The 71,743-nt window shown below is 43.8% G+C and overlaps 2 protein-coding genes and 3 pseudogenes across 3 annotated transcripts; 2 read left to right on the top strand and 3 right to left on the bottom strand.

The window, feature by feature from the left end:
- Gm12760 (predicted gene 12760) lies at positions 16,052-17,104 on the top strand (annotated as a pseudogene).
- Positions 30,642-32,042, bottom strand: Scgb1b27 (secretoglobin, family 1B, member 27). The gene is made up of 3 exons (NM_009596.2): positions 31,895-32,042; positions 31,586-31,773; positions 30,642-30,800 (listed from the first exon to the last, which is right to left on the bottom strand). The coding sequence occupies exons 1-3, from the start codon at positions 31,953-31,955 to the stop codon at positions 30,771-30,773; spliced, it is 279 nt and encodes a 92-aa protein (NP_033726.1). The 5' UTR covers positions 31,956-32,042; the 3' UTR covers positions 30,642-30,770.
- A 7,538-nt stretch (positions 32,043-39,580) lies between these two features.
- Scgb2b27 (secretoglobin, family 2B, member 27) lies at positions 39,581-41,604 on the top strand. 2 transcript variants are annotated; one of them, NM_001100464.2, is made up of 3 exons: positions 39,581-39,717; positions 40,169-40,350; positions 41,344-41,604. In NM_001100464.2, exons 1-3 carry the CDS (start codon positions 39,657-39,659, stop codon positions 41,437-41,439), a joined length of 339 nt encoding a protein of 112 aa, NP_001093934.1. In that variant the 5' UTR covers positions 39,581-39,656; the 3' UTR covers positions 41,440-41,604. The 2 variants fall into 2 exon arrangements, with proteins under 2 accessions (NP_001093934.1, NP_001263404.1); NM_001276475.1 differs by having other exon boundaries at positions 41,096-41,604.
- On the bottom strand, positions 46,462-55,620 carry Gm12755 (predicted gene 12755; annotated as a pseudogene).
- On the bottom strand, positions 55,932-56,452 carry Gm12773 (predicted gene 12773; annotated as a pseudogene).

Here is a 71,743-nt window from a genome sequence, read left to right as displayed (position 1 = left end):
TCTTTCAGATAGTCACATTTTTACTAGATGGGATTATTTTGTAGAATGGATGGGAAAATAGACTTGGCAGTATCCACACGAGGCAATGTGTGTTGTTGAAGGGGGTTGTCGGAAGCTTGGAAAATCAGATTTCTTGGAGGAGGTAACATCCTGGCTAAGATTTGAACAGTGAATAAGAATTAGCAGATTGCTGGGCTTGGTGGCCCACACCTTTAATCCCAGCACTTGGGAGGAGGCATAGGCAGGCAAATTTCTGATTTCAAGGTAGGCCTGGTCTACAGAGTGAATCCTAGTACAGCTAGGGCTACACAGAGAAACTCTGTCTCAAAAAAAAAAAAAAAAAGAATTAGCAGATTGAGTTAGTGAATATTAAGTGTGTGTGTGTGTGTGTGTGTGTGTGTGTGTGTGTGTGTGTATGTGTGTGATTTTTTTATTGCCAGTGAAGCTGCCAGAGGTTGGGATAGAGACCATGGAGGATACAGAATGCTGACTTCCTAGGGCAGCAGGGGGAGAAAACACGGAAAGGTTCTACTGGACTTTTTGTTTTGTTTTTGAGACAGAAACTCTGTATAGCCTAAGCTGGCTCAAACTTGGTTGAATAGTTCAGGGTAGCCCAGATCTTGTCTCTAGTTTTTCAAGACAGGGTTTCACTGTGCAGCACTGGCTGCCATAGAACCTGATATGTGCATTAGGCCGGCCTCAAATTGGGAGGTCTACCTGCCTCTGCCTCTTGAGTCCCAGGGTTAAAGATGCGCAGCCCTATTTCTTGTACTCTTAACTGCCTTAACTTCCTGAGTGCTGGGTTTACAGGAGTGTGCCTCCATATCAGCTTGCCAATAATTCCACCATTCAAGATGCTGAGACTCTAATATTGCAAGGTCAAAGCCAGGTAGGCTACATATCAACCCTGGCTTACCAAACAAAATCATATGTAATTATGGAAGAGGAGGAGTTACAGGGAGGCACCCATGAGGAAACAGGTTGAATGTGGAGGACAGTGGGAATGGGGATGACTTTGGTTAGAGACTGGGTATGGCAGCATAGGAGATGAAATGTGTCCACCATATTCTACAGAAGACGACATGCTGTCAGTTCCTGTTACTGTAACAGACCATGAACTCACCAACTTAACAAGTGAAGGCTCCTTTAGCTCAGTTTTAGGGTTTACCCCATGATGGTGGATTGGCTACATTGCTCTGGCCCTATGGCGGACCAAAGCTACTTACCTCATAACTGGAATGAAAAAGAGTAAGGAAGAGTGGGGATGGATAGACCTTCGAGATGGTCTACCTTCCAGCTGAGACCCTCCAACCGGTCTCAGCTCCCATGGCAGGAATTGGAGGGCCTTGGAGCCAATGGGGGACAAGTGCCTTGTTTGTGTGTGACCACAGAGCCAGGGAACATCAATAACCTGGGAAATACCATGATTTGGCCTTGATGGGTATATTCAGTTGCAGGTCTCCACCTCTCAGGATCCTGGCTTGGGGTGCTTTTCCAGCATCCACAGTCTCAGAAGACCCAGGAGCAGAGGGGGGTGGGGCTCACGAGGAGGCTCCCTTACAGACCCTGCCAGGTAACTCCTGTGAGCACTGTATCAGGTTACACTACCAAAGTGTATGATTTGACTTAAATTAAGTTTTATTTCCCCTTCTTGAGAATGTTTGCATTTTTCTTTTAAAAGAATATAGTTATTCTAAAAACTTGGACCATGTTGTTTATTTCTCATTCACAGCAGACTTGCTCATGGAAACACATTTGTATACCATGTAGTTAGTGTTATGAAATATAATTGGCAGGGAATGGGGTGGGTAGAGTGTCTGGTAGGCCCATGCCAAGGGCCACCTGAGAAATCACACCAGGTAACAGATGTGGTATAAAGGAGTTTATTCAGGGGAAGGGAGGGGAGTGAGAGCCTGGAGAAGGAGTACACGCAGAGGAGTGAACATGTAGACGGGCAGACAGATTAGGCAGACAGATGGGAACAAAGCCATGAGGGCAGAGAAGGACAGAAAAGGAGCGACTGGTGGGAACCATTAGCTGTTGCTAGCTGTTAGCTGTTGCTTTGTTCATTTTCATTTTCTAAACATTATTAAAGATTTTAAAGTTTGTGTGTGTGTGTGTGTGTGTGTGTGTGTGTGTGTGTGTGTGTGAGAGAGAGAGAGAGAGAGAGAGAGAGAGAGAGAGAGAGCCAGCAGGTGCTTGGGTGTCTGGCAGACCTTTTATAGGCTGTGCACCTGGAGATGGGTTCCTGGGAAGAGCATAGCTGAATCGCCTCTCACCTAAGCGTAAGTGGTAAGAACTTTGTAGTTTTATCTATATTTTGCATAAATTGTAGAATGTGTCTTCATTTTCTTCAGACTTCAGTGTGGACTTGTGTGTCAAGAGTTATGGGAACAGATAGGGCAGATATAAATTAGATTTTCTTTGGAGAGGAAATACTCCCTGAGCACTGGAAGTACTGAAGAGAGTTGGCAGCTGGTCAGTGGTGACATTGAACCTGTTCCTCCTGTATGGCCCTGGCCAGGTATACCATCTGCACCTGTCTTGTATGAGTACTGTCGTCTGAATCCTCTGTCAGCAATAGCTCTGCTGGTGGGGACCTTGCCCTGATATCACCATCCCCTTAATTCCATTTCATATCCTTAAACACAGGATTTAACATTTCCTGGTGCCTCTTTACTCTTTGAACCACTGTTTTATATTTTTTTCTTTCTAAGCTTGCTATGCTTGATCAAAATACTTTTCATGAGAGTAAACCAGAGGACAAAGTCTATGCTGGGCTTTTTTGAGACTTCCTTTGTCAATGAAATTAATATAAATCTATTTACCTTAACTTCAGGCAGCTTCTTTCGACAAAGGCAAAAGCAGCAACATTATTCACAAGATCATCATAAGAATGAAGATCAAGGGGTTACAAATCGGAAAGGAAGAAGTCAAATTATCACTTTTTGCAGATGATATGATAGTATATATACGTGACCCTAAAAATTCCACCAGAGAACTCCTAAGCCTGATAAACAGCTTCAGTGAAGTAGCTGGATATAAAATTAACTCAAACAAGTCAACGGCCTTTCTCTACACAAAGGACAAACAGGCTGAGAAAGAAATTAGGGAAACAACACCCTTCTCAATAGTCACAAATAATATAAAATACCTAGGCGTTACTCTAACTAAGGAAGTGAAAGATCTCTATGAAAAGAACTTCAAGTCTCTGAAGAAAGAAATTAAAGAAGATCTCAGAAGATGGAAAGATCTCCCATGCTCATGGATCGGCAGGATCAATATAGTAAAAATGGCTATCTTGCCAAAAGTAATCTACAGATTCAATGCAATCCCCATCAAAATTCCAACTCAATTCTTCAACGAATTAGAAAGGGCAATCGGCAGATTCATCTGGAACAACAAAAAACCTAGGATAGCAAAAAGTCTTCTCAAGGATAAAAGAACCTCTGGTGAAATCACCATGCCCGACCTAAAGCTTTACTACAGAGCAATTGTGATCAAAACTGCATGGTACTGGTATAGTGACAGACAAGTAGACCAATGGAACAGAATTGAAGACCCAGAGATGAACCCACACACCTATGGTCACTTGATCTTTGACAAGGGAGCTAAAACCATCCAGTGGAAAAAAGACAGCATTTTCAACAAATGGTGCTGGCACAACTGGCTGTTATCATGTAGAAGATTTCAAATTGATCCAGTACTATCTCCTTGTACTAAGGTCAAATCTAAGTGGATTACGGATCTCCACATAAAACCAGAGACACTGAAACTTATAGAGGAGAAAGTAGAAAAAAGCCTCGAAGATATGGGTACAGTGGAAAAATTCCTGAATAGAACAGCAATGGCTTGTGCTGTAAGATCGAGAATTGATAAATGGGACCTCATAAAATTGCAAAGCTTCTGCAAGGTAAAAGACACCGTCAATAAGACAAAAAGACCACCAACAGATTGGGAAAGGATCTTTACCTATCCCAAATCGGACAGGGGACTAATATCCAATATATATAAAGAACTCAAGAAGGTAGACTCCATAAAATCAAATAACCCCATTAAAAAAATGGGGCTCAGAACTGAACAAAGATTTCTCACCCGAGGAATACCGAATGGCAGAGAAGCACCTGAAAAAATGTTCAACATCCTTAATCATCAGGGAAATGCAAATCCAAACAACCCTGAGATTCCACCTCACACCAGTCAGAATGGCTAAGATGAAAAATTCAGGTGACAGCAGATGCTGGCGAGGATGTGGTGAAAGAGGAACACTCCTCCATTGTTGGTGGGATTGAAAGCTGGAAATCAGTTTGGCGGTTCCTCAGAAAATTGGACATAGTACTACCGGAAGATCCGGCAATACCTCTTCTGGGCATATATTCCGAAGATGCTCCAACCGGTAAGAAGGACACATGCTTCACTATGTTCATAGCAGCCTTATTTATAATAGCCAGAAGCTGGAATGAACCCAGATGCCCCTCAACAGAGGATTGGATACAGAAAATGTGGTACATTTACACAATGGAGTACTACTCAGCTATTAAAAAGAATGAATTTATGAAATTCCTAGGCAAATGGATGGACCTGGAGGGCATCATCCTGAGTGAGGTAACCCAATCACAAAGGAACTCTCACAATATGTACTCACTGATAAGTGGATATTAGCCCAGAAACTTAGGATACCCAAGATATAAGATATAATTTGCTAAAAGCATTAAACTCAAGAGAATGAAGACCAAAGTGTGGACACTTTGCCCCTTCTTAGAATAGGAAACAAAACACCCATGGAAGGAGTTACAGAGACAAAATTTGGAAGTGTGATGAAAGGATGGACCATCTAGTGATTGCCATATCCAGAGATCCATCCCATGATCAGCTTCCAAACGCTGACACCATTGCATACACTAGCAAGATTTTGCTGAAAGGACCCAGATATAGCTGTCTCTTGTGAGACTATGCAAGGGCCTAGCAAACACAGAAGTGGATGCTCACAGTCAGCTATTGAATGGACCACAGGGCCCCCAATGGAGGAACTAGAGAAAGCACCCAAGGAACTAAAGGGAACTGCAACCCTATAGGTGGAACAACAATATGAACTAAGCAGTACCCCGGAGCTCTTGTCTCTAGCTGCATATGTATCAAAAGATGGCCTAGTCGGCCATCACTGCAAAGAGAGGCCCATTGGACTTGCAAACTTTATATGCCCCAGTACAGGGGAACACCAGGGCCAAAAAGGGGGAGTCGGTGGGTAGGGGAGTGGGGGTGGGTGGGTATGGGGGACTTTTGGTATAGCATTGGAAATGTAAATGAGCTAAATACCTAATAAAAAATGGAAAAAACCAAGATGATTACATTAGGAAAAGAAAATAGATGCATGGATAAAAAGATGAAAATTAAAAAAAAAAAGAATGATCTCCAGAGTTCAAATCCCCCTCAGCTCTAATGTCTTTCATATTGCTACTAGGATGACCCATTAAGTCCCACTCAAAGCATTCTACGGCTTTCTAAATCCAAAGTCCCAAAATCCACATTCCTCCAAACAAAATCATGGTCAGGCCTATCACAACAATACACTTCTCCCGGTACCTACTTCTGTCTGAGTTTGGGTTTTATTGCCATTAACAGACACCAAGACAGAGGCAACTTTTATAAAGGACAGTATTTAACTGGGGCTGGCTTACAGGTTCAGAGGTTCAGTCCATTATTATAGTTGAAAGTTTGGCACAGTGCAGGCAGACATGTTCTGGGGAAAGAGCTGAGAGTTCTACATCTTGATCTGAGGGCAGCTGGGTCAGGACTGACTTGCAGGTAACTAGAAGGAGGGTCTCAAAGCCCAGCTCCACAGTGACACACTTCCTCCAACAAGGACACATCTCCTAAGAGTGCCACTCCCTGGGTTAAGTATATTCAAATCACCTCAGGCATAGTCCAGTGTTCAGTTGGAGAGGGGAATGAGAAAATCTGGAGTCCTTGAGTGACTCCAGAGTGGTAGAACATACTGAGGAAGGAGGGTTGAAAGTTCTTGAGCGACAGCAGCAGCGGTCGCCATCTTGGTCCGAGACCCGCCGAACTTAGGAAAATAGTCTGAACAGGTGAGAGGGTGCGCCAGAGAACCTGACAGCTTCTGGAACAGGCAGAAGCACAGAGGCGCTGAGGCAGCACCCTGTGTGGGCCTGGGACAGCCGGCCACCTTCCGGACCGGAGGACAGGTGCCCGCCCGGCTGGGGAGGCGACCTAAGCCACAGCAGCAGCGGTCGCCATCTTGGTCCGGGACCCGCCGAACTTAGGAAATTAGTCTGAACAGGTGAGAGGGTGCGCCAGAGAACCTGACAGCTTCTGGAACAGGCGGAAGCACAGAGGCGCTGAGGCAGCACCCTTTGTGGGCCGGGGACAGCCAGCCACCGTCCGGACCGGAGGACAGGTGCCCGCCCGGCTGGGGAGGCGGCCTAAGCCACAGCAGCAGCGGTCGCCATCTTGGTCTGAGACCCTCCGAACTTAGGAAATTAGTCTGAACAGGTGAGAGGGTGCGCCAGAGAACCTGACAGCTTCTGGAACAGGCAGAAGCACAGAGGCGCTGAGGCAGCACCCTGTGTGGGCCGGGGACAGCCGGCCACCTTCCGGACCGGAGGACAGGTGCCCACCCGGCTGGGGAGGCGGCCTAAGCCACAGCAGCAGCGGTCGCCATCTTGGTCCCGGGACTCCAAGGAACTTAGGAATTTAGTCTGCTTAGGTGAGAGTCTGTACCACCTGGGAACTGCCAAAGCAACACAGTGTCTGAGAAAGGTCCTGTTTTGGGCCTTCTTCTTCGGCCAGGAGGAGGTCCAAATACAAGATATCTGCGCACCTTCCCTGTAAGAGAGCTTGCCAGCAGAGAGTGCTCTGAGCACTGAAACTCAGAGGAGAGAATCTGTCTCCCAGGTCTGCTGAGAGACGGTAACAGAATCACCAGAAGAACAATCTCTAAACAGAGTCAACTATAACTACTAACTCCAGAGATTACCAGATGGCGAAAGGTAAACGGAGGAATCTTACTAACAGGAACCAAGACCACTCACCATCACCAGAACCCAGCACACCCACTTCGCCCAGTCCAGGGAACCCCAACACACCTGAGAACCTAGACCTAGATTTAAAAGCATATCTCATGATGATGGTAGAGGACATCAAGAAGGACTTTAATAAATCACTTAAAGAAATACAGGAGAACACTGCTAAAGAGTTACAAGTCCTTAAAGAAAAACAGGAAAACACAATCAAACAGGTAGAAGTCCTTACAGAAAAAGAGGAAAAAACATACAAACAGGTGATGGAAATGAACAAAACCATACTAGACCTAAAAAGGGAAGTAGACACAATAAAGAAAACTCAAAGCGAGGCAACACTAGAGATAGAAACCCTAGGAAAGAAATCTGGAACCATAGATTTGAGCATCAGCAACAGAATACAAGAGATGGAAGAGAGAATCTCAGGTGCAGAAGATTCCATAGAGAACATCGGCACAACAATCAAAGAAAATGGAAAATGCAAAAAGATCCTAACTCAAAATATCCAGGAAATCCAGGACACAATAAGAAGACCAAACGTACGGATAATAGGAGTGGATGAGAATGAAGATTTTCAACTCAAAGGTCCAGCAAACATCTTCAACAAAATTATTGAAGAAAACTTCCCAAATCTAAAGAATGAGATGCATATGAACATACAAGAAGCCTACAGAACTCCAAATAGACTGGACCAGAAAAGAAATTCCTCCCGACACATAATAATCAGAACATCAAATGCACTAAATAAAGATAGAATACTAAAAGCAGTAAGGGAAAAAGGTCAAGTAACATATAAAGGCAAGCCTATCAGAATTACACCAGATTTTTCACCAGAGACTATGAAAGCCAGAAGAGCCTGGACAGATGTTATACAGACACTAAGAGAACACAAACTGCAGCCCAGGCTACTATACCCAGCCAAACTCTCAATTATCATAGAGGGAGAAACCAAAGTATTCCACGACAAAACCAAATTCACGCATTATCTCTCCACGAATCCAGCCCTTCAAAGGATAATAACAGAAAAAAACCAATACAAGAACGGGAACAACGCCCTAGAAAAAACAAGAAGGTAATCCCTCAACAAACCTAAAAGAAGACAGCCACAGAACAGAATGCCACCTTTAACAACTAAAATAACAGGAAGCAACAATTACTTTTCCTTAATATCTCTTAACATCAATGGTCTCAACTCGCCAATAAAAAGACATAGACTAACAAACTGGCTACACAAACAAGACCCAACATTTTGCTGCTTACAGGAAACTCATCTCAGAGAAAAAGATAGACACTACCTCAGAATGAAAGGCTGGAAAACAATTTTCCAAGCAAATGGTATGAAGAAACAAGCAGGAGTAGCCATCCTAATATCTGATAAGATTGACTTCCAACCCAAAGTCATCAAAAAAGACAAGGAGGGACACTTCATTCTCATCAAAGGTAAAATCCTCCAAGGGGAACTCTCAATTCTGAATATCTATGCTCCAAATACAAGAGCAGCCACATTCACTAAAGAAACTTTAGTAAAGCTCAAAGCACACATTGCGCCTCACACAATAATAGTGGGAGACTTCAACACACCACTTTCACCAATGGACAGATCATGGAAACAGAAACTAAACAGGGACACACTGAAACTAACAGAAGTGATGAAACAAATGGATCTGACAGATATCTACAGAACATTTTATCCTAAAACAAAAGGATATACCTTCTTCTCAGCACCTCATGGTACCTTCTCCAAAATTGACCACATAATAGGTCACAAATCAGGCCTCAACAGATTCAAAAATATTGAAATTGTCCCATGTATCCTATCAGATCACCATGCACTAAGGCTGATCTTCAATAACAAAATAAATAACAGAAAGCCAACATTCACATGGAAACTGAACAACACTCTTCTCAATGATACCTTGGTCAAGGAAGGAATAAAGAAAGAAATTAAAGACTTTTTAGAGTTTAATGAAAATGAAGCCACAACGTACCCAAACCTTTGGGACACAATGAAAGCATTTCTAAGAGGGAAACTCATAGCTATGAGTGCCTTCAAGAAAAAACGGGAGAGAGCACATACTAGCAGCTTGACAACACATCTAAAAGCTCTAGAAAAAAAGGAAGCAAATTCACCCAAGAGGAGTAGACGGCAGGAAATAATCAAACTCAGGGGTGAAATCAACCAAGTGGAAACAAGAAGAACTATTCAAAGAATTAACCAAACGAGGAGTTGGTTCTTTGAGAAAATCAACAAGATAGATAAACCCTTAGCTAGACTCACTAAAGGGCACAGGGACAAAATCCTAATTAACAAAATCAGAAATGAAAAGGGAGACATAACAACAGATCCTGAAGAAATCCAAAACACCATCAGATCCTTCTACAAAAGGCTATACTCAACAAAACTGGAAAACCTGGACGAAATGGACAAATTTCTGGACAGATACCAGGTACCAAAGTTGAATCAGGATCAAGTTGACCTTCTAAACAGTCCCATATCCCCTAAAGAAATAGAAGCAGTTATTAATAGTCTCCCAGCCAAAAAAAGCCCAGGACCAGATGGGTTTAGTGCAGAGTTCTATCAGACCTTCAAAGAAGATCTAACTCCAGTTCTGCACAAACTTTTTCACAAGATAGAAGTAGAAGGTATTCTACCCAACTCATTTTATGAAGCCACTATTACTCTGATACCTAAACCACAGAAAGATCCAACAAAGATAGAGAACTTCAGACCAATTTCTCTTATGAACATCGATGCAAAAATCCTTAATAAAATTCTCGCTAACCGAATCCAAGAACACATTAAAGCAATCATCCATCCTGACCAAGTAGGTTTTATTCCAGGGATGCAGGGATGGTTTAATATACGAAAATCCATCAATGTAATCCATTATATAAACAAACTCAAAGACAAAAACCACATGATCATCTCGTTAGATGCAGAAAAAGCATTTGACAAGATCCAACACCCATTCATGATAAAAGTTCTGGAAAGATCAGGAATTCAAGGCCAATACCTAAACATGATAAAAGCAATCTACAGCAAACCAGTAGCCAACATCAAAGTAAATGGAGAGAAGCTGGAAGCAATCCCACTAAAATCAGGGACTAGACAAGGCTGCCCACTTTCTCCCTACCTTTTCAACATAGTACTTGAAGTATTAGCCAGAGCAATTCGACAACAAAAGGAGATCAAGGGGATACAAATTGGAAAAGAGGAAGTCAAAATATCACTTTTTGCAGATGATATGATAGTATATATAAGTGACCCTAAAAATTCCAACAGAGAACTCCTAAACCTGATAAACAGCTTCGGTGAAGTAGCTGGATATAAAATTAACTCAAACAAGTCAATGGCCTTTCTCTACACAAAGAATAAACAGGCTGAGAAAGAAATTAGGGAAACAACACCCTTCTCAATAGCCACAAATAATATAAAATATCTCGGCGTGACTCTAACGAAGGAAGTGAAAGATCTGTATGATAAAAACTTCAAGTCCCTGAAGAAAGAAATTAAAGAAGATCTCAGAAGATGGAAAGATCTCCCATGCTCATGGATTGGCAGGACCAACATTGTAAAAATGGCTATCTTGCCAAAAGCAATCTACAGATTCAATGCAATCCCCATTAAAATTCCAACTCAATTCTTCAACGAATTAGAAGGAGCAATTTGCAAATTCATCTGGAATAACAAAAAACCGAGGATAGCAAAAACTCTTCTCAAGGATAAAAGAACCTCTGGTGGAATCACCATGCCTGACCTAAAGCTTTACTACAGAGCAATTGTGATAAAAACTGCATGGTACTGGTATAGAGACAGACAAGTGGACCAATGGAATAGAATTGAAGACCCAGAAATGAACCCACACACCTATGGTCACTTAATCTTCGACAAGGGAGCCAAAACCATCCAGTGGAAGAAAGACAGCATTTTCAACAATTGGTGCTGGCACAACTGGTTGTTATCGTGTAGAAGAATGGGAATCGATCCATACTTATCTCCTTGTACTAAGGTCAAATCTAAGTGGATCAAGGAACTTCACATAAAACCAGAGACACTGAAACTTATAGAGGAGAAAGTGGGGAAAAGCCTTGAAGATATGGGCACAGGGGAAAAATTCCTGAACAGAACAGCAATGGCTTGTGCTGTAAGATCGAGAATTGACAAATGGGACCTAATGAAACTCCAAAGTTTCTGCAAGGCAAAAGACACTGTCTATAAGACAAAAAGACCACCAACAGACTGGGAAAGGATCTTTACCTATCCTAAATCAGATAGGGGACTAATATCCAACATATATAAAGAACTCAAGAAGGTGGACCTCAGAAAATCAAATAACCCCCTTAAAAAATGGGGCTCAGAACTGAACAAAGAATTCTCACCTGAGGAATACCGAATGGCAGAGAAGCACCTGAAAAAATGTTCAACATCCTTAATCATCAGGGAAATGCAAATCAAAACAACCCTGAGATTCCACCTCACACCAGTGAGAATGGCTAAGATCAAAAATTCAGGTGACAGCAGATGCTGGCGTGGATGTGGAGAAAGAGGAACACTCCTCCATTGTTGGTGGGATTGCAGGCTTGTACAACCACTCTGGAAATCAGTCTGGCGGTTCCTCAGAAAATTGGACATAGTACTACCGGAGGATCCAGCAATACCTCTCCTGGGCATATATCCAGAAGAAGCCCCAACTGGTAAGAAGGACACATGCTCCACTATGTTCATAGCAGCCTTATTTATAATAGCCAGAAACTGGAAAGAACCCAGATGCCCCTCAACAGAGGAATGGATACAGAAAATGTGGTACATCTACACAATGGAGTACTACTCAGCTATTAAAAAGAATGAATTTATGAAATTCCTAGCCAAATGGATGGACCTGGAGAGCATCATCCTGAGTGAGGTAACACAATCACAAAGGAACTCACACAATATGTACTCACTGATAAGTGGATACTAGCCCAAAACCTAGGATACCCACGATATAAGATACAATTTCCTAAACACATGAAACTCAAGAAAAATGAAGACTGAAGTGTGGACACTATGCCCCTCCTTAGAAGTGGGAACAAAACACCCATGGAAGGAGTTACAGAAACAAAGTATGGAGCTGAGATGAAAGGATGGACCATGTAGAGACTGCCATAGCCAGGGATCCACCCCATAATCAGCATCCAAACGCTGACACCATTGCATACACTAGCAAGATTTTACTGAAAGGACCCAGATGTAGCTGTCTCTTGTGAGACTATGCCGGGGCCTAGCAAACACAGAAGTGGATGCTCACAGTCAGCTAATGGATGGATCACAGGGCTCCCAATGGAGGAGCTAGAGAAAGTACCCAAGGAGCTAAAGGGATCTTCAACCCTATAGGTGGAACAACATTATGAACTAACCAGTACCCCTGAGCTCTTGACTCTAGCTGCATATGTATCAAAAGATGGCCTAGTCGGCCATCACTGGAAAGAGAGGCCCATTGGACACGCAGACTTTGTGTGCCCCGGTACAGGGGGACGCCAGGGCCAAAGGGGGGGAGTGGGTGGGTAGGGGAGTGGGGGTGGGTGGGTAAGGGGGACTTTTGGTATAGCATTGGAAATGTAAATGAGCTAAATACCTAATAAAAAATGGAAAAAAAAAAAAAAAAAAAAAAGAAAGTTCTTGAGCCTTTAACTTCATGTTTGTTTGGGTGTTATAGATCCGTGACTGTGCCACCAGTGGCTCAGAAGCAGTCGGCCTGGAGCAAGGATTGGTGTCTGCACACAGATCAGAGTTAACATTTATGCATTGTTTGTAATTCTTCACCAAAATCTGAGCAAGTTCTTGCACACAAGTTCTGGAGAATTCAGGCATAGCTTGATTCTGAAAGTGACTTTGAAGCAGATAGTTTCTAGACCATGATCACACATCCCATGGATTTCACACAACCTAGGGGCATACTGAAGTCAGAGGACAAGGTCCTGTCCAGTGGAGAGAGTAAATGAGGTCCCATGTGGTGGCACGGACAGAATCAAAACTCCATACTGTCACCCACAGCAATGTAAGTGGTTCCCTCTTTCAGAGACCCACTATTCACTGGGCTGTGTTGGCACATGACTTTAATCATAGCATTTGGAAGGCAGAGGAAGGCAGAGCTCTTGATTTGTAGGTATCTTGGTTTACAGAGTGAGTTCCAGGACAGTCAGGGCAACACAGAGACATCATAACTTGAAAAGCAAAAACAACAACAACAAAACAGCAACAGCAAAAGAACATGTAGTGCCCTTGTAGAGGATCTGAGTTTGGTTTCTCGAATCCATTGTAACAAGTCTCAGATCTCAACACAACATGAGACATGTTAGAGTCATCATTTTGACCTTCAAACCCAGTATGTGCCCAAGCACCCACAAAAATGGGAACTAAGAGCTAATCTATCAAAGACCTGATCCATAATTTCAGGAAAGTCCACAAATGTTTTCTGGCTTCTGTAGTTTTGCTTCTTAACTGAGGTTGAAAAGCAGGATATTTGCACCAAAGACAAAGGGCTGTGCAGTGTGCTCCAGGGCCCCAAATTCTGTGAGCTTTCACCCATGTTCAAGGACATCCTCCTGCTTCTTCTGGGATTAAAATATGTGGCCCCTAGACACCTTTTATAAAAAGATTTTTTATTTTCATTTTGTGTATATAGCTATCTTTTGCCTGCATGTGTGTCTGTAAGTCACATGCATGCATGAATACCATGGAGATCAGAATAGGGTGTCAGGTTCCCAGGAAGTGCATTAGATATCCGTGGTGCTGGGAATCAATCCTGGGTCTTCTGAGAGAGCAGAAAGTGCCCTGAACCACAGAGACATCTTTCCAACCTCTAGAGACTTTTCCGTTTGCATAGTGGAAGTTTTAGATTTTTGCCAACTCCTCATTGCCTCCTCCATGCCTGATGGCTGTACTTCATGTGTCAACTTGACTAGATTTAGAGACACTTAGGAGGATGCGCAACTCTGAATGCATCTGCAAGGACATTTTCCAAGAGGATTAGCTGAGGCAGAGAAGGCCCATCTTAGAGTAGGTGACACCATCCTGTGGGCTAGGAGCTTGAAGGGGAAAAGGCAGAGACCCAGAAAGTACCAACATGCCCCTTTTCTGCTCCCTGATCTACCATCACCCCAACTGCCATCCCACTATGCCATTCCCTTGCTATCTTGGACTGACACTTCCGGAGGCTGAGGCCAGATGAGACTTTTCTCTTTAGGCTGTCTCTGTCAGGTATTTGATACACAGTGATCTCACTCACAGGAGCTGAAGAAGCCAAGACTCCAGCTGATCCATTGCATGTAGCCTGATGCCCTGTGAGTGGCAGGCAATGCTTCTTTCTCCATTTTTAAAAAAAGATTCATTCATATTCAGTTTTTTGTCTTTGTTTTACTGTATGTATGTATGTGACCAGCATGCCTGTGATCTGCCTTGTGGGTGCTGGTAACAGAACCTCTGTCTTCTGCAAGATTGTTGGGTTAATTTATTGCTATATTTTTGTGCCTATAAACAGTTCTGCTATGAACATGGATATGCAAACTGTCTCTATGAGACCTCACTTATCTGTCTGTCTGTCTGTCTGTCTGTCTGTCTATCTATCTATTGAGTCAGAAATCTCCGTATGTAGTTGGTGTGTGACAAAACCTTTTCTGGGGAGAAGCAGCAGTGCCAAGCCTCAGTTGCTCTGCATGACCCCTTAATTCTTTAAAAACCAGTACCATCTGGGTGATTCTTACACATTACCAAGTCCTGCTGCTGCACGAGGTACAACTTTGGTTATCTCTGGAACATGGCCTCTTTGTGCTTGCAGAAAACACTTCCCCGAAGATGTCACCTCAATGATGCTGGGTTCTTGTTAGTCACAGCTATTTTCTTAGCTCTAGCTACCTAGCATCAATAGTCCCAGTAATGCAAAATTTTCACTTTAGTAGTTCAGGTATCTTGTTAATCGCAGCTTATTCTTCAGCCCCAGCTAACCAGAACCATAGAATCTTCACAATCAAAATAGCCATAGCCCTGAAAAGAGTCTTTAATATTCCCTATGAAATTACACAAGCTGGGCCTCCATCTTCTGCACTGTTCCTAACATTATCTTCCAAGCTCCTATACAACATCCCACAAAGCTCTTAACACCAAATGGATCTTCTAGCCTAAAGTTCCAAAGTCCTTCCACAGTCCTCCCCAAAGAATGGTCAGGTTGTCACAAGAATACCCCACTATGCTGGTATCAATTTGTCTTAGTTAGGGTTTCTATTCCTGCACAAACATCATGACCAAGAAGCAAGTTGGGGAGGAAAGGGTTTATTCAGCTTACATTTTCATACAGCTGTTCATCACCAAAGTAAGACAGGACTGGAACTCAAGCAGGTCAGAGAGCAGGAGCTGATGCAGAAGCCATGGAGGGATGTTCTTTACTGGATTGCTTCTCCTGGGTTGCTCAGCCTGCTCTCTTATAGAACCAAGACTACTAGCCCAGAGATGGCACCACCAACATGGGGACCTCCCCCTTGATCACTAATTGAGAAAAAGCCTTGCAGCTGGATCTCATGGAGGCATTTCCCCAACTGAAGCTACTTTCTCTGTGATAACTCCAGCCTGATTCAAGTTGACACAAAACCATCCAGTACCCACCAAGCAATCTCACTGGCTGTTAGGTGACACTATGCCTGGGTGGAAGTAAACAAGAATTTATTCAGCACAGAAAGAATTCAATGGTAATAGTATGGATACCACGGAAGTCCAATTGGTGACCCAGTGAGTTCTGGGGTTACTCACAGGAATAAGTGAGAGGGTGGCACGCCCTCTGGTCGGGTCCGCTTGACAGGCTGAAAAAGTCTGTAAGCACTCAACGAGGAAAAGAGTTTCAAGGAAGCTCACCTCCTGGAGTTTTGGCGTTCTCATTTACCCATATACTCATACTCTATTCCCGCGTTAGTCTGGTGTATGGATCTAGGAGTTCTCTTTTAATATTTTATTATAAATGCCTTTTAAGATTAAATTCTGGCTTTCGGCCGCTGCAGCCATCTTCCAGTAACTCGCCAAAATGACGAACACAAAGGGAAAGAGGAGAGGCACCTGGTATATGTTCTCTAGGCCTTTTAGGAAACATGGAGTTGTTCCTTTGGCCACATACATGGGAATCTACAAGAAGGGTGATATTGTAGACATCAAGGGAATGGGCACTGTTCAAAAAGGAATGACCCATAAGTGCTACCACGGCAAACCCGGAAGAGTCTACAATGTACCCAGCATGCCATGGGCATCATTGTCAACAAGCAGGTTAAGGGCAAAATTCTGGTCAAGAGGATCTGAAAGGAAATAAAACTTGAGACATGTGATTCATGTAATTTATGTCAAATAGCCCAAAGAGTTGTTTGTGAGCTTTGAAACCTGGGGCTAAAAACATAGCAGAACAGGCCAGGACATGCCCAGGCAGGCCTGTCATTACATGTCCTGACTGGCCTGGTGCCTCCCTATCTCCCGCCATTCTGACAGTCTGTTGATGTTTAAATGGACCAATCATGTAAAACCGTGCCAATTCCTCCCCCAGCCCCACCCCTTTTCTATAAAAGTCCCTAGCTTCCAAGCCTCGGGGTCGAAACCACTGTCTCCTGTGTGAGATACGTTTCGAACCGGAGCTCCGCCATTATGGCTCCACCATGTGGTCGACACCTCTGTCTCCTGCGGGAGATATGGGTCGGCCTGGAGCTCCGTCATTAAACTACCTCATGCTTTTACATCAAGATGGTTGTCTGTTCGTGATTCTTGGGTGCACGCCGAATGGGAATTGAGTGGGGGTTTCCCCACTAGGTCAATGTGCAGATTGAGCACATCAAGCACTCAAAGAGCAGAGATAGCTTCCTGAATCCGGTGAAGGAGAACGACCTTCAAAAAAAGGAAGCTAAAGAGAAGGGCACCTGGGTGCAGCTGAAGCGCCAGACTGTGCCACCCAGAGAAGCACACTTTGTGAGGACTAACGGAAAAGAGCCTGAGCTGTTGGAGCCCATTCCATATGAATTCATGGTCTAATGTACACAAAGAAATAAAATACCAGCACCAGGAAAAAAAAAAGATTAAATTCTGTTATAGTTAAGCCTCCACATTGTTCCAAGGTCCCAGAAGCCTGCCAGCTTGAAATCTGAGCTTGAAATCTGGCAGGAATGCAGAAAGGAAGTTACCTATTCATTTACTAATTAAGCATTACAAAGACAGTAGCTCAGAGCTGGTCTGCAAAATATTTACCAAGGACAGTAGCCATTTTCACCCAAACAAGGGAATAATAGAGCTAGGGAATCCTACTGAGACAGAGATCTTCTCTACTGCTAGGTATAGCCAGCTTCACATTAGAAGCAAGTTGGTATATTCTTCTGTAGACCCAGGAAATAGGGTGTTGGGGTATTGCAGTATTCATGATAAGGTCTGCTAGTGCAGAACCCCTGTTGGTGGGTTTAACAATAGACTAGTTTGCACCTGGCTCCCTTCTTTTGCGGCAGCAGCCTGGTCCCCACCTACTTTTGATGTATACATTCCTTTTGTATTCCATCAATGTAACTTGGTGGATTGTATTTTGCCTGGTTTCTTGTTATTTCTTTTTCTTTTTCTTTTTTTAAAAAAGATTTATTTATTATTATATGTAAGTACACTGTAGCTGTCTTCAGATACACCAGAAGAGGGAGTCAGATCTTGTTACGGATGGTTGTGAGCCACCATGTGGTTGCTGGGATTTGAACTCTGGACCTTCGGAAGAGCAGTCGGGTGCTCTTACCCACTGAGCCATCTCACCAGCCCTATTTCTTTGATATAAAAAGTTTGATGCTCGACCTGACACATACATTCAGATTCTACACAATCTCAAGTGTTAGTCTGTCAGTCAACCACCGGCGCTTTGCCCACCTGCCCCACCTGTTCCATGCAGACAAAGGGACCCAGAGGGTCTGCGGCAAGAGGGGTTACTGATAGGAGCAGAGATGACTCAAAGACAGGTGCAATACTAACACTTACCCCAGCATGGGTGACAGCTCACAAAGCTGGGAGCCTGGAGCACACCACATAGCCTGCAGAGAGCTCTGTGTGTTGGCTTGGATGTCAGACAGAGAAAGCTCTGGAAGGTCATATAATCCTTATTCCTTTTGACTCCAGGTGGGTGGTTCTGACCCTACAAGCTTGAGAAAGCAACCAAGAAATGGAAGGGACAGTAGCTTATGTCACTCTGTCACTCTGGAGCATGTCCTCAAAGAACTGTGTAGGAGGGGAGCACCTGTACTCTAGCGAGCATAAATTGTCACTCATATCCTTCTTAGAATTTGAGCTCTCACATATGACAATGAAAGACCCCCGAAGGGAGACCTTCACTCAAGTCTCGGGAACGTCGCGCACCCAGTGGGACACTGAGACCGGACTTTGTGATCACACGAGGAATTTTTATTGAAAGCGAGACAGAACGAGAGCTCAGGCCAGCATGCTGGGGTCGAGACTCATGCACCAAGCAAGGAGTAGAGGAGTTTAGACCCTGGCCTGAAATTTTACAGAGCTTATAAAGGCAAAAACCACAAACCAGGGGGAGGAAAAGGGGGAATTTTAAAACCATAAATTCTCTTAACAGCTAGGTCATGTGCTACCTTAGGCAACGCTCCTGGGGCGTTGAGACATTCCACAGAGGTCGTTGGAACATTATGATTGTTCCAGGAAAGGTATGTTCCGGGAGTGGCTGAGGCCCAAGGACCAAGTGTTTATGACTCAAGTGTTTATGAACCTGACAGGTTGCTAGTAATTTTCCACTCTTCATTCCCCACTTCTTCTTGTAAGTAGCTCTAATCTTAGAGAGATTGTTCAATGCCTTGTAAAGCCTGATACTGCTGTCACAGAACCATTATCTGAACAGCACTCACTCTTTCTTTTACAAAAGTCTCCAGCCTATTGAGAATACACAGTCCAAAGGTTAAAATTAATATCAAAATGACTAAGGGCCCGGCTAGAGTGGACACCAGAGTAGAGAACCAAGGTGACCGGTTGTACCAACTTTCATACCATCCTTGATAAGCTTCTCTCTCTTTTTTTTCCATTTTTCTAACCTTTCCCTGAGTTTGGTCATGGAGTCTCTGATGACGCCAGAATGGTCTACATAAAAACAACACTCTTCTTTTAAAGCAGCACAAAGTTCTCCTTCTTTGAGAAAAAGCAGATCTAATCCCCTTCTATTTTGTAACATGACCTCTGACAATGAAGTTAAGGACTCTTCTAGCTTAGTTATGGACTGCTCTAATGCCCCCAGGTCTGCATCCATAGCTGCTCTAAGCTCATTATAGTAATAGGGCTGCTGGATAAGGGCAGCTGCTCCTGTTCCAATCCCTGCTGCTACTCCTAGTCCCAACAGGACAGCTAAGGTCAGGGTTATAGGTTCTCTCTTATACCGAGTATGGTGGTCAAACTCATCTATAAAGGAGCTATCATCATGGGAGATGACTCGGGGCACCAGTTGGACCAGAATGCAAAAGTCTTCAGTAATATTAAAAATTGAAGTGTGAAGGCAGGGAGTCAGGCCGGTTCCACAGGCCCACCACGTATCCAGAGGGGGCACTAGGTACTGATCTGAGACATCTGGCAGGGTGTTAATGGTTTTGTTGCAGAGGGGCTGGTGTCCAGTAGGCACCCTGCCTATGCATAGTCCAGTGCCCGATACTGCTGAAAGAGTCAGTTTCCGTTGACTCCCCCAAGGACAATGTGAATGGTCAGAAGTGACGTTATAACTCCGCACCTGAGCTATTCCTTCATAATAAGGGGGATTGGCAGCAAAACACAACCAGCAAGACTGGGTAGCGGTAGGGTTTGTACGGTTTATAATGGTGAAGGCACCATCAAGTAGATTGAATAGGCGATCCTCCGTTCTCATGGGGGAAGGGGAGGAAGTAGAGCTGGGGAAGGAAGCTTTTCCTAAAGATGGTGTAGGACCAGGGAGTCCTCGCGTGGGAGTAAAAACAGGGCGCTATCAAGCACTGAATTAGGGCCTATGGCTCATGTGGGTGGACTCTCTATTTTTAATCTAATAGTAAAAATGAACCCAGGGTCTCTTGATGGAGCGTATACTCGCCAACCCCACCTATTTCCTTTAAGCCAATTCTGGCGATCTTGTCTCCCTTTCTCGGTGAATTTTATAAGTAGTGGGTTGCAGTATTTACCTTTGCATAGTCCTGAGGGGCTGTTTTTAAGAGCACACCCATTCTCCGGATACTTAGAGGGGTCCCTTTCTCCTTGGTTTGACCCATCATGGTCACTACCCCGTTTTACCGTGATTAGGTCTCAGGCAGAGGAAGGATTCCAGTAGGCATCTCCTGTTGTTTCACATCCCCATTTAACACAGAAAAAACTTGATGTCCCTCCACACTCCTGTCGAAGCCTTCTGCTCTGACCCTGTCCAGGGCAAACATAGAATTCTGCGGCTCTAAGATTAGCCCGGTAGAACTGCCCGGAACATCCATACGTGCTCCCTATCCCACCCGGGAAACACCGCTCTTCAGGGGGTGGGTCACTAAGATCGGTATGATCAGGGAGGTCTCAAGTGAGAGATCCTGGCACTAACTTACAGATGTCAGGTGTAAGATCAGGCCACCAAGTCCACGGAGGGTGTACTGCGGTTGTTGACCACACAATACCGCCCTCTTCATTAAGCACTTCCCAAGTTAATTTTTGGGGAGCATGCGGGTTATTACCCAAGGTTGGGGCTACGGTGAAGGCGCAGCTTAAGAGGATTGTCAGTAGCTGCCACTGTCCAATTATCTTCATGGTTGCCCTTATCCTGGCTGGGAGCCTTCTTGACATGGGAGGCATGAATCCAGGCGGCGATCCTGTCTACCTTTACTGCCGTGGGGGTTGTTAACAGCACCAAATAAGGTCCTTTCCACCGGGGCTCAAGTGTGCCGGTGCGATGTCGTCTGACCAGGACCGAATCTCCGACCTGGAACCTGTGGGGCACTGCTGTGGTCCCCGGTGCATAGGCTTCTTTGATCTGGTCCCAAACCTGTGTTCAGACAACTTCTAAGGCCTTTAAATGGGTAAACAGAGCAGAGGGTGAGAAAGAGTCAGTACTGGGATCCAATATCCCACCAGACTCAGTCAAGGGGGGCGGTCCCTCATGTAGAATTTCATAAGGGGTAAGGCCGAAACGTCCAGGTGTGTTTCGGACCCCAAGGAGCGCAAAGGGAAGGAGGGTCACCCAGTCTTTACCACCGGTCTCGATAGCTAATTTAGTTAAGGTCTCTTTTAGAGTCCTGTTCATTCTTTCTACCTGTCCTGAGCTCTGGGGTCTATAAGCACAATGTAACTTCCAATCAGTCCCCAATTGCGAGGCCAATCCCTGACTTACCTGGGCAACAAATGCAGGCCCGTTGTCTGAGCCAATTACCTTGGGGGATCCCAAACCGGGGTAGGATCTCTTCAAGGATCTTCTTGGTCACCACCTGAGCAGTTTCAGACTTGGTGGGGAAAGCCTCTACCCATTCAGAGAAAGTATCTATGAATACCAGCAGGTACTTGTTATCATACATTCCTGGCTTGATTTCAGTGAAGTCTGCTTCCCAGTAGACCCCTGGGTGATCTCCCCATTGTCTTTTTCCTTGTTCTTTGCAAGGTCGGGCCGCATTGGTGAAGGCACAAGCCTGACAGGATTCAAGCACTTGTTTAACTATTGAGTTAAGTTTCAGGATATAATAATTAGAGCTTTTTACTAGCTGTAAGAGTTTTTCAGATCTCAGATGAGTCAACTGTTGTAGTTTGTGAACATAACTCTTTCCCTCTTTTGTGGGCAGAATAATGCGCCCATCCGTAGTCTGTGCCAGCCCCTGGAAGTTGAATTCTTGAGTCTGTTTGTGACAAATCATGGATTCTAATAGCCTGAAGTTTTCGTCAGAGTAGGTATAGTTAGGACTGGTTGCTGGTGAGGGCTCTGGCAGGGGCCTGTCTCGTCCTATTATGATTGTTACCCCCTGAGCTGCCTGCTTTGCCGCTACATCAGCCATCTGGTTTCCTCGGGCCACAGGATCCTGTCCTCTCTGGTGGCCTGGGCAGTGGATAATAGCCACCTTTTTTGGCAAGTGTATGGCCTCTAATAGGGCCAATATTTCTTCTTTGTTTTTAATGTCTTTACCTGCCGAAGTAAGTAGCCCCCTCTGTCTGTAGATGGCCCCATGAATATGGGCTGTGGTGAAAGCATAGCGGCTGTCAGTGTAAATGTTGACTGCCTTACCTTCAGCTAGCCGCAGAGCTTGAGTTAGCGCCAGGAGCTCAGCCATCTGAGCCGAAGTTCCTTCTGGAAGACTACTTGCCCAAATTACCTGTTTTCCATTTACCACTGCCGCTCCTGCTTTTCTTTTTCCTTCCACCACAATGCTGCTGCCATCTGTGTACCAGTCAGGTACACCTGGCCAAGGCTGATCAGTCAAATCTTTTCTTGTTCCAGTTTCTTCAGCCAGAACATCAGCACATTGATGTACCGGGGCGGAGTCATCTGCCAGGGGGAGGAGGGTGGCAGGATTGAGGATGGCAGGTGGGGCAAAAGTCACCCGATCATTTAGCAACAAGCTCTGGTAGTGGGTCATCCGGGCATTAGTCATCCACCGGTCAGGGGGCTGTCGTACAATATTCTCCAGAGCATGGGGAGCAATTATAGTCACATGCTGACCTAGAGTAAACCTGTCAGCGTCTTTAACAAGCAGGGCTACTGCAGTGTCTATGATATGATATGGAGTCTCGCTAGCAAGGACACACACACAGGACACACACGGGTTCTTCTGCAGCATAGCTTTAATGTATCTCGAGAGAAAGATCATCAGCTTCTGGGGGAGGAGGCTTAGAACACAGGAAACTCGGTCCTTAAATAGGCCACAAGAGGGGTTGGAGACATAATTCACCCTGACTGGCTGCTCATTATCAGTCCAGATGACGCCAGGGTCAGGCAGGGCACAAGGAATGGAAAAATACCCCAGCACATACGCAGACTATTTGTTTACCAGTTAGAACACCGGATATCAGCGCCATCTTGTAATGGCGATTGCAAGGGCGGCTCCTCACACTGCAGCAATGGCTTTCAGGCAGGAGGGCCAACCATTGGCGACCAGGTCTAGCTTTTTAGATAGGTAAGCCACTGGCCACTTCCAGGGCCCCAGAGTCTGAGTCAGGACTCCGCGGGCTACTCCAGCCCGCTCATCAACATATAGGGTGAAAGGCTTAGTCAAATCTGGCAAGGCCAAAGCAGGGGCTGCAAGCAGGGCTGCCTTTATGCTGTCAAAGGCTTTTTGTGTTCCTCAGTCCAGATGAATGGGACTTTTTCCTTAGTGAGTGGATACAGAGGGGCCGCCAGTGTTGCAAACCCCGGTATCCAGAGTCTGCAAAAGCCTGCCGTCCCCAGAAACTCACGTACTTGGCGCGGAGTGATGGGGGTTGGGATCAGCATCACAGTCTTGTTTTGGGCTTCTGTGAGCCACCACTTCCCTTCTTGGAGGGTGTATCCTAGGTAGGTCACTTCGGTGCGACATAGCTGAGCTTTCTTAGCCGATACCTGGTACCCCAACTCACCCAGTTCATTCAGGAGCTTCTTAGTTCCATCAAGGCACAGTTCCTGAGTTGAGGCTGCAACCAGTAAGTCATCTACATACTGCAAGAGAGAAATCTGAGGGTTCTGCGCCCTAAAAGGCGCAAGGTCGCAGTGGAGCACTTCATCAAAAAGAGTAGGGGAGTTTTTGAATCCCTGGGGCAACCGTGTCCAGGTTAGCTGGCCCGTGTGTCCTCCTTCTGGGTCCCTCCACTCAAAAGCGAATAGTAGCTGGCTGTTGGGGTGCAATCGAAGGCAGAAAAAGGCATCTTTTAAGTCTAGGACAGTGTACCAAGTCCGCTCTGGCGGGAGGGAACTTAGTAGGTTGTAAGGATTTGGAATGGTAGGGTGGATGTCCTGTACCCTCTTATTAACTTCTCTTAAATCTTGCACTGGTCGATAATCATTAGTCCCAGGCTTTCACACAGGCAGGAGAGGAGTGTTCCAAGGGGATTGGCAAGGCACTAGAAGCCCTTGTTCCAACAGTCTCTGAATATGTGGCCGGATGCCTTCTTTAGCTTCCTTATTCATAGGGTATTGTCTGACCGAGACGGGGGAGGCATCGGCTTTTAGTTCTATCACAACCGGTGGCACTTGTCTGGCTAATCCCATCCCTGCCTGCTCAGCCCAGACTCCAGAAAAAGTGGACAGCCATTTTGGGGCTAGTAATTGCTTGGGACCCTGCTCATGGAGGCGATACTCTTCTTCTAAGTTTAGAACCAAACATGCTACAGGGGTCTCTCCCCAGGTAACTTCTGGTCCCTTTGAGGTGAACTGAACTTGTGCCTTGAGTTTGGTCAACAAATCTCTTCCCAGAAGGGGCGCAGGGCACTCAGGAATCACGAGAAAAGAGTGAGTCACTTGACTTTTTCCTATTTCTAAAACTCGCTTAGTGGTCCAAGGGTAAAATTTACTGCCAGTGGCTCCCATCACCATAGTCTTCTTGTTTCCTAATTGTCCTAATGGTTTAGTCAAGACTGAATGTTCTGCTCCCGTGTCTATTAAAAAATTAATAGGATTCCCCTCCACAGAGAGTGTTACCCTAGGCTCGAGGAGGGGGACCGAGCCCCGACTCTCCTAGTCTTCTTCAAAGGTCAACACCTTGGGTCCTCTCGGTTTCTTTTTGGGGCAATTTCTGGCCCAATGTCCTTTCTCTTTACAGTATGCACACTGATCTTTTTCAAGTGGAAGTCTCTGTTATCCTGGAGGTCTTCTTGCCCTGTTGCCCAGGTACTCTGACTGTCCTTTCTCTGACTTTCTTTCACCTACTACTGTGGCCAAAATCCTAGTCAAGTTTCTCTCCTGGCGGCGATCACGCCTATTCTCTCTCTCTTCTGCCTCTTTCTTTTCTCTCTCTTGCTTCTCTTCCTCTGTCTCTCTCTTGTGATACACTTTCTCAGCTTCCTTCACTAAATCCTGTAAAGTATAATCTTGGAGCCCCTCTAATCTCTGTAACTTTCTCTTGATATCAGAGGCGGACTGACCAATGAAAGCCATAGCCACAGCTGCTTGCTGTCCCTCTGAGGAGGGATCAAACGGTGTATACCTCCTGTGAGCCTCCATCAGTCATTCTAAGAAAACAGAGGGCGGCTCCACTGGACCCTGAAGGACCTCTCTTACCTTAGCCAAATTGGTGGGTCGCCGTGTGGCCCCTTTGAGCCCTGCCACTAGAGTCCGGCGGTAGACTGTGAGACACTCCTTACCTTCTGCAGTGTTGTAATCCCAGTTAGGACGGGCCAAGGGGAAGGATTCATCTATAAGATTGGGGAGACTAGTGGGGGTCCCATCTGGTCCTGGGACATTCTTTCTGGCCTCCAGCAGGATCCTCTCTCTCTCTTCTGTGGTGAAGAGGACCTGCAAGAGTTGCTGGCAATCATCCCAAGTGGGCTGGTGGGAAAACATGAGGGACTCGAGGAGCCCAGTCGAGCCTGAGGGATTTTCTGAAAAGGAAGGGTGTTTAGTTTTCCAGCTGTACAGATCAGCTGATGAGAAAGGCCAGTACTGCAAAGGGGCAAGTTCATTGGGGCCTGGCGGGGGGCCATCAACATAGGCACGGAGGGGTAAGGTAACGGTGGAGTCGGGTCCATGTTCCCCCTCCGGACTGCAGCCCCTCCAACTCCACGTCCCTGCCGCAGGCCCTACCGCTCCGTCCCTCTCAACAGGGGCCTGGGCAGGAGGTGCAGATGGCCGCGGCAGAGGGTAAGGGGGAGGCTGTGACTCTGGCCACGGAAGGTCCTCCATCTCGGGGTAGATCTTTGGGGGTGCCGAAGGACCAGCTGAAGGTCGGGCCAGCTTGGGTTTGGTTTCTGCGACTGCCACCGTCATCCCAGAAGGCCCCATGGCCCAAGGCTTAACCCAAGGTGGGGGATTCTGGACCAGGGGTCCTGCCAGACGATGACATAGGGGACCTGGTCAGGATGTCCTCCTGTTTCCTGAAAAACAAGGCGCTTGACAGGAAAAATAAGAGGCAGGTTAAAGGCTCCCTCTGGTGGCCAACCTACCCCGAAGGTCGGCCATTTGGAGGAACAAAAAGTCTGCCAGGGTCCCTTCTTGACATCTACTGACAGATTGTGGGCCCTAGTCCTTTCTTCAGTCCAGTGATCAAGAGTCAAAGTCAAAGGGGTCGTCACCGTCTGTCCCATTTCGAGCTCAACAACACACACAATAAAAGCAGACACAAACACAAGAGAAAAAAGAATCCAAAACCGACGTTGACTTCGTGTCGACCAGAGGCACTGAAAAGAGTCAGTCAGCCTAGAATCAGGACGCTGACACAGATCGTCAAGGAGAAGGACTATCTCCTGACTACTCTCATGGGGGTCCACCAAGCGTCCCTGGTCCTCCCCCTGTCTTCCTGGGACTTCCCCCAGGGTGAATGGATGGTGGACACCTGGGTACGTCTACCCTTATCCACACCACTCTCCCTCCCAGAGCGGAGTCTCACTGAGCATCCACAAAACCGAAACTGCGATCGCACCAGATTTCTAAACAGAATACAGACACAGTACTGAGACAAAACAGAGAATCTTACCTCCAAGTGGGTCTAGGACCCCTGGGTGGTCACGCAAATCACGGACGAGCCCCCAAATGAAAGACCCCCGAAGGGAGACCCTCACTCAAGTCTCGGGAACGTCGCGCACCCAGTGGGACACTGAGACCGGACTTTGTGATCACACAAGGAATTTTTATTGAAAGTGAGACAGAACGAGAGCTCAGGCCAGCATGCTGGGGTCGAGACTCATGCACCAAGCAAGGAGTAGAGGAGTTTCGACCCTGGCCTGAAATTTTACAGAGCTTATAAAGGCAAAAACCACAAACCAGGGGGAGGAAAAGGGGGAATTTTAAAACCATAAATTCTCTTAACAGCTAGGTCATGTGCTACCTTAGGCAACGCTCCTGGGGCGTTGAGACATTCCACAGAGGTCGTTGGAACATTATGATTGTTCCAGGAAAGGTATGTTCCGGGAGTGGCTGAGGCCCAAGGACCAAGTGTTTATGAACCTGACAGGTTGCTAGTAATTTTCCACTCTTCAACACCTGCAGGCTCATGGTGGGCTATAAAACACTCTGCTAATGACCAGGCCTACCAAATCCATCTGGCACCAATCTCCCGGGAAGCTCAGGATTCTTTGTTTTTGTAGTGCTTTGATTAAGTCCAGGGCCTGCACAAGCTGTGTGCTGAGTTGTGCACCAGATGGAGAAGCTCTGCTTTTTTGTTCCTTAGTTTTTGTTTTTGTTTTTATTCATGTTTTGTCTTTTGTTTTAAATCTGTAGTCAGAAGCATGGTCTGTCACCCACATGTGTATTGAGGAGAGTTATGTCACAGCATCTTCATAGTCCCTAGACCACCCGTAGCTTCCAGAAGGCATAAAGACACCTTCAGAAGCAAGAACTGTTTAGACACAGGTGATTTGGAAGCCTAAAAGGGGGCAGTGAAAGAAGGGGTAGGGAGGATAGCCCACGTATGGCCAGAGTTCCTCCTATGCTCTGGGCAAGGTGAAAGTTTGAAGGCTGCCAGACACTTTCAACTCAGCCCTGGGTGGGCATCTAAGCCACTGACCCCACTCAACGGAGGTGGACAAGGGGCAGCTCCCGACCCGGGACCCCAAGGTGACACCCTGTAGTCCATGGGTTATGGGAGATAGGGTTGAGAGAGAGAGAGAGAGAGAGAGAGAGAGAGAGAGAGAGAGAGAGAGAGAGAGAGAGAGAGATTCTCACACAGGCAAGAGTCTGTGCAGCAGGCCTTGATTAAGAGCTTTATTATAGAAAGGCAGGGAGAAAGAGAAAAGGTAAAAGAGAGAGACCAGCCATGGCCAAGAGGAAAGAAGGGGGAAAGAGAAAGAGAGAAGAAAGGCTAGAGTAGGAGGGAGAGAGAGGAAGAGAGAAGGAGGAGAAAGGAAAGGAGAGAGGAAAGAAGAGAGGAGAGTAAGGGGAGTAAGGGGAGTAAGAGCAAGAGGAGTAAAGGAGTAAGGTGGGTCAAGCAGCCCCTCTTATTGTGTGCTGTAATCTTTACTGTTTCTAGGTAACTGGGGAGGAGACTAGCCTGAAGGTCAGAAGCTTGGGACATTGCCTACATGACTACTAACCATGCTTCTCTTGTGGGGGCTTAGAGCGCGATAACTTCGACAGGAGCCAGAGTTACAGGAGACATGAGAGAACTCCTTCTGTCCCATGTAGGTGCATTATTAACACCAGGTCCCAGGGTTCAACATGTAGCCTCAAATGTGAACCAGGCTGTCTGTGCATAGCCCAATGCCACACACATTGCTACGCACACTCCAGTGAAGTTTGCTTGGCAGGCAAAGAGGCCTGGTAGCAATCACGAGGTAAAGGGTTTCACGGAAACTCACCTCCTAGAGCATTGGCATTCTTATTAACCCTCATACTCATACCCAATCCCCGAGTTACTCTGGTGTATGGATCCATGTGTTATCTTTTAGCATTATTTTATTATAAGTGCCTTTTAAGATTGAATTCTTATATAGTTAAGCCTCCCACCAGTGTTCCAATGTTCCAGAAGCAGATGAGTTTGGAATCCGGTAGGAATGCAGTAAGGAAGTTACCCATTCAGTAACTAATTAAGCATTACAAAAGACAGAGCCAGCACCTCAAGGCTGGTCTGCAGAGTATTTACTAAGGACAGAAGTCAATCTCACACAAACAAGGGAATACCATGAAAGAGCCAGGGAATCCCACTGAGATAGAAATCTTCAGTACAGGCTACATTATATATTAGAAGCAAGTTGGTGAATTCTTCTGACAAATGGAGTTTCTCCATAGATACTTAAAAGTTATACTCATACTAGAAATTATCAGGACCCAGGAAATAGGGGGGTTGTGGTATTGCAGTATTCATGAGAAGGTCTGCTAAAGTAGAACCCCTGGTGGTGGGCTTAACAATAGACTAGCTTTATACCTGGCTCCCTTCTTAGTGGCAGAGGCCTGGTCCCTGACTTCTTTTGATGCATACATTGCTTTTCTATTGTGTCACTGTAACTTCGTAGATTGTATCTCGTCTGGTTTCTGGGTATTCTGCTGTATAAAAAGTTTGATGCTTGACCTGACAAAATACATTCCGATTCTACACAATCTCCTGTGTGCAACTGTCTGTCATTTCTGCCAACTCCTTGCCCATCTGCACCCAGAGACCCATCCATGCAGACAAAGGGACCCAGAGGGTCTGCGGCAACACATAGCTCCCAGAAGGCAGGAGGCTTCCTTAAGAAGCAAGCTCTGGCTACACACTGGTGAATTCGAGGCCTGGGTCACAGGCATCAGGGTCAGTCTGTGCAAGATGGCCTCCTAATGTGCTGTTTGGTTTGAATCTGGTTCCTTGTGTTCTCTAAGAGTTCCTGCACTGGAAACGTAGTTCCCGTCATAGGGTCTCAAGATATGATGTGATGGAGAAGCATGAGACAACTGGAAAGGTGAATAGGACTCTCGAGTGTGTGGGAAGGGACACATGCTATAGACTAGGTGAATGCTGGAGACAGCCACAAACTGACTTGGCCATGTGATTAATTCTATTTTCTGAGTATCTGTTGGTGACTGGGTCCTCCATAGAGGCTAAAAAAAATGAGGCTGCAGGACTGTGGACCTGGAGCCTTCAAAATGATTAGTTCTTCTTTATAAATACTGAGCCATGGTTATTTTATCATAGCATTATGAAAAAGAATAGTACCCTTTACTTTTTTCAGCGCATACTCTATAATGAGATAGCCTGTACCTGTTGGGCCTTCCATCAGCCTCTGCATCATGAGAAATATATATATATTCTTCTGGGTATGCCTGATGGTGTGAGCCTGGGACCCATGCAAGGAAATGGCTCATTGGTAGATCTGAGGCACATGGCTTTAGGATTGGCCACAGGGCAACTATTTGGTGACTGGTGTGGGAAAGGACTTCCTGCCATGTCCATGGAGCAGAGCCACATGACAGGTCCTAAAGTTGTAGGACCTTGGGTCCCCACTGGGTGTTACACCCAATGGGGAAGTAACTGGATTCAGAACTGGGTAGTTGACATTAGGATTAACTGAGTTCTGGTTTTGGCCAGGTCACACACTGATTTCCAGGCAGAATTTCTGTTCACCATAACGGGCAGGAAGCCTTAGAGATTGGTAAGTTTTTTCTTTTTGTTTTCTAAATGGAATACACTATGACTCACACACAATGCACAACTGGTTCATGCCTCCAACACTTGGGAGCAGGGACAGATTTTGCTATTTAAAGCTTGTGTGGTCCTCAACAGACCCTTGGTATTCCTGGTCCTACTCAGTTCCATGTTCCTGGGGAGTTCAGTCTGGGAGGTCATGTATGTGCCCTGTGGACCCTGTCCCATGAGGGTGACAGATACTCAGGTGTAGTGACTATGGTCTCTTAGCATGCTCTAATGAATTCTGCAGGACATTTTGGCAGCACCACAATTGATAGGTTGCACTTCAAAGTCCCACTGGTTGTCCCTGCAGTATCCTTTAACCCAATCAGCCCCAACCTCGAATCAAAAAATCCAGGCTTCCCTGTGAATTGCAAAGCTTTTATTGTTGGATTCCTGTTCTTAGACACCTGGGGAGAAGGGGTAGGGCTTGCTGCATCTATGCTGGTGAGGAGGCAATTGGTTTCCGTGAGAGCAAGGATGTACCCATCAACATGTCCGGCTGGCTGTTATTTTATTCTGCAAAGAGAAAGTCAAGCAAGGCCTCAGAGGTAAAGTAAACTTCTTGCCCCACTGACTACATACAGGTACACCTCTTGGGAGGAACTGCATCCTGTTTGCAGTAGCTTTTGAGTCTGATCAGGGTTAAGGAGTCTTGTCTCCCACCTGTTGAGACAAACTCTGCAAAAAGCCTCCAATCCAGGCAGATGGGAGAAGCAACCTTGTGAGACACCATAGGTACAAGTCAGACAGAGTAGAAAGGAGCTGACAGGGCTCCATTGGAGCCTTTGGGCAACTGGGACCCCAAAAGGGAACTGACTCCTGTCACATGATGATGACCCTCAGATATCTGCAGCTGACACAATAACTTATCCAACCAGTTCTAGGGACAAGAGTGGGTTCAATTTAATTCTACCCTTGAATGTCCCAGCCCTGGAGTCCACACAGTGACCTTGGAGATGCATAGAACAGGAAAACAGATGACTGTTTTGGGGCTGGAGTGGTAGGCTTGAAAAGTTAGAATAAAAGACCCAGGTTGGAGAATGGTGCCAGGCCCCAAGCTTGTGCAACTAGACTTGGGAGGCTGCGTCAGGAAGGTTGATAGAGGCCAAACTTGGGCAGGGATTTAGCGTGGCTTGGCTGAGTTGAGCAGCCAGGCCAAGATCAGGAAGCCTGGGAGTCCCTTCCTGCCCCATCCTCCTGATATCCTCAATCAGGTGTGCCACTGCTCTGTATTCACAGAGAAGCTTCCAAGTGGGGGAGAAGTATAAGTCCTGCCCTTAGCAAGACACGTAGAGACTCACGATGAGACTGGTTGCCTGTGCCTTGTCTTCCTCGGTCAAGGTCCTATCAGAACATTTCTTGATATTTGCAGCATTTTCCAGTACTTTAGTGTTTTCATTGAATTGTTTCAGGTACTCAACATACTCTTCAGTGGTCCCATTCAAAAATAAATCAACTTTTCTCTGTAAAGCTGGGCAAAGGCCACAATCTGGAACACAAAGACAAGGTGATCACCTCCCCTTGAAAGACAGGCATCAATACACCCCAGGGGATAGAGGGTGTGAGAGCCTGAAGAGCCTGCATCCCTGACACACACACAGAATACACACCTCCCTCTGAAATCAGGAGCAGGGCAGCCCCGAGCAGCAAGAGAGCACCAGTGAGCTTCATGGTAATGGTGGCAAGTGCTCCTACTCAGTTTGGTCCCCTTTTATAACTGCCCTGGTCTGCAGAGTGGGCAGGGAGGGAACCATATCTGAGTCCTTCCAGGCCACTCCCAGGATATGTCTTGGAACTTCCTGGGGCTGTGAGTTTGTGGCATGGGGAGGAGTGTATTTTGGCAATACAATAAGATCCTGGTCAACAACCTGGCTCTGCCTGGTCCCATTAGCATTGATCTTCTTAAGGTCACATGTCATGTAAAGGCCAAAGGAAGGTATGACTAGGGAAAAGGTCAAATGACCACCAGAAGTGAGGCCCATGTTACCCTGTTACACTGGGGACCTCACTGTCAGTGTCTAGACATGGCAGACCTCAGACCGCTGGCCATGTGACCCTTGCCCTGTCTTTGTGCTGCCCCTATCTTCCATTTGCTTCCTGTCTTCCCTTGAACCAGTCTCATCAACCCAAACGTCTTCTGCTGTTGTAGGCAACCTTCAACTTGACCTTTTTGCTGTTGTACAGTGGTTTTTTGAGATAGGGTCTGTCTACACACCCCAGGCTGTCCTGGAACTATGTAGACCAGGTTAGCCTTGACCTCACAGAGGTCTTTGTGCCTCTCTCCCATGTGAATGCTGAAATCAAAAGCAAGCACTGGCACATCTAACTAAATTTGACCTCTTCAACCCCTGGTTAAGGTTTATGTTTTGTGTTTTTGGGGTTTCTTTGTTTTCTTTTAAGATGTATTATTTATTTATTTATTTATTTATTATTTATGAATACATTTATTCACTCATTCATTATGTATGTGACTACACTGTAGCTGTACAGATGGTTATGAGCCTTCAAGTGGTTGTTGGGAATTTAATTTTTAGGACCTCTGCTCGCTCTTGTCAATTCTGCATGCTCAGTTCCTGTTTTCTTTAGCCTCAAGATTTATTCATTATTCTACATAAGTACACTGTAGTCTTCAGATGTGCCAAAAGAGGGTTCAGGTCTCATTACACGCAGTTGTGAGACATCATGTGCTTGCTGGGATTTGAACTCAGGACCTTTGGAAGAGCAGTCAGTGCTCCTACCCACTGAGCCATCTCTCAAGCCCTCTTTTTTTTCTTTTTCTTTTTTTGAGACAGGATTAGTCTTGAGCCCATAACCCTCCTGATAAAAGTGTGTGTGTGTGTGTGTGTGTGTGTGTGTGTGTTTGTGTGTGTGTGTGTGTAGTGAATCCAGCTGGCAATAAACATTGTCAAAATCTGTTAGCTACTGTGACTCACACCTATGCTCCCAGCTCATAGGAGGCAGAGGCAGGCCGATCACTGTGAATTAGAGGTCAGCCTGGTTTACACGGAGAGTTCCAGGCCAGCCAGAATTACACAGAGAGATCCTGGTGATAACCATCATTAGTGTGTTCATTAAGTTCACACTGCAAGTGCCTTATGGTCAGAAGGCTTAGCTGTGCAACAGGCCCATCCCTTCCAGGCTGCGGCCATTTGGTAGCTGAAGCATTTGACAGGGCTGCAGTGCAGGGGACAGAGGGTCATGGAATGAAGAGTGGATAGAGGGCAGACTCTGAGGAAGGATAAAAGGGATCCAGAGGACAGAAACTTTAGACCTTGTTTGCCAGAAGAAGTCTAGGGAGCTGTTTAGTTTTTGTAGACTTCACCAGGGTCTAGGTGTACCCCACTGCTGAGTGCGAAGGAGGACTGGTTTCCTGTCCATGATGTGGAGGAGGCTTCACATGGAGACTTCTCATGCAAGTATTAGGACTGTTCACCAGAGGGTACCCCTTCTGCCTCTACCAACTGCCAGCTGTTGGGGTTGGACTTTTGCTTCTGTGTATTCAAATGCTAAGTACTGAACCCCATGATTTGGACTCACCCCACCCTCCAATTCTTTGGTGATCTGGTAAACAAATTCTCATATATACCATATGTTGCTTTGTAAACTTTGCTCATCTTATTCTTGGGTCAAATAAATGTGTCTGACTGGCAATTACTGGAGAGAAAAGAGGTATTCTTGGCTTTGGTTACTGGGTTTGGGGTCACTGGTAGAAATCATGAGGAGAGAGGAGGAGGCAACCATGAGGCCTGATGGCTCATGAGCATGTAGCCAGGAGCACTCGACCATGAGTACAGGCTGATGGAGCAGAAATAACCTTGAGAAAAGACTTAAAGAGCATGTAACAAGGGGCCTGTGGTTTGGATATAAGTTAGAATAGCTCAGAACCTTCCCAATCTAGGCTTTCAGACCTTCAAATGAAATTCCAAGCCTTTGTGTCTTTTATAGGGTATAGCTAGAATGTATACTTCATTTACAGCCAGCTTTTGTTCACTGCTGCTACATATGGTGGGCAAATCAAGAGGCCAAAGCCAGCCTCAGAGAGTGTTCCTATGCCCAGGCACAATTTCTATCTTTGTGAATAAGGAGGTGTGAAGAGGAAACTTAAGGTTTCAATGGAGAGTCATGTGTGTTGGATGGTGTTTTGCTGGAGCAAAGATGTGAAGGAGGGTGTTCCTGAAGCAAACAGAGGTAAAAGGCCAAGGCAGACATGAAGGAATATTTGGCTGAAGAAGATACAGGTGAAAGGATTTTTGGCTACAGCCAGCATGTGAAAGGACATGTGGAGAAGCATCTTTTGATAATGACCCACATGTATTCGTCCGACTTACACTGTGTAGTTGAGCTCCATTTGTCAGGACTCCACAGAGAGAAAGGTTCCAAAAAAACCTCCAGTGGTGTGTTGTAGTTTCTTCCCTCAGACTCTAGTAGATTGGCAGAGTGATGTCGGCTAATGTAGACACACATATGACATAGGGCCCATTGAGGACAGATAGTGCTTGGAGGGAGTATAAATAGAACCTGAAAGAGAAGTGACAGAGGTTGAGCTCCAATTGCTGGTACAACTTAGCTCTCCCTAAGATATGCACACCAGAGAACCTCTCTCAGGATTCTTCCCAGGTCCCTCTTGCTGAGTCAAGCCCAGCTGAGGCTTGCCTGTGTCTGCCACCACTATTGATTCATGTTAGCTATCCCAACACTACCTAAATTTACTGCTGATTTATCAGTGATGTGTTTGCGAGTGGATTGAGCTATTGCTGTCTACATGTGATCTGAACTGCTGATTTCCAGATAATACATACAGCATCTGCTCCAAAGAACCATTTTGAACAGATCCACACCCCTCATATTCTTTTCTCCCCACCACCTCTGGTGAGTGGTTGGCTAAAAGTGATGTTAAAGCATTTAGGAACTATCATTAAAGGAATGTTTGAAAAAAATTAAAGTTACAGGGATCCAAGACACATAACTGGGGATCACGGGTGGGAAGCACCATGTCTTTACCTCATTTCTTTGGACTTTGCAGGTCACCTGACAGCATTGTGCACACGTGAACCTTGAATTTATCAATTACCTAGCATGTTTTTCATTTGCAGTGTCTCTGTAGGAGGTAGGACACCATTTCTCTATAAATAAGTTCCAAGTGAGAACCAGGGCCTTCATATGCTGTGCTCTCCATATCTGAAATGCTTTCCCTTCACCTCTCTGGGAGATTTGTCATCTAAATACCCAGACTGAATAAAAAAAAATATATCCAAGGAGAGCCAGCTATGGTTTCAACATGTCTAGGGTACACACCAAAAACCCACATTGAGCTTTGTTCCATGGTGTGTGGCAGGGCTGAGCAGTGTATGGTGGATGCTTGAGAATCAGAAAGGAGCCTCTGTTCTCTGTCTTCCACAATCTGCTGTAGCCCATCTGCTGTGTACCCTCTGTTTAGACAGCACCAGGCCAGGGTTACCTGAGGTTGCCTTATCCTCAATTTTCAAGATTCCATATCATGAATCAAATTAATGTCTTTCCCATATCCATTGCCTATTCTTAGGACTTTGTCATAGCAACACAACACAGATTACAACCCTGCAGTGTGGATGGATCCCTTGTGTATAAGAACACACCTGACCTCCACCGTAGCAAAGGCTCTATGGCCAACTTCCTCTTCCCTAGCTCCTTTTTCCTTGGCTGCCTTTCTCTGATCTTTAGATGTTTGAAGGCTCGGGAGAGCAAGGCTTTCCTCTCTCCCAGGGTCAACACACATAGGAAGTCTTTACAAATGCTGGTTAGATTTACTGATGGACTATTTCACTTCTTTCAAGTCTATAAACAGGACCCTTCTTAAAATGTGCAACACTATTTTCCCATTTAACTCAGGCTTGGGCTCAGACACCCCAGCCCCCTATGCCTCTGTTATATAAGTGTTTGTGTTTATGTAATTTGGCTCATATAAAAGTAAAGATTGTAAGTGTCTTGATAAGTCAGAATTAAGTAGTTTGTTGTAAAGGCACTTCACTGTCTCTTTTTGTATATCAGCTGGTGACAGAATGACGTTTGCTGAAGACTTACTGGTTAGCTGAGCCAAACAGGATTCACATCCGGTAACTGTTTTGGCAATTAGGTGCCAAGTACTCAGATCTACTTGTAAGCTGTCTGCTGAGTCCACTGGTCTTTGTTTTTATGACCTTGCATGTCCAAAGAGCTGCAGAGGCCTGTAGAATGATCACACAGAGGGCTTTTCTCTTCTGTACAGGGTTGGGAATGGAGACAAGGGCATATTGTGGCTAAGCAAGTGTCTACTTCCGAGTAACACTACTCTGCTTTTGGTTATGATGTCTTCTCCCAGCAACAGTAATCTTTTTTTTTTCCATTTTTTATTAGGTATTTAGCTCAGTTACATTTCCAATGCTATAACAAAATCCCCCATAGCCACCCACCCCCACTCCCCTACCCACCCACTCCCCTTTTTTGGCCCTGGCGTTCCCCTGTACTGGGGCATATAAAGTTTGCGTGTCCAATGGGACTCTCTTTCCAGTGATGGCCGCCTAGGCCATCTTTTGATACATATGCAGCTAGAGTCAAGAGCTCCGGGGTACTGGTTAGTTCATAATGTTGTTCCACCTATAGGGTTGCAGATCTCTTTAGCTTCTTGGGTACTTTCTCTAGCTCCTTCATTGGGGGCCATGTGATCCATCCAATAGCCGACTGTGAGCATCCACTTCTATGTTCCAGCAACAGTAATCTTAACTAAGACTCATGGCAACCATATACGTAGGCACAAGGTGGCCAAGGAAAGAAATTGAGGTGCATTCAGTTGTTCTCCACCCTGTAGATATTATGTGTGTGCATTTTATATACAAACGTGTATATATACATATACATATAAATATATATGGATTTATTCCTGTGATTTTTTTGACATTTTATTTAGTTTTCTTTTATGTATGGGGATTGTGTCTGCATGAGTGTCTTGTGCAGTCATGTTTGCATTCCCTGTGGAGGTCACAGGAGAGCATGGGATCCTCTGGAACTGGAGTTACAGAAGGTTGTTAGCTGCCATGTGTGTGCTGGGAAGTGAATCTGGGTCTTCTTTACATCTGAGACCACCTTATATTTTTGAGACAAGGCCTCTTATTATAGCTTGCTAATTTTGCTAGATAGGTTGACCAGTGGGCCTTGAGTGGTCTTTCTGGTGTTGAGGTTACCAGGGTACACTTTTTGCCAGGCTGTCCTCACAGGTTCTGAGGCTGAAACTCAAGGGTACAAGTGTGTGTAACAAGTGCTTCCCAACTGGGCCACCATGTAGTAAATTACAACTTGTAATTCAACCCACTGTAAGGGAGGTCAACTCCCAGGAGGAGCATCTACAGATTCTCAGGAATTCTTCTGTGAGATGTAAGAACACTGAAATTCATCCATATTCATTAATATACCATGCAACCATTCACATCAGCATGAGTTTATAGGTTATTTCACAATTATAGTACAATCTTGTATCGTGTTATTCAGTTTGTTGTTCAAATTGTTTGATATTCATCCATTAGGAACTTGTTTGGTCTTCCTCATGGCAGTTTCAACAGATGTTTGTCTGTGTGTTCATGTGTTCCTGTGCTTGTGTGTGTGTGTGCCTATGTATGGGCAGAGGTGCCAAGATGTGTGTGTGTGTGCCTGTGTGCTTGTGATGGTCAGATGACAATTTGGAGTAGTTAATTCTCTTCTTCTACCAGATGGGTTCTGGGATTTGAACTCAGATCTTCACCTTCAATCACTCCCCCTTCAATCACTGGGCTATCTCAACAGCCTTCCACCTTAATTTTTGAGAACAAGTCTCTTATTGCACCTGGAGCTCACATGTGATTAGACGTGTATATCACCACTCCTACGAGTCCTGGGGATCTGAACCCAGGCCTTTATGCTTGCATAATAAGCACTTTGCACATTTATCCAACGATTTTGTTGCCCCTGTTTATGTGTATGGTGCTGTGGAATAACCCAAGGGATTTGCACATGTTAAAAACAATACTGTACCACTGTCTTAGGGAACTAGTGACAAAATACCAGGACAGAAGCACCATTCTGCTCCCAGTTTGAAGAGATACAATCCATCATGGTGAGGTAGGCACAGTGAAGCAACGTGGGTGGTTGGTCATATCTACTATCAGGAGGCACAGGCACAAATGGTTATGCTCAGCTTGTTTTTCCCTTTTCACCTTTTTTATGACCATAATCCACACTGCCATAAGAAAGTCAGTCTATTCACAACAATTGACCAAGTACAAAAAAATCCTTCACAGAGCCTTGTTTTTATGGCAACTCTCAACACAGTCAGGATGATCATGGATTATCATCAACAATAACCATCATACACCTCTAGCAGGTTGAGCTTGAATTTAAGAGCTTCCGGTCTCAAGAAACGAATAGTACACACCCAGATGACAATCTCATTGGTGCTGAAAATGTCCTCCTTAGGGTAAGTAGGTTGACTTGAACTTGAGACAGCTTACACACACAGCACTGCCTGTGACATGTGGAGCAGTGTAGTTTACAGCCAGGCAGACCAAAATAGTCTGTGGGGTTGTGGACAATAAGAGTTCATGTACTGGGGTGAATCCCTCACTCTACCACTCACTGCTCTCACCACATGGATTCTTTGAGTCATGGTTCCTGACAGAGCTGAGAGGGAACAAGGTGAGGAGGACAACAGGAACGAGCTACTGTGGAGTGAAGCAGACTTTTTGGTAGAAAACCATCACTAGACCCTGAGGATACCCACATGGCCAAACATCTGGGAACTGTCCTGGCTGAGAGTCACAGAGACCTAGATGTTCCTTTCCTGTCCTCAGGGATCCAGTTTTAAGGCCTCAACAGCTAAGATATTCAAGCGGCCCCACAAGAACCCAGACATACACACTTCTGCTCAGATCTTGACCTCAGGCACATCCATTGCTTTGGGTTGTTGGCTCCCTACAGAGACAGAAACCCTCCTTGACCCCTGTACCTTCCTGTCCAAACTCAGAGAGGACATGCTTTAGCCAGGAGAGGTGAGGAGTATGACAAGGAAGCAGAGTTGACAGGTGGAACAGGACCACAGGGCATTTGGCTCAGCACTCGGGCTGCTGACAAAGGTTAGCTTTAACCCCTCTTTGGCAAGGAACAAACAACCTTTCTCCAGAAACTGATGACATCAGGCTGTCTCAGGCTGTTTGTCAGAGTGGGAGCGGCTCCCATCTCCCTCCTGCAAGTTAAGGCATCTACAGGTGCTAGTTTCTTGCTCAAAGCTCCTGGAGGCAGGTTTGGGGGGTGGAGTTTGCTCGGCTCAGGGTGATAATCGTTTATAAGGAAGAGGATTTGCTCTGAGAAGAGCATTTAGAATTCTCCACCATGAAGGGGACACTTCTTCTGCTGGCCTTGCTGGTGACTGGAGAGCTGGGCTTCCAGACAAGTGAGAGTGTAACCCTTGCTTACCCCATCTCAGTCCCATGTAGATCTCTAAGTGGGGTTCTGAGACAGACCTAGGGGTCCTTGGGAGGCCAGTGGCAAGGAACTGCAGAAAACGGTTGATGCTTTCTGCTCTGGGTTACAATAGTTGGGTCGGGTGAGATGGGGAGACAGGGGTATGCTGATGATGAGTGTCATGATGAAGGGCCCTTAGAAGCACAGTTGAAACAGAGGCAAGTGTGGGGCTTCCTGAATTTCAGATATGCAGGTCTGTTCACTCATGTGAATTGTGTGTCTCATGGAAACCATGTTGTATCTGAGAGGCTACAGCCTTTTGGAGGGTAGGACTAAGGGAAAGGTCAGTTAAGGAATTTATAGATGTGTCAAGGAATCTTGAGCCTCTGTTTCTGCCAGCCTGTGTTCTTTTAATGATGCTTTTCTGTCTATGTTTGCAGCGGAAGCATGTGCTCCTTTTGTCGGAGCCTATGTTAAAATACTGGGTGGAAATAGGCTAGCTCTGAATGCCTACCTTTCGATGTTTCAAGCTACTGCAGCGGAAAGGGTGGCCTTTGAAAAGATCCAGGATTGCTTCAATGAGGAACCATTAACCACCAAATTAAAGAGTCCCCAAATAATGGTAACGTCCTCCCTAATCCCACTCAACCATGCAGCAAATGGTGGAAGGCTTTGTACAAATGATCAATGCGACCATTAATACAATGTCAGGTGACATGTACCAGAGTAGTCAAACCCTTGCCCACCCTAGCACATGTCAAAGCAGCATGCCAGGTACACATCCAGCCAGTTCCATGCATGTTCTTGCAATTCACTGCCACATGCTGGGTAAACATGTGATTCACACCCATAATAGGAACAGGGGAGTCCTTGGTCTGGCCTATGCACAGGTATGGTACCGACAGGTCTATAGTAAGATGCCTGCAACTTTTTTCTACTGGATGACCAGTGACTTCTTTGGAACCTCCCTTGACTCTACTCCCCTGCCTCAGATGGAGCCCCACTTCCACTGGCCTCATCTGAGCTACAGTCTGAACCGCCCTTAATGTCTGAAATGCCACACCCACCCAATGGAGTGCCTGTGGCTGTTCTCCATAGTTGTCACCTGATGTCTCTTCTTTCAAGCACAATGGGATTGCAGAGATGTATATTTTGAACAGTGTAGCTCTCACAGTGTTTCCCAAAGTATTTTAATTGAGTTTCAGGTCCTGCAAAACCACAGTGCTATCTAGAACAGAATTTCTTCTAACAAGCCCATATGGGGGATGTATTTTTAACATGGCCACACAGCCAATGTGCCTGGGGAGATGTCCTCAGGTATGGGAGACATCACCAAACTCATACTCAGCTATCTTGTCCCACTCTAGACCTAGCCCTCATCATGCCTTCCAGAACCTTCTCCCGGTCTTCCCTGCCTGGCTATGGCAGCTTTCAGGCTGTGGATGAGCTCCAGTTCCCTTTAGGCAGAGTCTGTTGCTGGAGACCTGAATCACCTCATGGGATTTTCTTTCCTGTGGATGAAGAGCAGTCTCTCTGTGTGTGCTTGGGGAGCCTGCTGAGCTCCTGCACCTTGCCTGTAGCCAGCTCTCTCCCTGTCTGTCTCCTTGTTTTCTAGATGTCTATACTCTTCAGCTCTGAATGCAAGGCATACTATCCCGAAGATTCTGTAAACAAAATGGCGGATATGTTTAAACTGGATTCAATTAATTAGAAGTTAATGGTTTATAGCCAACCCATCGTTGCAATGTGTCTGATCCAAGTGCCATCTTGCTGACCTGTCCTCTTTCTCTCCTGAAGTTGGATTCCTGACACCTGTGCCCTCATCCTGCAGTCTCTTAGGCTGATTCTAATAAATGCCTGCAGATGTTGTGTGCCATGTGTCTATGTGCTGAATGGGAATCATATGAGGTCTTCAGATAATCTGGGGGGATAGTGAGAGAAATGACTTGTGAGGTCACTGAGATAAGGGTGACGCCCCTGACTAGCCAGGTGATCCTGGGAGAGCCGTTGCTGCCGTCCTTTTTTTGTTGTTGCTGGCCTGGAACTCACAGAGATCCATGTGTCTCTTCCTCCTGAGTGCAGGGATTATAGGTGTGAGCCCCCACTCAATTTACAGCAGCTGTGTGAGACTATGGATACTGAGGTTGTCTTAGGGTAACTAGCATTTAAGCAGTCACAGGGTTCACCAGGCTAGCAGGACAGAGAGGAGGTGCAGAGACACTCACCTCATGTGTTGTCTCTGGGCTTTCTCACAGGACTGTGGGCTCCTTGTGTCCAGTTATAACAGGGGAGTAACTCCACGATGACATGGGTGTGCTTTTCATATTCTCTTGGTTTGCTAGTGATGGTCACTATTTGTCACCGCCTGGCCATTACAGCAGGTTCCAAGACAGCCAGGGCCACACACTGAGACCCTGGTTCAAAAACAAAACCAAGGGGCTGGAGAGATGGCTCAGAGGTTAAGAGCACTGACTGTCCTTCCAGAGGTCCCAAGTGGAGTTCCCAGCAACCACATGGTGGCTCAAAAACATCTGTGAACCTCTTCAGGTATGTCTGAAGACAGAAACAGTGTACTCATATTCATAAATAAATAAATAATTCTCTAAAAGAAACCCACAACTTAATAACAATAGTAATAATAATAATAATAATAATAATAATAATAATAAAAACCCACTAAAATGGGGGAAGAGATAGGAGTTGATGCCCAAGAAAAGTAAAAAGACCAAAAGGCTGGAAAGAAGGTTCAATGGGTAGAGTGCTCCTGTGTGTTATTGGGGACCTGAGTTCTACTCCCAGAACCCATGGAAAGCCAGACTTGTTAGCATGTGTCTATCGTCCTATTGATCCTGTTGAGAGATTGGAGGACACAGGTGAATTCCCAAAAGTTTGTAGACCAGCTACCCTGGCATTTCACAATGTCAGACAGCCAGAGGCCTGTCCTAAACAATGGCTGTAGATTGTACTCTGATCTCCACATGCATGCTGTGGTATGTGCATGCCTGCTCTCCCTTATACACTCAAACACAAAATAGCAACCCAAGAAGTAAAAAGGAGGGAGGACTGGCAAGCAGTGCAAATTAACATGATGAACTCAATTAGTTATAATGGACATATAGATAGCATAATTGCATAACTCTTATTCTGTATAATAGTGGCAAAAATTGAGAAGACTCGTTGAACAGAGAAAGTGCTGGTGAGCAGGGTGAGGGACTGTAAGTTATACAAACATGACACATTGGTAAGTGTGTAAGACTGACAAACATGGAGCTATTGGTCTGTTCATCTGTTTCCTGATTTGACATGACAACTCCTAAGGTTTCCTAAGTTAGGCTGGCTGGTCCTAAGGAAGGCCAAATTGCCTTCCCAGGAAGAAAGCTCTCACAGGCAAACCATTGACTCTGAGAAAACAGACCATCTTCACATTTTAACACCCTATCCAGTATTTTTCCAAAATACCACCTCAGGATCAGGCATGGCCCTGAATCTGAAACCTGTTGAGATTATTCAAACCAGTAAAACCAAGAACTGTTTCCTGTGCCTATGGAATCTCCAAGTAATGGGCAAGGCTTCTTCTGTCTCTCGCTCAACAATGGTCTGTGTGTCATAGTTCTGTGTGTCATTCCCTGTGTGCCTTCTATTGAGACACGTAAGTGCTATGCTCTTCATTGGTGACCCTCTTGTGCCATCATGTCTAGAAGGTAAAGTCTCACATGTAGAAATGAGACATGCAGACCTTGATGCCTGGATATTGACACACATTAGAGAGGAACAAGTTAATGCTTTGATCAGGTTTATTTGCAATGGTCCCATCCAGAAGGCAGCTAAAATCCTTGGACTAATGACAAAGGAGCAACTGGCTTATAACCCACAATCTCACACTCATATTTTAATGGAAAATATTCATGGTCCTAGAGGAATCAAAGACATTTATTATATTTACAGGAACTTCTGAAAGAGGAAAACAAATCCACGAACACCAGGATGGGCAGTTAGAAAAGGGGTGACTATAAAGGGGTCACATTAGTAGTAGTGAAAGTGTTCAATACCATGACTACAGTGATTTTTTGGTTTTTACATTAAATAACACCTACCGTGCTAGGCAGTGTTGGAGCAGGCCTTTTATTGCAGCACTTGGCAATTAAAGCAGAAATATCTCTGAGTTGGAGTCCAGCCTGATCATCAGAGTGACTTCCAGAGCAGCCAGGGCTACATATAGACACCCTGCCTCACAATACAAAACTACCACCACCAACGTCAACAACAACAAATTCTCACATTTTATAATTTATGCACAGTAGAGGGCATAGCAATCCTGCTTCAACCAATCTTTAATAAAAGAAATGGTTAAGTACAAAAGAAATTATTTTTAAAACCATCACAAAAATCTGATTTATTCTGTGTATTGGAAAACCAGAGTTTGACAAATGCCCTTGGGTCCAACAGTTTTTGGAAGAGATGTCTATTTTGATCGAAGTAAGGCGTCATGAACAGTAAAGACTGGCTTTGAGTTTTAATCAAAGGACTATCATCTCTTTTTTTTTCTCCACTTTCTGGCCCGTGTTACCAAAAACGTTTGAATATTTTCCTACAGAGAAATAACCAGAGAAGGCCAGAGAGCGTCTGTGTGCCTTCATCTCTCACAGCAAAATGCTAAGAGCCTTCTTGGGTTTGCTGCCCTCAATTTTTACTAATCAAATTGGTGTATGGATATATTTGTGGCAAAATGTAATGGGCTTATTGTATACCTGATATCCTTGAAGGATTATACATGAAGTCGTACATGTTAGGCTTCGAGCACTGTGTGACACGATACATACTAGCTGCCAGAGATGAACCAGCTTCAGCCCCAAGGACCTATAGTGATAGACTCTGGGAAGGAATTTACACAGATTACAAGAGCAATGGGGCTATTGACACCTCCCACATTCCTGTCCCCGATAGCTCATGTCTCCCTGCTCATGTCTAGGCATGAGTCAACATATGGGTGATGGATGTATCACAAAGGCCACTTTGGGAGTCATTTCTGCTGTCTGTCATTAAGCTGTGAGAACAGGTCGCATGCTCCATGAACTCCAAGGTTCTAGTCCAAAGCAAATCTTCTCACATCAAAGGAGGGAGATCCAGTAGCTCAAGTTGTCCTTCAGTGTGAGATCTTTGTTTCATAAAGCAGCTGTCTTTTTGTGTTGGTTTCTTTATGCTTGGCCCAGGGAGTGGCTCCATTAGAAACAATGGCCCTGTTATGGTAGGTGTGGTCCTGGAGTAGTCTTGGAAGCCAGAATTGTGCTAGCAGACTTTAGATGAAGAAGTAGAGGTCTCAGCTCCTCCTGCACCATGTCTGCCTGGATGCTGCTATGTTCCTGTTTTGATGATAATGGACTGAACCTCTGAATCTGTAAGCCAGTCCCAATTAAATGCTGTCCTTATAAGTAAGAGTTGGCATAGCCATGGTGTTTGTTCACAGCAGTGAGTCCCTAACTAAGACACCTTTTAAAACAGAGACATGGCTAGGGTGTAGAGATAGAGCAGACATTTTGGGGAATGACCAACCAATAACCAGTCAAACTTGAGATCCATCCCATGGGCAAGCACCAATCGCTCACTCTATTAATGATACTCTATTATGCTTGAATACATGAGCCTAGTATGGCTGTCCTTTGAGAAGCTCCAAACAGTATCTGACTCAGACAGATGAAGATACCTATAGCAAAACAGTAGACCCGGCTTGGGTACTCCTATAGAAGAGGGGGAAGGAATGCTGGCCCCAAACAGGATAGGATCTCTACAGTAAGACTAACAGAGTCAACTAACCTGAACCTGTGGGGTTCACAGAGTCTAAATCCCAAATCAAAAAGCACAGATACTGGACCTAGGCCTCTATGTACATATGTAGTAGATGTGCAGCTTGGTCTTTATGCATGTCTGGAACAACTGCAGTGGTGGCTATCTAAAAACTGTTGCCTATCAGTGGGCTATGTTGTTCTAGCTGGGCTGCCTTGTCTGGCCTCAGTGGGAGAAGATGCTCCTAGCCTTGCAGAGATGATGTAGTGGAAGGGGGAAGGTAGCCCACGGGGAACCACCCGCTCAGACAAGAAGGGGAGGAGGAATGAGAGGAAGGATTGTGGTATAGGGTAGGGAGCTGGATTTAAAGGGAATAAATAATAAATAAATAAATTAATAAAACAAAGAAACCAAATAGAACAATAACAACAACAACAATAACAAACAAACAAACAAACAAACAAACAAACAAACAAAGAGGCTAGCTTTGGAGCTTGTGAAGAGCATTTCACACACATTGTACCTGTGAGGTTTCTCTCCACTATGTGCACTCTAATGCTGAACAAGTGTTAATATAAAGCTAAAGGATTTCCTGAACTCACTGCCTTTGTAAGGCTTTCCCCCAGTATGAACTCTCTAATGCAGATTAAGGGTGGGTATTTGGCTAAAACATTTCGACACAATGAGTGGATTCATGTGTAGTAAAAATTACCAAAATCCCGTGCTTTGACACTGCCTAGATCATTGAGCTGTCAGATGACAGACATACTCATGCCCTTTATATTTACAATAAGCCTTAAGCACCACACTAGTTGGGCAGCTGCCTACCCTCAATGGTTTTAGAATCTACTTTCCTTCTGATGCCTCTAGGTTATTACTTACTATTTACTTATGTTCCATTTGGGCTGCTCTTAACTCCAATTGGGCAGCTTTCTGGACCATTTTTTTTTTAAAACAAGAAGTTTATTTGAACAACAAGATGCTTGACTTAAAGGGAAAACTATCTAGGATCATTTTGTTCAAGAGTAATTTATCCCTGTGTAAAGACAGATTGACTTACATGTAACAGCTACATACAAAAAAGTTTTAAAACTGTCCTTGGTTTTACAATGATAAACAAAAAACATTAAAATTCTCCAATTGAACAAGGTATGCAAGGATTTGGTGTTGTTGGGTTCTTTTGTTAAAACAATGAGAGCAAAATAACTTACTGGACCGTAAAGATAAGCGCTGAATGAGCATGCCACTAATGGAGAATCGGGTATTTTCACAGATCCAGTACTTTCCCCCAGACCATCTCCATCTGATGTCAACCAGAACAGAACATTGGCCACTTAGTTTAAAAAAGGAAAAGAAAAAAAAAAGAGCAAAATGCTTGTGTACATACATCAGTTACTTTATGTAATAAAGAAATGGGGACAGGAAAATGAAAGAAGAGAGAAAACTATACTATAGTAGTCAGGGTGTGGTGAGACCAAATTGTGGCTTTCTAATTGAGAATGTATTCTTAGTCTATAACAGAATTCTGGAGTAAAGAAGCACGGCTTCCTTTCTAGTAGACACCTCCAGTCTGCTGCTGGAACACATCAATCGTATCTTCATCCTCTATGTCCAACTGTGCAGGTGTGTCTGTTTCGTTGATTGGCTGCCCATCAAACCGGAATCTGTTCTGCCTCATTGACAAACCCTGGTGTTCACAATAGGCTTTCATTAGTTTACTAAGTGGTGTATGCCTCTTAATCTTAAACTGCACCACAGAACCATCCTGTCCTGCCACCTTCAAATTAATATGATCGTTGTTCTCAGTCTTTTTTTATTTTTAAGGATTTTTTTGTTCTTTTATTCATGATAGTAAAAATTACCCCAAATAAGATATTTTACAAAAAAGGGATTTTGTTCCAAAAGTGACTAAATTAAATAAGTTTATACAATGAACTTGCTAATGATCCGCAGTCTCGAAGAGCTTAATGCCTTTATACTGTTATCATTTTTTATGAATAGAATTATACAAAAAAGTTCCTATTGTATTGTACACTGAGTTTCAAACAACCGTCCTTTATCAACAGATGGCAACCAGCATGTGAAAAGTAATTAAAAAATAAAATTAAAAGAAACCAAGAATGAATTAAAGTGCTTCTTTGTGTTCTGATCTGCATTTGTGGTTTAGAATTTTTATGGTGAATTGCCATATTATCTGTTATATCAGCTTACAATGAGGCTCCTATCAGACATAAGACAGATTTATAATACCATTAAAATACAATATCAAAGAATGAATAAGCAATTCAATAAAATTACAATAACACGAAGATAAAACGAAAACCTTTTCAATAACAGTTTTAGGCAAGAACATTTTGCAAATAAATATGTGTTTATAGATATTTTTCCCCCATTTTTTATTAGGTATTTAGCTCATTTACATTTCCAATGCTATACCAAAAGTCCCCCATACCGCCCCCCCACTCCCCTACCCACCCACTCCCCCTTTTTGGCCCTGGCATTCCCCTGTACTGGGGCATATAAAGTTTGCAAGTCCAATGGGCCTCTCTTTGCAGTGATGGCCGTCTAGGCCATCTTTTGATACATATGCAGCTAGAGACAAGAGCTCCGGGGTACTGCTTAGTTCATATTGTTGTTCCACCTATAGGGTTGCAGTTCCCTTTAGTTCCTTGGGTGCTTTCTCTAGTTCCTCCATTGGGGGCCCTGTGGTCCATTCAATAGCTGACTGTGAGCATCCACTTCTGTGTTTGCTAGGCCCTGGCATAGTCTCACAAGAGACAGCTATATCTGGGTCCTTTCAGCAAAATCTTGCTAGTGTACGCAATGGTGTCAGCATTTGGAAGCTGATCATGGGATGGATCTCTGGATATGGCAATCACTAGATGGTCCATCCTTTCGTCACACTTCCAAATTTTGTCTCTGTAACTCCTTCCATGGGTGTTTTGTTTCCTATTCTAAGAAGGGGCAAAGTGTCCACACTTTGGTCTTCATTCTCTTGAGTTTAATGCTTTTGGCAAATTATATCTAATATCTTGGGTATCCTAAGTCTCTGGGCTAATATCCACTTATCAGTGAGTACATATTGTGAGAGTTCCTTTGTGATTGGGTTACCTCACTCAGGATGATGCCCTCCAGGTCCATCCATTTGGCTAGGAATTTCATAAATTCATTCTTTTTAATAGCTGAGTAGTACTCCATTGTGTAAATGTACCACATTTTCTGTATCCAATCCTCTGTTGAGGGGCATCTGGGTTCTTTCCAGCTTCTGGCTATTATAAATAAGGCTGCTATGAACATAGTGGAGCATGTGTCCTTCTTATCGGTTGGGGCATCTTCTGGATATATGCCCAGAAGAGGTATTGCTGGATCTTCCGGTAGTACTATGTCCAATTTTCTGAGGAACCGCCAGACTGATTTCCAGAGTGGTTGTACAAGCTTGCAATCCCACCAACAATGGAGGAGTGTTCCTCTTTCTCCACATCCTCGCCAGCATCTGCTGTCACCTGATTTTTGATCTTAGCCATTCTGACTGGTGTGAGGTGGAATCTCATGGTTGTTTTGATTTGCATTTCCCTGATGATTAAGGATGTTGAACATTTTTTCAGGTGCTTCTCTGCCATTCGGTATTCTTCCGGTGAGAAATCTTTGTTCAGTTCTGAGCCCCATTTTTTAATGGGGTTATTTGATTTTATGGAGTCTACCTTCTTGAATTCTTTATATATATTGGATATTAGTCCCCTGTCCGATTTGGGATAGGTAAACATCCTTTCCCAATCTGTTGGTGGTCTTTTTGTCTTATTGACGGTGTCTTTTGCCTTGCAGAAGCTTTGCAATTTTATGAGGTCCCATTTATCAATTCTCGATCTTACAGAACAAGCCATTGCTGTTCTATTCAGGAATTTTTCCCCTGTACCCATATCTTCGAGGCTTTTCCCTACTTTCTCCTCTATAAGTTTCAGTGTCTCTGGTTTTATGTGGAGATCCTTAATCCACTTAGATTTGACCTTAGTACAAGGAGATAGTACTGGATCAATTCGAAATCTTCTACATGATAACAGCCAGTTGTGCCAGCACCATTTTTGAAAATGCTGTCTTTTTTCCACTGCATGGTTTTAGCTCCCTTGTCAAAGATCAAATGACCATAGGTGTGTGGGTTCATCTCTGGGTCTTCAATTCTGTTCCATTTGTCTACTTGTCTGTCACTATACCAGTACCATGCAGTTTTTATCACAATTGCTCTGTAGTACATCTTTAGGTCGGGCATGGTGATTACACCAGAGGTTCTTTTATCCTTGAGAAGAGTTTTTGCTATCCTAGGTTTTTTGTTATTCCAGATGAATCTGTTGATTGCCCTTTCTAATTCGTTGAAGAATTGAGTTGGAATTTTGATGGGGATTGCATTGAATCTGTAGATTGCTTTTGGCAAGATAGCCATTTTTACTATATTGATCCTGCTGATTCATGAGCATGGGAGATCTTTTCATCTTCTGAGATCTTCTTTAATTTCTTTCTTCAGAGACTTGAAGTTCTTGTCATAGAGATCTTTCACTTCCTTAGTTAGAGTCACGCGTAGGTATTTTATATTATTTGTGGCTATTGAGAAGGGTGTTGTTTCCCTAATTTCTTTCTCAGCCTGTTTGTCCTTTGTGTAGGGAAAGGCCATTGACTTGTTTGAGTTAATTTTATATACAGCTACTTCACTGAAGCTGTTTATCAGGCTTAGGAGTTCTCTGGTGGAATTTTTAGGGTCACGTATATATACTATCATATCATCTGCAAAAAGTGATAATTTGACTTCTTCCTTTCCAATTTGTATCCCCTTGATCTCCTTTTGTTGTCTAATTGCTCTGGCTAGGACTTCAAGTACAATGTTGAATAGGTAGGGAGAGAGTGGACAGCCTTGTCTAGTCCCTGATTTTAGTGGGATTGCTTCAAGCTTCTCACCATTTACTTTGATGCTGGCTACTGGTTTGCTGTAGATTGCTTTTATCATGTTTAGGTATGGGCCTCGAATTCCTGATCTTTCCAAGACTTTTATCAGGAATGGGTGTTGGATTTTGTCAAATGCTTTCTCAACATCTAATGAGATGATCATGTGGTTTTTGTCTTTGAGTTTATTTATATACTGGATTACGTTGATGGATTTCCGTATATTGAACCATCCCTGCATCCCTGGGATGAAACCTACTTGGTCAGGATGAATGATTGTTTTGATGTGTTCTTGGATTCGGTTAGCAAGAACTTTATTGAGGATCTTTGCATCAATATTCATAAGGGATATTGTTCTGAAGTTCTCTATCTTTGTGGGGTCTCTTTGTGGTTTAGGTATTAGAGTAATTGTGGCTTCATAGAATGAGTTCGGTAGAGTACCTTCTGTTTCTATTTTTTGGCATAGTTTGTGAAGAACTCGGATTAGATCTTCTTTGAAGGTCTGATAGAACTCTGCACTAAACCCATCTGGTCCTGGGCTTTTTTTTTTTTGGTTGGGAGACTATTAATGACTGCTTCTATTTCTTTCGGGGATATCGGGCTGTTTAGATCATTAACCTGATCTTGATTCAACTTTGGTACCTGGTATCTGTCTAGAAACTTCTCCATTTCATCCCGGTTCTCAAGTTTTGTTGAGTATAGCCTTTTGTAGAAGGATCTGATGGTGTTTTGGATTTCTTCGGGATCTGTTGTTATGTCTCCCTTTTCATTTCTGATTTTGTTAATTAGAATGCTTTCCCTGTGCACTCTAGTGAGTCTGGCTAAGGGTTTGTCTATCTTGTTGATTTTCTCAAAGAACCAGCTCCTTGATTGGTTGATTCTCTGAATAGTTCTTGTTTTCACTTGGTTGATTTCACCCCTGAGTTTGATTATTTCCTGCCGTCTACTCCTCGAGGGTTAATTTGCTTCCTTTTGTTCTAGAGCTTTTAGGTGTGTTGTCAAACTGCTAATGTATGCTCTCTCTAGTTTCTTTTTGGAGGCACTCAGAGCTATGAGTTTTCCTCTTAGAAATGCTTTCATTGTGTCCCATAAGTTTGGGTATAAAGTGGCTTCATTTTCATTGATCTCTAAGAAGTCCTTAATTTATTTCTTTATTCCTTCTTTGACCAAGGTATCATTGAGAAGAGTGTTGTTCAGTTTCCACGTGAATGTTGGCTTTCTATTATTTATTTTGTTATTGAAGATCAGCCTTAGTGCATGGTGATCTGATAGGATACATGGGACAATTTCAATATTTTTGAATCTGTTGAGGCCTGTTTTGTGACCTATTATGTGGTCACTTTTGGAGAAGGTACCATGAGGTGCTGAGAAGAAGGTATATCCTTTTATTTTAGGATAAAATGTTCTGTAGATATCTGTCAGATCCATTTGTTTCATCACTTCTGTTAGTTTCACTGTGTCCCTGTTTAGTTTCTGTTTCCATGATCTGTCCATTGGTGAAAGTGGTGTGTTGAAGTCTCCCACTATTATTGTGTGAGGTGCAATGTGTGCTTTGAGCTTTACTAAAGTTTCTTTAATGAATGTGGCTGCCCTTGTATTTGGAGCATAGATATTCAGAATTGAGAGTTCCTCTTGGAGGATTTTACCTTTGATGAGAATGAAGTGCCCCTCCTTGTCTTTTTTGATGACTTTGGGTTGGAAGTCAATCTTATCTGATATTAGGATGGCTACTCCAGCTTGTTTCTTCATATCATTTGCTTGGAAAATTGTTTTCCAGCCTTTCATTCTGAGGTAGTGTCTATCTTTTTCTCTGAGATGAGTTTCCTGTAAGCAGCAAAATGTTGGGTCTTGTTTGTGTAGCCAGTTTGTTAGTCTATGTCTTTTTATTGGGGAGTTGAGACCATTGATATTAAGAGATATTAAGGAAAAGTAATTGTTGCTCCTTGTTATTTTTGTTGTTAAAGTTGGCATTCTGTTCTTGTGGCTGTTTTCTTTTAGGTTTGTTGTGGGATTACCTTCTTGTTTTTTCTAGGGTGTTGTTCCCGTTCTTGTATTGGTTTTTTTCTGTTATTATCCTTTGAAGGGCTGGATTCGTGGAGAGATAATGTGTGAATTTGGTTTTGTCGTGGAATACTTTGGTTTCTCCATCTATGGTAATTGAGAGTTTGGCTGGGTATAGTAGCCTGGGCTGGAATTTGTGTTCTCTTAGTGTCTGTATAACATCTGTCCAGGCTCTTCTGGCTTTCATAGTCTCTGGTGAAAAATCTGGTGTAATTCTGATAGGCTTGCCTTTATATGTTACTTGACCTTTTTCCCTTACTGCTTTTAGTATTCTATCTTTATTTAGTGCATTTGTTGTTCTGATTATTATGTGTCGGGAAGAATTTCTTTTCTGGTCCAGTCTATTTGGAGTTCTGTAGGCTTCTTGTATGTTCATAGGCATCTCTTTCTTTAGTTTTGGGAAGTTTTTTTTTCAATAATTTTGTTGAAGATGTTTGCTGGTCCTTTGAGTTGAAAATCTTCATTCTCATCCACTCCTATTATCCGTAGGTTTGGTCTTCTCATTGTGTCCTGGATTTCCTGGATATTTTGAGTTAGGATCTTTTTGCATTTTCCATTTTCTTTGATTGTGCCGATGTTCTCTATGGAATCTTCTGCACCTGAGATTCTCTCTTCCATCTCTTGTATTGTGTTGCTAATGCTCAAATCTATGGTTCCAGATTTCTTTCCTAGGGTTTCTATCTCCAGTGTTGCCTCACTTTGAGTTTTCTTTATTGTGTCTACCTCCCTTTTTAGGCCTAGTATGGTTTTGTTCATTTCCATCACCTGTTTGTATGTTTTTTCCTCTTTTTCTGTAAGGACTTTTACCTGTTTGATTGTGTTTTCCTGTTTTTCTTTAAGGACTTGTAACTCTTTAGCAGTGTTCTCCTGTATTTCTTTAAGTGAGTTATTAAAGTCCTTCTTGATGTCCTCTACCATCATCATGAGATATGCTTTTAAATTTGGGTCTAGGTTTTCGGGTGTGTTGGGGTGCCCTGGACTGGGCGAAGTGGGAGTGCTGGGTCCTGATGATGGTGAGTGGTCTTGGTTCCTGTTAGTAAGATTCCTACGTTTACCTTTCGCCATCTGGTAATCTCTGGAGTTAGTAGTTATAGTTGACTCTGTTTAGAGATTGTTTTTCTGGTGATTCTGTTACCGTCTATCAGCAGACCTCGGAGACAGATTCTCTCCTCTGAGTTTCAGTGCTCAGAGCACTCTCTGCTGGCAAGCTCTCTTACAGGGAAGGTGCGCAGATATCTTGTGTTTGGACCTCCTCCTGGCCGAAGAAGAAGGCCCCAAACAGGACCTTTCTCAGAAGCTGTGTTGCTTTGGCAGTTCCCAGAAGCTGTCAGCTTCTGTGGTGCAGACTCTCACCTGTGCAGACTAAATTCCTAAGTTCGGCGGAGTCCCGGAACCAAGGTGGCGCCTGCTGCTCCTGAGGCTGAGGCCGCTTTCTGAGCCAGGCGGACACCTGTCCTCTGGTCCGGACAGTGGCCGGCTGTCTGCGGCCCACAAAGGGTGCTGCCTCAGCGGTTCTGTGCCTCCACCTGTCCCAGAAGCTGTCCGGTTCTGTGGTGCACCCTCTCACCTGTTCAGACTAATTTCCTAAGTTCTGCTGAGTCCCGGAACCAAGATGGCGCCTGCTGCTCCTGAGGCTGAGGCCGCCTCCCGAGCCAGGTGGACACCTGTCCTCTGGTCAGGACGGTGACCGGCTGTCTGCGGCCCGCTAAGGGTGCTGCCTTAGTGGTTCTGTGCCTCCGCCTATCCCAGAAACTGTCCGGTTCTGTGGCGCACCCTCTCACCTGTTCAGACTAATTTCCTAAGTCTAGATCTTTTAAATATACATTTATTATAGTGTTCCTAATAGAGCCACAGGGGTTAATTTTTCCTGTGTGTAGTCTTTTATAAGTGATTTAAAAGCTAGCTGCAAAACTCTTCAATAGATTGTTTTATGTCTTCAAATTGATTTTGGTAAAGGGAGGTTTAACAGTCCTTCAGACCGATGTTCACACACAAGCCAGTCAATATGGCGGGGGCCCCCTTGCTCAATGGGTGCCTGGAGGCTTCCCTGTACCACCTGGGACCCAGACATGAAAGTAACAGGGAAGGAGAAGTTTATAATGATTATTTTTGAGTGCTCTTTCCACCTCAGATGTTCAAGTCTGATGTTCAGAAAAAAGAAAAGAAAAGAAAAGAAAGAAGGAAAGAAAGGAAGAAAGGAAGAAAGGAAGAAAGGAAGAAAGAAAGAAAGAAAGAAAGAAAGAAAGAAAAAAAGAAAGAAGAAGAGCAAAAGCCAAAGGTGGCAGACTTCATTCTAGGTAGCAATCATTTTAGGTAGTAAATGGGCATGCAGTGAGGTAAGCGTAGCTGGAGTGCCCTCCAGCCTCCCAGGCTCTGGAGGGGTGGTAAGGGTGGGGTAAGCAGGAATGGGGTGGGGCTGTGTTTATCCTGCACATGGCCTGATATGACTTCATTAAGCACCCCGTTTCTTTTCTTTGTTTTGCATAGCAGAAGGATATTAGTTGGATTTTTTTCCTTAAGATGCTTGGGTAGTGAGGCCATTGGGACAGGAGACATGGGTTATGGATGTATGGACAGAGGGTATTATAGGACTGGAAGAGCTATGTTTCAAAGCTCTCTTGCTTTCACCACTATAAAAAGGCTCCTCTGATGAGGCTACAGTGTACCCTATATCCTGGCCCTGGTGTAGAGGCATCTCCAAGCCATCCTGGTGTAGAGCCTACTCCAAGCCATCTGGGCATTTAGGCCACAGAACATCTGAGTTTTTATGCCTTCTTTCTTGGGTGAAGGGACTCGGGCTGAGACTGAGGCAGGTTACTGTGGTGCTGGGAAAGCCAGTAGGAAAGAAAGAAAAGAAGAGCTGTTGTAAATAGGTAGGAAAGATTCCCCCAGGAGAAATTTTATCACCATTGCTCTCCAAAATTTTTTTCTTAAAAAGAAAAAAAAAACCCCAAACCCAGCCCCCTTCCCCCCCTCAGTCTTGACTCCTTTCTTGGGTTTCTCGTCGGCCATGGTGAGCACAGGAGTCCCCTCAGCTGCTGCTTCACAAAAGAGGCACCAGGTCTCCTCTGAAGGAGCACACAAGCAGCACCAGGGGCAGCAGGAGGAGGCAGCAGGAGTGAATGAGGCAGAGGGTGCACACATGTCCCGGGGCCATATTTTTATGGCTCAGCAAATCCATGGTGGCTTCTCCCTTCTCCTCTCCTGTAATTCTTCTTCCTCATGGTTCCAAACACAGAAAACCTCAACCCCCACCTCTGCCTTTTCTGCCCAACTATTAGCTGTTGTCATCTTCATTTGCCAGTTACAATTAGTTGGGGGGCAGGGCCACTCAGAGTCTTATGTGCAGACTCTGTTCTCTATGGGGAAACCATATGGGAGGGCTCCCAAATTAGTGTTAGAATATCCTGCAGCATTAGGTAACCAACTATATCCATGTGGCTTTCTACCAGTGTGAACTCGTTGATGTGAAATAGGGCTAGGCCTTTAGCTGAAGAATTTGCCCAATACTGTGAACCAATACGATATTTTTCCTGTGGGAATTCTCTGATTCCAAACAAGGGTGTTTATATAGCTAAAGAATTGCTCATGTATGCCATAGTTAAAAGGTTTGAACTCGCTATGAATTTTCTGATGTTGCTTTGTGGAAAATATCTCCTGAATCTACTGAATTCATAAAGACTTACTGTGCTGTGGATTTCATGATGCCAACAACTCTGCACGCCCTGCTAAAGGCTTTCTCATATCCACTGCATGTATAATGCTCTGGGGTAATGTGACACCTGTGGTGTTCAGCAAGGTCAGAATAATGATTAAAGCATTCCCCACAGGGCAATGTCCACTGTGTCCACTGGCACTTGCTCTACTCTGGTGAAAAATAAGGCCAGAGCTTTGGCTGCAGAACTAGGCTGCAGGATGCTCTGGTGCTGGATAAGCCTATTTCTGTGGCTAAAAATTTCCCCATATTCACTGCATCTATAATGTCCATCTCCACTGTGAAAAGTAAGCTGTTGTACAAGTGGACCATGCCACCAGTAGAAGAACTTAGAAGACTGAAGCAGGTTCAAAACCCTAGAAATCTCAGAATTGATTCCTCCCTCATCCTGGGCTCAGCCATCCCCTTCCTGCTACTGGTACCAGAAAGAATGTGTCCATACAACTGCTGTTCTGGATTGACAATCTGTGTCTGACCAGACTGCAGGTCTAATAGTCAGAAATAAAGGCAAGTTAGTCCTAGCCTAATTTCTAGTTAACATAGGAGTGGGATATATATGGCCAGGTGACATGAGATCCCCTCGGCTGGTCTCTGCTTAGCTCAACAGTGTCTCTGAAGCTATGAAGCTTCCATGTGGAAGGAGTAACTTTGTGAGAGAATTTGCTGCAGGATACCTGATCATACTGTGAACCCGGATAGGGTGAATTGGAAAAAATCCTGTTTCTTGTTTTGGTGTGGCTCAGCCCTAGCACACACCTTTAACCCAAGAGCTTTCTGCAAGCAAGAGCTAAATAAAGCCAATTCAATCAGGTCAAGTGGCAGTAAGAGCAACATTTGCCAGTGAGTGAGCATAAGATAAAAGTGAGGAAAGAGGAAGGGGTGTCTTTGAGTTGAAGGGGATTTAAGAGAGCATGGGGAAGGAGATGCTGAGTTTTCCTTCTGGGATATCAGTGGAGTAGGAAGGTCAGCTGGGTGCTTTCTCTGCATCTAGCTAGCAGGTTTCCACCACAGTGGTTCCTAAGTCAGAAAATTTGGGATTTTATAAAATGCTGTGGAAGGAGAGAGATTGTGAGAAACACTCTCTCTCTCTCTCTCTCTCTCTCTCTCTCTCTCTCTCTCTCTCACGCACACGCACACGCACACGCACACGCACACGCACACACACACACATGGCAACAAAAGCCTTCATGCACATCCATTGCTGCCCTGCAGCACACTGACCTATCTTCTGGATTTTATGTATACATCTATCCATAGATCCATAAATATATATATACACATACATACAAAACATATATCTCCATAAAACACCTCATAATAAAAATGATGATGATGATAATAATTTTAACAATAAAGGTTCATAAAACTCCTTCCACAGTGGAGCCCTCCCTCGCGCTCAACTCCAAGTCCTTTTTCCCTCTGAGGAAACTCTAGGGACATTTTCTAATCCTGGCTAATTGTGATGGCTCCAGCACCCTCAGAATTAAAGTCCCTCTGCTCAAATGCTTAATTTCCATCTTTCCTCAAGTGAATCTTCAAGCCTCTCCACATGTGGGTCTCTCGTTGCATAGGAAATGTCTCGGGCCCTCCTTGCACTGGGTGACAGAAACAGAAACTTACTCAAGGAAGGCTTCCAGGTCCTGAACAGCCAGGCAGAATTGAAAAGACTTGAGCAGGTGAGGCTCTGACTTCTGATGTGCACTTGGCTGCACTCAAGTGCTGCCTGGGGCCACAGCACCTTCCCAGGCAGTGTGTCCAAGTGTCTGCCACCTGCAGACTAGGGGCTGAGCAAAGTAGCACCAGCCAGGCTATGTCCCAACAGAAGCAATGCAGGCCTTTCCCGTAGTCACATATGCAGTGACCACCTGAGCTCAGCTAACACACTGCCCTTGAATTTCTGAGTTCCTTAACTTGGTGCAGTAGCCCAAACTCAGGCTCTTCAAATCCTGTACAGACAAGTCCCCTGCCTGACAAATGCCTGAAGTTCTGGCTGGGAACTCTCGCTGAGTCTTCTGGGTAATGTAGTGCCCAAGCTGGGACCCTTCACAGGCATGAAGATCATCAAGTTGCACCACAGATACATATAGACCCTTGACAGCCAACCTTGCTGGTGTTCCAAAGTTCTGCTCTCACATTTGCTTCAGGGAGGTTACAGAAACTGCCATGGAAAGGACTGAAACCAAACACAGGAAACCTTATTTCACATATTCTCCAAGGCCACAAAATCAGATGACACAGGAAAGCAACTATTAACCCAATGACCTAGGAGTTAATATTATTCCCCTATTTCTATTCGGATGCATGTGGGCTGACCCTTGAATATGTCAGCTGTGGGGCTGGTGAGGTGGCTCAATAGGTAAAGGCACTTGATCCCTAGCCTGACAACTGAGTTTGTTCCCCAAGATATACATACATGGTAAAAGGAGAACCAAACCTACTCCTGTGGGTTGTCATTTGTCCTCAAGTATTGTGCGCATGCTGGCACACACACACACACACACACACACACACACACACACACACAAACATAGAAATATATTAAAGGCAGTTGTGTGTATCATGTATGTTTGGGTAATGAAAAGAAAATTCCAGGATCATCATTGGAAAGACTGGGGGATGCTGTTGAGTTGAGTAGATGGAGACTCTAACTGTAAGCAATCTCAGGTTCCCACTGAAAACTTGTCTCTGTAGTCAGCCATTTTCAAAGTAACATGTATTTATAGGAGTTGCTGATGTAGAATGTGTGGAGAGGCAGAATTTGTTACAGTGAAAGTGTAGGAAAGTGTTAAATGCTATTTAATTAATTAATTATGTTAATTCTGTATGCATCATGTCTGCATGAATGTTTGCTCACCATGAGTGTGCCTGTGTGAGCCAAAGGCCGGAAGAGGACCCAGGGTCCCTTGGCACTGGAGATATAGACAGTTATAATCTGTCATAGGTCCTGAGAACCCTTGCCTACTGGAAGAGCTCTTAACCACCGTACTATCGATGCATAACAGGATGTTTTCCCCACTAGACCTTCAATCACTGGGAATTGTGGTTAAAAGAAATCTACATCAGAAGTAAAGATTATCTTTAAGTCAGTTTGAAATACAAAGTAACTAGTAACACAGTTATTCATTCAATTATGCCCAATATGGACCTGAGACAACGTTATTGATGAAATGCATAAAAATCTAGAATCTCCATTTTGTGATCATTGGGCTCTGATATAGGGAAAGTGGGAGAGAAGTTCGTGACCTATGGATGAATCTTGGGGATCTTGCAGTGACTGTAACACATGTCCTCTTCTGGCCTCACAGGACACCTGTCAAATAAATAACCCCTCCGCAACATATGGAAGTAATTAATAGTAAAACAAACCTTTCAACAAACAAATGACTTTTGAGTTTACCTTGTGAGTTGCTGGTTAAAACAAAAATGATCTTTTGTCCCTGGGCCAGATTACATGAATTCATGTTTGATGATCCCATTCCTTGGTTTACCTTCCCTAAATACTAATTCAGCCTCAGATGTGAGAACTTACTCTAAGGGACAGTACAAGTCAGTTCTGAGTTCCAATGTTATGCCTGAGAGATACTTGCTCCCTCCGAGCTTCTCTAGTTTACTCTCATGAAGCAAGCTGAGGCACATGGTAAATGTACTTGCAAAAATACATGGAAATGCACCTTCTACCACAAATTGTATGATCAGATAATGCAGTATTGTCTATTTCAGGAGGCTTCTACCTTAGTTTAGATGTGGGCTTTATGTCGAGGTTTTGTGTTGCTGTCTATTTTAATGCTAAATGTGGTCCCCCAAGACCTGGAATCTGCATATAGATCTGTGACCCTGCCCCAAGTAATTTCTGGTTGGTAAATAAAGATACCAACAGCCAGTAGCTAAGCATAAGAGACACAGGTGGGGTTAAGGTTTCCCAGCCTTGGGTTCAGAAGAGGACCATGAGGAGAAGAAATTACATGAGGAAGAAAGAAAAGATGCCAAGGCATAAGTGAACCATAAAAATGTGGCCTTGAGGGCTGGCCAATTGGAGGGCCAAAATGAAACATAGTAAGTAGTAATTAATAAATAGGGATTATTGATAGGAATGTAGATTCTAATAATATAAAGGGTAGTCATCTGTCCAGTTCTAGTGTTGATTAAAGCTTATTGTAAATATAAAGTATTTGTGTGAGCCGTGCAGTGGTGGCTCATGCTTTTAAATCCCAGCACTCTGGAGGAAGAGGCAGGTGGATTTCTGAATTTGAGACCAGTCTGGTCTACAGAGTGAGTTCCAGGACAGCCAGGACTATACAGAAAAACCCTGTCTCGAAAAACCAAAATAAAAAAATAAAAATAAAAATAAAGAGAATAAAATAAACTTTGTATGTGTATTTTATCTGGGAACTGAAGAATCAAAACCTGGATGGAAACTCCAGGTTGATATTAAGAACATCTGTACAACATATTAGGTCCTAAACATATAGTAAAAACCCACTTTTAAAAAGTTAGTTTCAGATTGGCAAATGGAAAACACACCCTGTCATTTTAAGATTAGGTGGTGGAGAGAATTAGTTTCTCAGCTATGTGCTTTTTCATGAAGCCATGTTGGGGTTGGGGCAGACTAGGAAAAAAATATGTCCTAATTTGGCCTGTGTGATTCTATGTTAAGGTGAAGTTGAGTGCCCCAAACCACAACCAAACAACATGGTAAGGGGCAGGCTTGGGCTCCAGTCTGAGGTCTCTCAATGCTTCTCTGCTTTCTTGGAGATGCTGCTTAATTCCTAAGATGCTAAAGACCCTTGCTGTGCAAAGAAGCAGGCAAATTCCTGCTACTCAGAGGGCAGAAAACACGGCTACAAGCCTTCCAAAACCAAAACAGTATAAAGAATAAATGGAAATGTGAGATTTCAATGCTATCTTAACATCTGGTTTTGATATAAGTATATTTATCCACAGAGATATTAAACTCAGTAGAATGGAGAAATACATAAAATTGCTTTAAATGTATTTTAGAAGGGAGAAATAAATAGCAATGTAAGAGATCAATGCTATCATAAGCAACTGGGTTATTTCAATGTGGGCTCCACAGCAATACTGGAACAACTTAGCCTAGCACCTCATATATACGTTGCCCTGAAGATAGGTTTTTACAGTGAATATAAAGGAATTTAAATGAAGTTCAATATAGGGGAGAATCTTAATTAAATTTATATGAAGAGAAAGGAGATAAGTGTATTTGCTCACAGAGATATTGATCTCTGTAGAAGGGAGAAATAAATGAGAATTGCTTTAAATGTTTTTAAGGATGCGTGAATGAAAAAACAAATTCAGGATTTTCATGTCAATGCTTAGGAGACTGAGGCAAGGAATTAGGTTTCTTGTGATTCTGACACCAACCTAATCTACAAACAATCTGGACCCTCTTGGGCTATACAAAAACATCCTATTTCAATAAATAATAATGGTTTTTAATAAGTTTAAATTGTTTTAATTTCAAAATGAGAGTTGTTATGCGTTTTGAGGTTATAATGGTATTAGGAATCCTCTTTCAAGATGTCAGGGTAGAGCAGGCCTAAATGAAAATGAGGCTGGTAAGTTGAATTAATCTATAGTTTGAGTGACTTTGGGTTGTTGGAATAAAGACATGTTATTTTGGGTGTGAGACTCTGTATTTGTGTTAATAAGAAAGAAAAAAAGGCTTTGGACTCCTTCCACAGTAATAATGATCAGATTTGATAGATGAAGATGCCGTGAAGATCTTGGCTGTGGACAGGAAAGAAAAAATTGAAGAAGACCATCCAGGACAGGTCCATGATTTGCTGACTGCTCCCCATGAGAACAGCCCTGAAATTGGCTGAGATATAAGTGTCTCTATCCCAAAACAACAGATCCTGAAGAAATCCAAAACACCATCAGATCCTTCTACAAAAGACTATACTCAACAAAACTGGAAAACCTGGAAGAAATGGACAAATTTCTAGACAGATACCAGGTACCAAAGTTAAATCAAGATCAGGTTAATGATCTAAACAGTCCTATATCCCCTAAAGAAATAGAAGCAGTCATTAATAGTCTCCCAACCAAAAAAAGCCCAGGACCAGATGGGTTTAGTGCAGAGTTCTATCAGACCTTCAAAGAAGATCTAATCCCAGTTCTTCACAAACTATTCCACAAAATAGAAACAGAAGGTACTCTACCCAATGCATTCTAAGAAGCCACAATTACTCTGATACCTAAACCACAAAAAGACCCAACAAAGATAGAGAACTTCAGACCAATATCCCTTATGAATATCGATGCAAAAATCCTCAATAAAGTTCTTGCTAACCGAATCCAAGAACACATCAAAACAATCATCCATCCTGACCAAGTAGGTTAAATCCCAGGGATGCAGGGATGGTTCAATATATGGAAATCCATCAACGTAATTCAGTATATAAACAAACTCAAAGACAAAAACCACATGATCATCTCGTTAGATGCAGAAAAAGCATTCCAAAAGATCCAACACCCATTCATGATAAAAGTCTTGGAAAGATCAGGAATTCAAAGCCCATACCTAACCATGATAAAAGCAATCTACAGCAAACCAGTAGCCAACATCAAAGTAAATGGTGAGAAGCTTGAAGCAATCCCACTAAAATCAGGGACTAGACAAGGCTGTCCTATCTCTCCATACCTATTCAACATTGTACTTGAAGTCCTAGCCAGAGCAATTAGACAACAAAAGGAGATCAAGGGGATACAAATTGGAAAGGAAGAAGTCAAAATATCACTTTTTGCAGATGATATGATAGTATATATAAGTGACCCTAAAAATTCCACCAGAGAACTCCTAAGCCTGATAAACAGCTTCAATGAAGTAGCTGGATATAAAATTAACTCAAACAAGTCAATGGCCTTTCTGTACACAAAGGATAAACAGGCTGAGAAAGAAATTAGGGAAATAACACCCTTCTCAATAGTCACAAATAATATAAAATACCTTGGCGTGACTCTAAGGAAGTGAAAGATCTCTATGATAAGAACTTCAAGTCTCTGAAGAAAGAAATTAAAGAAGATCTCAGAAGATGGAAAGATCTCCCATGCTCATGGATTGGCAGGATCAACATTGTAAAAATGGCTATCTTGCCAAAAGCAATCTACAGATTTAATGCAATCCCCATCAAAATTCCAACTCAATTAAACGAATTAGAAAGAGCAATCTGCAAATTCATCTGGAATAACAAAAAACCTAGGATAGCAAAAACTCTTCTCAAGGATAAAAGAACCTCTGGTGGAATCACCATGCCTGACCTAAAGCTTTACTACAGAGCAATTGTGATAAAAAGTGCATGGTACTGGTATAGCGACAGACAAGTAGACTAATGGAACAGAATTGAAGACCCAGAGATCAACCCACACACCTATGGTCATTTGATTTTTGACAAGGGAGCTAAAACCATCCAGTGGAAAAAAGACAGCATTTTCAACAAATGGTGCTGGCACAACTGGCGGTTATCATGTAGAAGATTTCGAATTGATCCAGTACTATCTCCTTGTACTAAGGTCAAATCTAAATGGATCAAGGAACTCCACATAAAACCAGAGACACTGAAACTTATAGAGGAGAACGTGGGGAAAAGCCTCGAAGATATGGGTACAGGGGAAAAGTTACTAAATAGAACAGCAATGGCTTGTGCAGTAAGATCGAGAATCAATAAATGGGACCTCATAAAGTTGCAAAGCTTCTGCAAGGCAAAGGACACCGTCAACAAGACAAAAAGGCCACCAACAGATTGGGAAAGGATCTGTACCTATCCTAAATCAGATAGGGCACTAATCTCCAATATATATAAAGAACTCAAGAAGGTGGGCTCCAGAAAATAAAATAACCCCATTAAAATGGGGCTCAGAGCTGAACAAAGAATTCTCACCTGAGGAATACTGAATGGCAGAGAAGCACCTGAAAAAATGTTCAGCATCCTTAATCATCAGGGAAATGCAAATCAAAACAACCCTAAGGTTCCACCTCACACCAGTCAGAATGGGTAAGATCAAAAATTCAGGTGACAGCAGATGCTTTTGAGGATGTGGAGAAAGAGGAACACTTTTTCATTTTTGGTGGGAATGCAAGCTTGTACAACCACTCTGGAAATCAGTCTGGCGGTTCTTCAGAAAATTGGACATAGTAATACCAGAGGATCCAGCAATACCTCTCCTGGGCATATATCCAGAAGATGTCCCAACCGGCAAGAAGGACAGATGCTCCACTATGTTCATAGCAGCCTTATTTATAATAGCCAGAAGCTGGAAAGAAACCAGATGCCCCTCCACGGAGAAATGGATACAGAAAATGTGGTACATCTACACAATGGAGTAGTACTCAGCTATTAAAAAGAATGAATTTATGAAATTCCTAGGCAAATGGATGGACCTGGAGGGCATCATCCTGAGTGAGGTAACCCAATCACAAAGGAACTCTCACAATATGTACTCACTGATAAGTGGATATTAGCCCAGAAACTTAGGATACCCAGGATATAAGATACAGTTTGCTAAACGCATGAAACTCAAGAAGAACGAAGACCAAAGTGTGGAAACTTTGCCCCTTCTTAGAATTGGGAACAAAACACCCATGGAAGGAGTTACAGAGATAATGTTTGGAGCTGTGACGAAAGGGTGGACCATCTAGAGACTGCCATATCCGGGGATCCATCCCATAATCAGCTTCTAAACGCTGACACCATTGCACACACTAGCAAGATTTTGCTGAAAGGACCCAGATAGAGCTCTCTCTTGTGAGACTATGCTGGGGCCTAGCAAACACAGAAGTGGATGCTCACAGTCAGCTATTGAATGGATCACAGGGCCCCCAATGGAGGAGCTAGAGAAAGTACCCAAGGAGCTAAAGGGATCTGAAACCCTATAGGTGGAACAACAATATGAACTAACCAGTACCCCTGAGATCTTGACTCTAGCTGCATATGTATGAAAAGATGGCCTAGTTGGCTATCACTGGAAAGAGAGGCCCATTGGACTTGCAAACTTTATATGCCCCAGTACAGAGGAATGCCAGGGCCAAGAAGTGGGAGTGGGTGGGTAGGGGAGTTGGGGGGAGGGTATGGGGAACTTTTGGGATAGCATTGGAAATGCAAATGAGGAAAATACCTAATAAAAATATAAAAAAAACCTACGAATTTAGGAAATTCTTGGGCAAATGGATGTATCTGGAGCATGCCATCCTGTGTGAGGTAACCAATCACAAAAGAAGTCATCAGATATGCAGTCACTGAGAAGTGGATATTAGCCCAGAAACTTAGAATTCCCAAGTTAAAATTTGCCAAACAGAAGAAAATGAAGAAATATCCAATGTGTGGATATTTCGTTCCTTTTTAGAATACGGAACAAAATATTCTTGAAAGGAGTTACAGAGACAAAGTTTCTCCCTAAGATGAAAGGATGGACCATGCAGAGAGAACCCCACCGGGAATTCATCTTATAATCAGCCACCAAACCCAGAAACTACTGCCTATGCCAGCAAGATTTTGCTGAAGGGATGCTGGTAAAGCTGTCTCATGTGAGGCTATGCCAGTGCCTGGCAAATACAGAAGTGGATGCTCACATTCATCTATAAGATGGAATACAGGGCCCGCAGTGGAGAAGCTAGAGAAAGCACCCAAGGAGCTGAAGGTGTCTGCAACCCTATAGGTGGAACAACAATATGAACTAACCAATACCCCCAGAGCTCGTGTCTCTAGCTGTATAAGTAGCAGAAGATGGACTAGTTGGCCATCATTGGGAAGCGAAGCCCCTTGGTATTGCAAGCTTTATATGCTCCAGTTCAGGGGAAGCCCAGGGCCAAGAAGTGGGTGTCGGTGGTTAGGGGAGCAGGGCAGGGGGAGGTTATAGGGAACTTTTGGGATAGCATTTGAAATGTAAATAAAGAAAATATCACATGAAAATAAAAAAAAACCCACAAAAATAATAATAAAAATGATACTTTATTTTGATATTGCAAAAAGCATTTTTTAAAGGTATGGGATACTTTTAAATTTATTAATGTCTTTTATTAATATATGCTGGTTAAAATAGAGAAGGAAATTTTAATTGAATTTGTAGTGTTTTTAGAATTTATAATTGGCAATAGCAATCAAATTAAGGACCCATGAAGGCGGTCAATTTTGGTGAAAGAAGCTCAGGCAGTCCTTATGACAATATCTAAAGATCTGGTGTTATAAATAATTGGTATGATAGCAGAATGTTTTAAAATAAAACAGAAACAGTATACAGTCCCTAGAGGAGAGAGTGTGATGAATTATCAGGAAAGCTGCAGATTACTTTGAGACAGTCGTCTCAAATGTATTAGAGGAACACTAACAATCTGGTGCCCCACGTATTGATTTGAACTCAACAAACCTGAGATAATAGTTCACTGCCCAATCCCTGAAAAGGGCTTGGGCAGTGACATAGACTACAGCAGTGTGGGTTGGAAACTGACTTGAGTCTGAGTGGCCTACAGAGAACGACAGAGAGGCTCCCTCCCCCAACTCCTAGACATGGTTCCCTACAGCTCCTCAGCCTGGAGCTGTAGGGAACACAACTGCCTTCGAGGTAGTTTTTGGGAAGACACAGTGAACTAATAGGGGAATCTATGCTTGAGAGAGCCTTTCTGTGTTCACTTCTCTGTATCCTTCGCCCCCACTTACCTCCCCCACCTTCGTGTCTAGGACAGCCAGTCTGGATCTCCTGACTGCTTGTTGATGCTGCAGATTGCCTACAATTGGCACACAAGCACATGATGCCAGCTGCAACCCAAACCAGGGACACAGACGACCACATGGATCTTTCTACATTCAGCCCCTTCCTATGCATAAAGAATTGTGAAGGTAAAGCTACAAAGGGCTTCGGGCAACATCATTTTTTGACATAAAAAAAGATCTATAACCTTTTGATACTTAAAGACACAATACATATCTTTTGGGCTTTACCTGATGATATTTTGAATGGTTTGACAGGGATGAATTTAAAGGAAATAGACTCCTTATCATTTATCGGTATTTATTTTCTTGATTTACTATGTCTTTTCAAAAGACTGGAACCTAGATAAAAAATTCCTTGCCTTAGAAAAGAGATTACAAGTAACACTAGAACTAACTAAAGGTTCAGAATTTCATAGGTCTAGAACTAAAGGTTCAGAATTTCATAAGTCAAAATAAGCAACAGAAAGAGGACAATGAGGCTTGGAGACAGAAGCTGGAAGAGATGCTAGAACAGAAATTTCTGAAGTTCATAGATGAGTCTGAGCAACAGAGAGATAAAGTTAAGACTTGGCAACATAGTCTAGTGTTGTATGCCAGGCCTCCACCTACTTGAACCGGGTACACCTGGGAGGCAGGTTGGGGCTGAAAAATAATTAGATGGCAAGAGAGATAATGAAGCCAAGACGATTCCCTGTTCAAGGCTCACCAGTTTACTAAGAGAGTGTGCTTATAAGGGGGAAGGCCAATCCCCCACCAGTCCATTCTTGGATGTCAGGAACCAGCCTTTTTGGGACATGCAGGATAGGATGTTCCTCCGGAATATTTCAGGGGCCTCTCAGCAGGTAGCACTGTCTTGGAGGAGAGCAGTGGCAGGTGACAGAACAATAGAGCCATCTAGGTCAGAAGGCACCACCCTAGGTAATCTCCTTACTGGCAGCAAGATCAAAGTCTGGTTCAGCCTGCTTCAGGGCTGAGGGAGGCTACAGTCTAGAGGATAATTTATTAAAGCTAGCAAATCAAAATAAGGCAGATGCTGCAATATTAGAATTACAACCTAAAGAGAAGCTCAGATTATGGAAACAGTTTAGAACACAAAATACAGGACAATATAGAACAGTATGAACAACAGAAAGAGAAGTTTACGACATGGCAACATGGCCTAGAGGAAACACTAGAATTGAAGACACGGGAAATTATGGACCAAAATAATAGACAAAAAGATGAAAATGGACTAAAGGATCAGGATTTCATAAGTCAAAATAAGCAACAGAAAAAGGAGAATGAGGATTGGAGACAGGAGCTAGAAAAGATACTAGAACAAAGGATGCAGCAGCTCACAGATTAGACTCAGCAACTGAAAAAAATAATGAGAATTTGAAGTCAGACTTGGAGAATAACCTTTTAAAATTAATCAATCAAAATAAAATAGCGATTGATTAAGGAAGCAGGTAACCCGGCCAGATACGGGGCTCAAGTCCCTTCCAGCCGGCCCACTGCAGCACCATGGTCCCTGGCCTGGGGGAGTCTGCGGACACCCCCAAGGATCCACACAGGATCTGCCACGAGATCCTAAGACCTCTGGTGAGTGGAACACAACTTCTGACAGGAGGCAGGTTCAAACACCAGATTTTCTGGGCACCATCCCTGCAAGAGGGGAGCTAATGCAGAGAGTACTCTGACCACTGAAACTAAGGATAGAGCTAGTCTCCCAGGTGTGCTGATAGAGGCTAACATAATCACCTGAGGAGCCAGCTCTAACCAGAGACAACTATAACAACAAGCTCCAGAGAATACAAGATGGCAAAAGGCAAACGTAAGAATCCTACTAACAGAAATCAAGACCGCTCACCATCATCAGAACGCAGCACTCCCACACTGGTCCTGGGCACCCCAACACAACTGAAAAGCTAGACCCAGATTTAAAAGCATATCTCATGATGATGGTAGAGGACATCAAGAAGCACTTTAATAACTCACTTAAAGAAATACAGTAGAACACTGCTAAACAGGTAGAAGATCTTAAAGAGGAAGCACAAAAATCCCTTAAAGAATTACAGGAAAACACGACCAAACAAGTGATGGAATTGAATAAAAAAATCCAAGACCTAAAAAGGGAAGTAAACACAATAAAGAAAACCCAAAGTGAGGCAACGCTGGAGATAGAAACCCTAGGAAAGAAATCTGGAACCATAGACGCGAGCATCAGCAAAAGAATACAAGAGATGGAAGAGAGAATCTCAGGTGCAGAAGATTCCATAGAGAACATTGGCACAACAATCAAAGATAAATGCAAAAAGATCCTAACTCAAAACATCCAGGAAATCCAAGACATAATGAGAAGACCAAACGTACGGATAATAGGAGTTGATGAGAATGAAGATTTTCAACTTAAAGGGCCGGCAAATATCTTCAACAAAATTATAGAAGAAAACTTCCCAAACCTAAAGAAAGAGATGCCCATGAACATACAAGAAGTCTACAGAACTCCAAATAGGCTGGACCAGAAAAGAAATTCCTCCTGTCACCTAATAATCAAAATAACAAATGCACTAAACAAAGAAAGAATATTAAAAGCAGTAAGGGAAATTGGTCAAGTAACAAATAAAAATAGACCTATCAGAATTACACCAGACTTTTCACCAAAGACTATGAAAGTTAGAAGATTCTAGGCAGACATCATAAGGACCTTAGGAGAACACAAATGCCAGCCTAGGCTATTATACCTAGCAAAACTCTCAATTACCATAGATGGAGAAACCAAAGTATTCCACGACAAAACCAAATTCACACATTATCTTTCCAGGAATCCAGCCCTTCAAAGGATAATAACAGAAAAGAAGCAATACAAGGGCGGAATTCATGCCCTAGAACAAGCAAGAAAGTAATCCCTCAACAAACCAAAAAGAAGACAGCCACAAGAACAGAATGCCAACTCTAACAACAAAAATAAAAGGAAGCAACAATTACTTTTCCTTTATTTATCTTAATATCAATGGACTCAATTCCCCAATAAAAAGACATAGACTAACAGACTGGCTACACAAACAGGACCCAACATTCTGCTGCTTACAGGAAACCCATCTCAGGGAAAAAGACAGACACTACCTCAGAGTGAAAGGCTGGAAAACAAATTTCCAAGCAAATGGTCTGAAGAAACAAGCTGGAGTAGCCATTCTAATATCGGATAAAATCGACTTCCAACCCAAAGTTATCAAAAAAGACAAAAAGGGACACTTGATACTCATCAAAGGTAAAATCCTCCAAGAGGAACTCTCAATTCTGAATATCTACGCTCCAAATGCAAGGGCAGCCACATTCATTAAAGACACTTTAGTAACGCTCAAAGCACACATTGCACCTCACACAATAATAGTGGGAGACTTCAACACACCACTTTCATCAATGGACATCTTGGAAACAGAAACTAAACAGGGACACAGTGAAACTAACAGAAGTTATGAAACAAATGGATCTGACAGATATCTACAGAACATTTTATCCTAAAACAAAAGGATATACCTTCTTCTCAGCACCTCACGGGACCTTCTCCAAAATTGACCATATAATTGGCCACAAAACAGGCCTCAACAGATACAAAAATATTGAAATTGTCCCATGTATCCTATCAGACCACCATGGCCTAAGGCTGATCTTCAATAACAACATAAATAATGGAAAGCCAACATTCATGTGGAAACTGAACAACACTCTTCTCAATGATACCTTGGTCAAGGAAGGAATAAAGAAAGAAATTAAAGACTTTTTAGAGTTTAATGAAAATGAAGCCACAACATACCCAAACCTATGGTATCCCGAGCTTATCCCCGTCCCGCGGGAAATAAACACAGGACACACCAGATTCTTCCACGGTTAACTTTTACTTCTATATCATATTGAGGTAGACAAAGAAAGCTCAGAAAGTGTGTGGCTTAAATACTTTTGGTGACGTGTCTAAACTAGGACTGGTAGCAACACCCATGATCCTCATGCACCCTGGGGATAGGTTAAAGCCCCCAGGGGTTGGGCAAAAGCCTCAGAGACGGACTGGTGACTTTGGCTGGCTGTGCTCTCGCAGCTGCGCACAATGAGGTTTAGCACCATCTAGTGGCGGCACGTAGATTGCAGCCCTTTACACTATGGGACACAATGAAAGCATTTCTAAGAGGGAAACTCATAGCTCTGAGTGCCTCCAAAAAGAAACGGGAGAGAGCACATACTAGCAGCTTGACAACACATCTAAAAGCTCTAGAAAAAAGGAAGCAAATTCACCCAAGAGGAGTAGACGGCAGGAAATGATCGAACTCAGGGGGGAAATCAACCAAGTGGAAACAAGAAGAACTATTCAAAGAATTAACCAAACGAGGAGTTGATTCTTTGAGAAAATCAACAAGATAGATAAACCCTTAGCTAGACTCACTAGAGGGCACAGGGACAACATCCTAATTAACAAAATCAGAAATGAAAAGGGAGACATAACAACAGATCCTGAAGAAATCCAAAACACCATCAGATCCTTCTACAAAAGGCTATACTCAACAAAACTGGAAAACTTGGATGAAATGGACAAATTTCTAGACAGATACCAGGTACCAAAGTTAAATCAGGATCAAGTTAATGATCTAAACAGTCCCATATCCCCTAAAGAAATAGAAGCAGTCATTAATAGTCTCCCAGCCCCCCCCCCCAAAAAAAGCCCAGGACCAGATGGGTTTAGTGCAGAGTTCTACCAGACCTTCAAAGAAGATCTAATCACAGTTCTGCCCAAACTATTCCACAAAATAGAAGTAGAGGGAAGTCTACCC

Source organism: Mus musculus, chromosome 7 (assembly GCF_000001635.26).
Source record: "Mus musculus strain C57BL/6J chromosome 7, GRCm38.p6 C57BL/6J".
In the NCBI taxonomy this organism is placed as follows: domain Eukaryota; kingdom Metazoa; phylum Chordata; class Mammalia; order Rodentia; family Muridae; genus Mus; species Mus musculus.
This window is presented reverse-complemented; position numbering and strand designations above follow the sequence as displayed.

What these genes read in the sequence shown, in the direction of transcription:
- Scgb1b27 (NM_009596.2), bottom strand. Translation starts at nt 31,955, where the DNA reads ATGAAGCTCACTGGTGCTCTCTTGCTGCTCGGGGCTGCCCTGCTCCTG. An exon ending in GCTCCTGATTTCAGAGGGAG is followed by an intron (nt 31,774 to 31,894) that starts GTGTGTATTCTG and finishes TTTGTGTTCCAG; the next exon opens with ATTGTGGCCTTTGCCCAGCT. An exon ending in CACAGGCAACCAGTCTCATC is followed by an intron (nt 30,801 to 31,585) that starts GTGAGTCTCTAC and finishes TTCTCTTTGCAG; the next exon opens with AATAAAATAACAGCCAGCCG.
- Scgb2b27 (NM_001100464.2), top strand. Translation starts at nt 39,657, where the DNA reads ATGAAGGGGACACTTCTTCTGCTGGCCTTGCTGGTGACTGGAGAGCTG. An exon ending in AGAGCTGGGCTTCCAGACAA is followed by an intron (nt 39,718 to 40,168) that starts GTGAGAGTGTAA and finishes CTATGTTTGCAG; the next exon opens with CGGAAGCATGTGCTCCTTTT. An exon ending in TAAAGAGTCCCCAAATAATG is followed by an intron (nt 40,351 to 41,343) that starts GTAACGTCCTCC and finishes CTTGTTTTCTAG; the next exon opens with ATGTCTATACTCTTCAGCTC.